The 72,089-nt window shown below is 39.5% G+C and overlaps 2 protein-coding genes across 2 annotated transcripts in view; one reads left to right on the forward strand and one right to left on the reverse strand.

The window, feature by feature from the left end:
• Window positions 1–533: 533 nt before the first annotated feature.
• Window positions 534–34,409, forward strand: Stt3b (STT3B, subunit of the oligosaccharyltransferase complex (catalytic)). The gene is made up of 12 exons (XM_013028494.1): window positions 534–643; window positions 11,117–11,215; window positions 13,463–13,609; window positions 15,046–15,094; window positions 16,318–16,472; window positions 18,777–18,988; window positions 22,150–22,337; window positions 22,895–23,066; window positions 23,602–23,775; window positions 26,893–27,006; window positions 29,526–29,738; window positions 32,817–34,409. Exons 1-12 carry the CDS (start codon window positions 613–615, stop codon window positions 32,895–32,897), a joined length of 1,635 nt encoding a protein of 544 aa, XP_012883948.1. The 5' UTR covers window positions 534–612; the 3' UTR covers window positions 32,898–34,409.
• Window positions 34,410–47,799: 13,390 nt separating this feature from the next.
• Window positions 47,800–72,089, reverse strand: part of Osbpl10 (oxysterol binding protein-like 10) — a 166,585-nt gene continuing 142,295 nt past the window's right edge. Inside the window, exons 8-13 of the mRNA XM_013028467.1 lie at window positions 71,946–72,089; window positions 63,049–63,529; window positions 53,807–53,993; window positions 51,785–51,967; window positions 49,822–49,975; window positions 47,800–48,208 (exon numbers count right to left, since the gene is read on the reverse strand). The exon at window positions 71,946–72,089 is cut by the window's right edge and continues 6 nt beyond it. Of these exons, the coding sequence (XP_012883921.1) occupies window positions 48,164–48,208; window positions 49,822–49,975; window positions 51,785–51,967; window positions 53,807–53,993; window positions 63,049–63,529; window positions 71,946–72,089 (1,194 nt within the window). The 3' untranslated portion in view covers window positions 47,800–48,163. The remainder of the gene's footprint in view (window positions 48,209–49,821; window positions 49,976–51,784; window positions 51,968–53,806; window positions 53,994–63,048; window positions 63,530–71,945) is intronic.

The following is a 72,089-nucleotide window of genomic DNA, read 5'->3' on the forward strand; positions in this document are numbered from 1 at the left end:
TTATCAGATCATGTTATTTTACTTATCAAAAATAAGGCATATGATGAGTTATCCATACGTTATAAAAATCCATATTTCAGCATCTCAGTTGTTAAAATTCCTAGTGTTTTTTGTTTAGAAGGCATAAAGATGTACCTGTTAGCCAGGTTTTGGTGGCTCACCCTTCTAATCCTGTCTGCTCAGGAGGCTGAAATCTGAGGTTCATAATTCACAGCCAGCCTAGGCAGAAAACTCCATGAGGCTGTTACCTCTAAATAACCAGCAAAATGCCAGAAAAGGAGATGTGATTCATGTTAGGGCACAAGCCTTGAATGAAAAGCCAAGCAGGAGCTTGAGGTCCTGGCTTCAGACCCAAGTACTGGCACAAAAAGAGAGAAGCCAAACACTGGTGGCTCACGCCTGTAATACTCAGGAGGCTGAGTTCAAAGCCAGCTGGGAGAGGGAGAGAGAGAGAGAGAGAGAAAGGAAAGAAAAAAAGAAATATGCTTGGTTTTTAAAGGGGAAAAATATAAATCATTTATCTTAGCATTTCTTTTCTCATAGGTTTCTGCCTGGGGTGGTTATGTGTTTATCATCAACCTTATTCCTCTGCATGTATTTGTGCTACTATTGATGCAGAGATACAGCAAAAGAGTCTACATAGGTAAGTGATCTGACTTTTGAAATTTGTGTAGTAAAACTTAAAATTCTTTGAGCAGGTTTGGTCAGTATTGCCTATGAAAATTTAAAACTAATTTTGCATCCACTTTGCTTTGTGTTTTGATAGGAAGATAATGTATTTTTACATTAGTGCTTTGTTAGCAACTTTAACTAGATTGTTTTTGTCAATAATTCCAGAAAAAATATTTTTGGCCTCTTTGTAATTTGGAATAGACATTTTATCAGACATTTTATCATCATAGTGTATTCACTATAAAAGACTGATATCTTTAAAATAAATTATTCATTATTTACTAAATTTATTGGAGGCCCTTTTGTATCATATACCACTGAGTTTCTATTATCTCTAAAAAGTATATGTTTTTATTATTGGCTTTTTAAAAAGCCTTATATTAAGATGCTTAGTGAAAGATGAAATCTTAACTTAGAGTATATTTTTCATGAGAAGAACTTTATAGGTTGAGTGAATTAGAGAGCAACTGAAATTTGAAACCAATGTCTTGGGAAAATAATAACAATTTTATTATAGTAATGTAGTATAGTAAAACTAATAAAAATGGCCAAACAGTTCCTTAAAAATTAACCATAGAGTTGCACTGTTTATTTACTCAACAGAAAATATATGTCTTACAACACTTAGATATGAATAAAACTTGGTCATGAATGTTCATAGCAGTATTTATTATTAATAATAGTCCAAAAGTGAAGACAACCTAAATATCAATTAATGAATAAAATGTGATTTATACAAATATTATACTGAGGAAAAAGAGCCACATATAAAAGGCTACACAATATTATACTGTCCAAAAATAAGCAAATTCATTGAGTCTAACAAAGTAGATTAGTGGTAACCAGGGGCTTGGGAAAGGGGAGAATGATGAATGGGAAGAATGATGTTAATGGATAATGGGGTTTCTTTTGGGGGTGAGAAAGTAAGTATTCAGGAATTGGATGGTCACAGAACTCTGAATATATCAAAAGTTACTTCTTGTTAGGATTTTAGAAGATGAATTTTTTTATATCACAGCAGAAATCAAAATAAGAGATTAATAGTATATTAATGACGCTTCACTATAGTTTGTAACAATCCATCACTGAAATTATATGTACCACCTTTTATATACTACATTCTCTTCTAAATTTTTTATTCACAAAATTATATTTTATAAGTATATGTCAAAAGAATGGGGATTTTATTTTGATAATCATATAGATATAGTGTATTTTGAACAGTGTACTATATACTGTTTTCCTCCTTTAACACCCTTTCCTCCTCCACTACATTTCCAAACAGTATTTGATGGGTTTCATTATGATATCTTCATACATACATACATGCATAAATATATATATTTATATGTATATGCAAAATATTTTGCTCCCCTAATACTCTTTCATCCTCTTGTCCATCCTACTGATGCCCTCATTTCAGATAGTTCCCTCTTTTATACTCAGATTTTCTTGTTGTTATTATCATTTTGGGTCTAAATTTAAGCAAAAACATAGGATATTTGTCCTTTTTAAACTAGGCTTATGTTGTTCAATATTGCGATACCATTTTCATCTGTTTGCCTGCAGATGACATTTTCATTTTCCTTAATTGCTGTAAAATCGTCCACATTGTATACCACATATTCTTTATCCACTCATTGATTGTTGGGCACCTAGGCTGATTCCACAACTTGGCTATTTTGAGTAGTGTTGGTATACACATAGGTATGTTTATTATATGTTCACTTATACTCCTTTAAATATATATCCAAGAGTGATATGACTGAGTAAAAAGATAGGTATTTTTTAGCTTTTATATTTTTTTCAGTCATAGGACTTAAACTCATATGGCCTGGGTGCTGTTCCTGAGCTCTTTTGCTCAAGGCTAGCGCTCTACCACTTTGAGCCACATCACTACTTTCTGTTTTCTGGTAGTTGCTTGGAAATAAAAGAGTCTCACAGACTTTCCTGCCTGGGCCAGCTTTGAACTGTGATCCTTAAATCTCAGCCTCCTGAGTAGCTAGGGTATAGGCAAGAGCCACCCGCACCCAGCTTTTTTTTAACTTTTTAACCTTTTTGATTAACCTCCATGCTGATTTCGATAGTCACTGCACTAGTTTATGTTCCCACTAGCAGTATGTAGGGTTTTCCCCCTTGCCCATATCCTCACTGCCACTTGTTAATATTTTCTTAATGATTCCCATTCTGACTGGAGTAAGATGAAATCTCAGGGTAGTTTTAGTTTGCACTTAACTGTATGGCTAAGGATTTTGAACATTTCATATATTTAGTAGCCATGTGTACTGTTTTGAGATCTGTCCATTTGCCCATTTATTAAGCAGGTTACTTTTTTCTTTTTGATGTTTAATTTTTTGAGCTCTTTGTATGTTCTTGATATTTAGCAATTTAATCACTGATGAATTTTTTTTTCTGGTTCTGCAAGTTGTTTCTTGCTTTTGGCAATTGTAATTGGAAATTTTAATTTGTAAAACTTTTTAATATAATCCCACTGTTAATCCTTGTTCTTATTTCCTATGCAGTTGGAGTCCTATCAGAAAGTAATTAACTATGGCTGTATTTTACAGTGATTTTCCGGTTGTAATTTCAGAGTTTCATATTTTAAATTTAATTCTTTAACCTCTTTTGAATTGATTTTATAGAGTTACAGAAAGGGGTCTAGTTTCAGTCTTTGGCATGTAGCTAATCAGTTTTTATTAATATGGCTATTGGATAACTCCAGCATTCCTTTTTTTGTTTAGGATTACTTTTGCTATTTGGAATATTTAACGTTTCCATACAAATTTTAGGACCTTTTTTTGTGCAAAGAGAAAATTGGTACTGCTACTCTATGCATTTTATAGATGAGGAGTTAGAAGAGGAAGCATCATAATTTGCTACATATCATGTACCTCGTAGTAGAGCCAAGGCCTGAGTTGGAGCCTAAAATAAACCACTATAAATACATGCTTATATAATCACATAACTTTGATGTTGAAATATATCAGCCTATGATATTTGTTTATTCTGAAAACATTATATAATAAACAGTAACTGAGGTCCAGAAAGAATGGTAAAGTACAACCTCAGATTTTTGTTTTGGAAAAGTATAAGGAAAAAGTTTTTTAAGTTAAATGGTTACAAAGGAATAAATATGAGGATTTTGTTGTTTAGTGTTAAATAATTGGGGTTTTTAGTAATTTAACAGGAATACAATCAGGAAAAGAAGATTGTGACACTTGTGAAATGCCTGTAAATCATGAAGACGATCCATATAGATGTCAGAGGTGGTAATACAAATACATTGTTAAGGAGGGCAAGGAAAAGTATTTTCTACATTAAAGTTTAAAACACAAGGCAGCATTCAGCGCTCTTTAAATTTAGCACCAAGATGAGATCAGAACTGAATAAAAGGATGAGAACTGAAAAAAAACCACCTTACATTTGGTAACTCAAGTTTTTCTAATCACTCTAGGAAAAAATGTACACTTTAGTTGGTCTTTGAGAATATTCTTCTTTGCATAGCAAAGAAAAACTAAAAGGCTTTAGGGATATGTATATATAAAGTTAGATTAGTAAATAATCTCAGGGAGTCCTAATTGTGTTAAAGTTCTCCACTATTGTTTTTCTCTAATTGATAATTTTCTCTAAATGATTTAATAGAACTTAAAATAAATGGAGAGTGGAGCTATAGAGCAAGTATTCTTCTTCCTTTATCGAAATGTATCAGGATTTAATTTTTTGTCCTAATTTTAGCGATTCTTTTAAAAATACTGAGAGCATGATAATGTGTTTATATATAAAGTTGTCCTTTGAATTTAGCATATAACATCCTTTCTATAGTTTTCCCTCCCCTGGAGAAAAATAAAGGTGGATAAATGGAGAACTCAGCCCTACTAACTAAATTTGTGGTTGTGATCGAAGTACCAAACTAAATGAATTTGAGTGAATTATTTTCATTCAGCTTATTTTAAAATTACTTTCCCTATGAATGTAATTTTTGCAAATGTCCATGGGATCAGTTGTTAATATAACTAGAGAAAACTTTGAGCCGGGTAAATGCCTGTAATCCTAGCTACTGAGGAGACTGAGGTCTGAGGATCATGGTTCAAAGCCAGCCCTGGCAGGAAAGTCCGTGAGACTCTTATTTCCAATAAACCTCTCAAAAACCGGAAGTGGCGCTGAGGCTCAAGCGGTGGAGCACTGGCCTTGAGCTGAAGAGCGCAGGGACAGCGCCCAGGCCCAGAGTTCAAGCTCCATGACCAACCATAAATAAATAAATAAGAAAACTTTGATGTTTACATTGCTTTAAAAAAATTTTTATTAATGTTTACATTTTAAGGAGGCCCATAGAACCTAATATGGGTATATGGTGGTGAGAGAGGAACAGCATAGGAGTTGAGACCAGGGAGGTAAAAAGAAGCTGAGTCCAGGTCCTTGAGTGTAGGTCAATAATACCAATGGAGGGAGGCAGAGAGAGGCAAGTCCCAAGTCTGGTACTTACAGCCCCCCCCCCACTAATTGGTAATTTTTCATTTATTTTTAAAACAATCTTGAATGCAGAAAAAATCCTATAGTTTCAACAAAGATAATTTCTAAAAATCCATATATCAAAATACTTTGTGTTTCTCAGGTGGCAGACAGTGGTATGAGTGTTTAGTGTTTCTTTGAATTTTATCTTATAATAATGTTTGTCTTTATGGTCCTACGCTTTGTAAAAATTATTCTGAAGCTCACACTATATTTTGGGGGGGGGGTCACTTATGTTGCTTGAACTCAGGCCCTGGACTCTGTCCCTGAGCCTTTTTGTGCTCAAGGCTAGTGTTTTACCACTTGAGCCAAAGCACCACTTCTGGATTTTGAGTGGTTAACTGAGATAAGATTATCAGGGGACTTTTCTGGCTAGGCTGGCTTCAAACTGTGATCCTCAAATCTCAGCCTCCTGAGCCACTGGCACTCAACTGAAGTGTATACTCTTTTCTTTTTTGTGTGATCTGTTCAGGATAGCCAAATTTTATACAAGTAATATTCCAGTATTGACAGTTTTTTAAGATACTGTAAAGAAGAAACTTTTAAGATTTTTTATTTGTGAGTTTTTACCAAAAAAGCTCTCATATCCTATAGATCAAATCTATTATTTGCAAGTAATGAATATGTTTGTGCTTCTATGCTACCTAGCTTGTGAATGTATGTCCCATTTAATTTTTAATGTGTAACTTTTGTACCATTCTTTATCCTACATATTCACCACAATTCAAGGTATACAAATGATCACATATGTCAATGTATTTATCAGAGTTTTAACAGTCTGGCAAATGTTTGATTGTATTTGTCAATGCTAGAGCAAAATTGGATGGATTTTAAGTAGTTCCACACTGTGTTTCTTTTATTCTATGGTTGACAGAGATTGGATAGAAAAGAATATTTTGTTAGATATTTTCATTAAAATAATAGAGAAAAGCAACACAAATGGCTAATATGATTTGATGGTTGGTAAAAAATATACAAGTGTACTGTCAACATAAATTGTTGTCTTGCCAGAGAGCAAGTACTTAAAATTTGGAGAACAGTAAGAACTTCTTAGTACTTAAAATTTCAGTGGAATTTGAATCAGAATTTCTAGAGTCTTGACAATTTGAGCCCTTTAAAGGCAACGATAACATTCTTTTCTCTGTTCAATCTTATCCTGCTATGCTTGGATTTAAAGTACTTTGAAAACATATTCAGGCTCTGTTTAGATTACTATTTAATCCAGATCAGAGATTTTCTTTGTCTAAAACTATAATATATGTGTGCTTTTGCATTTGTAATAAACTTTTTTTCTGACATATTGGACAATGTGTACTAATGAAGGCCAGTAACTCTGTTTCCACAGGATGGCAGTATGGTAACATTTTCATGATGTAATAAATGATTTACAGCATTATCTGTATGCTTTTTGTTAGCACTCACCACTTTGATGATAGAATGCTTTAATATTCTGGTTTAAAGAATATTTAAAAAGGTATGAGGGTTGTTTTGGAGTGCCGGGTCAGTATACATTGTATGCATCTATTAAAATGTATAAAAATGTATAATGAACTTTCCTCTGTACAACTAAAGTATGCAAATAAAAATCTTTAAAAATACTATTTGACAGGTGCAAAAAAAGAAAAAGGTGGGAATAAATGGATGGGTAGAAAGTTGTAATAGATGGGGAAAGTAGTTTGATCCAGGTTCATAGGAAGAATAATTTGTAGAGACTGTTACTATAGTGTATACATTGTTGTGGTCTTCCAAAAGCATTATAGTACTCAATGTTGTCTACTACTTCTCAGTGCTCATGACATGAAGAGATCCCTACCTCACTTAGGTGAATGAATGGCTTCCTACCATGATTTTCCTACCTCTGCCTTCCAAGTTGCTGGGATCACAAGTGTGGATTATCATACCTTATATCCCCTTTCTCTTATATTTTATAAAGCCTCCCTCCCCTACAACCAGTTTCAAAAGTATTTGCTTCATTATGGTTATTTTCGCCTCTGACTAACTTAAATAACTTTTAGAAGATAGATAGCATTACAGTAGCATATTCTATTTTCAAAATGTGTTGACTATTAGATGTAAAGCTGATATTTGATTGAATGGGTTTAAGATGCAGTTTTTAAAAACACATTGTTAAAATACCATGGGGTAAAGTATAGGGAAAAGCATACGTTTATATTTTGGAGGAAAGGTTGAGTTCATTTTTAAGAATTTGGTTATTTCACCATTTACTAAAGTGAATCCAATTATTCTATATTTTAAGGTGTTGATTTGTAAATAAGATTTTTAACTTGTGGTATTAAGAAGTATATCTGATTTTACAAAGTCAAGAAGAAAAGGAGTCTTAAGAAGTTTATGGCCGGGCACCGGTGGCTCACGCCTGTAATCCTAGCTACTCAGGAAGCTGAGATCTGAGGATCGCAGTTCAAAGCCAGCCTGGGCAAGAAAGTCCATGAAACTCTTATCTCCAACAAACCATGAGAAAAACGGAAATGGCACTGTAGCTCAAGTGGTAGAGTGCTAGCTTTGAGCTGAAGAGCTAAGGGACAGTGCTCAGTCCCAGGGTTCAAGCCCCATGAGTGACAAAAAAAGAAAAGAAGTTTGTGGTATTTAGCATTGTATATTGTCTGATAAGCAGCCATTAATGAAAATACCTGTGTATTTGCAAGGCACTCTGAGATAGAACACATATTCCCTTCCCCTATGTGAATATCTCAGAATCAGTGATTAAAAAAAAAATACTAAAGATTGGGATGACTTGGGTCTCATACTCTTGAATGAAAATACTTTCTTTGGGTTGCTGCAAATATCACATTTTTTTCACTGGCCCTTGTGACTATGTATAAATGAGATTAATTTTGATATAGGAAAATTCAGAACTATAAAGCAAAAGTCCCAGTTGGCCCATTTTATAACCTGAAATAGTTTTGCTTCAACCTATCCCATCACTCTTACTAAACTTGGATTCTGGTGCATCTGGGGGACTTTGGACTATTGTTTTCTTTAAGTAGTTGTACAAAGGAGTTGCCATTCAACAAAGCAGTTTATGAATAGTGCATCTTGATCAGTGTTACTCCTTTCAATATTCTCATTTCTCCCCTCCCAGCATAACCTTTCCCTAACTTGTAAAAAAAATTTTAGGGTATGTATTTAATTTTTTTTGCCACTTAACAGAACTGTTTATTTATACAGTGCATCTTGTTCTATGTTATCCCTTCAACATTTTTTATCTCTCTCCCTCCATCCCCTTGCCCTTATTTTTTTTAATTTTGTGGTATTATACTATGAATTCTTGACTCATTCTCTCCCCTTCATTCATCTACTTCCTTCTATTTGTTCTACTCCCCTTGCAATTCCTCATTTCCTAGTACTTCCTTTGTTGGGCTTATACAGTCTTTTTTCTTTTATCTTCCATCCTGGGGATTGAACTTTTTGCATGATAGGCAAGCATTGAACCACTAAGGAGCTATCCCCTGTCCTGGATGCTTTCTTTATTAATGAGAATGTCCCTGAGGTACTGAATGAGAGTGTTGTCAGACTTAGTCTTTATGAACTTGCTTGGACATGAATTCAGCAATGTCTAAGAAGACACTGCATTTCTAGCCACCAGAAGAGCAATTGGTAAAATTTTTATATTGTTAAGTAGCAGTAGAAGATAGAGATTATGTGAATATGACTAAAAATACACAGACAAACACATAATTGTATCCTACCTTCTAGTGATTATTTTCTAGAGAATATAATTGAGAAACAAAGTAGCATATTTTACTTTTTATTAAAAAAAAAAACACAAAGCAATCCAGAGATGTAGATTTGTGGTTGCCATGGTCTGGAAAGAGGACAATGGAGAGCAACTGGTTGTGGGCTTTTCTGCCAGGGTAAATGTTTGGGAGTCAGTGAAATAACCCAGAATTATCAACCATAAAGTAGTTCTGTTATGTTATCTTGTGTTTAGAGAAATTATTTTCTTTATTTAATTTAATATGTTTTTATTCCATTGCACCATTACTATTAATCCAAATTATTACTAATTATTATTAATCCAAATACTGTGATATTATAACATCTGATTTTCTTTTTTTTTATTTGTATTTTATAAGGAAGACAAATCCATGCTTCTAAGGTGACTGTCATGTTTGGGTGCAGTTGACTTAACTGTCATGAAAACCAGTCTTCTCAGGACTTGTTTTCCTAGTAATGTTTTGTTTATACTGTTTGTCTAAAGGTTTATTTTCTGAGCTGTACAAGGCTCTTTGGTCCTAGAGTCTTACTTTATTATTTTGGAAAAGGATCTTACAAGTATTATTCAATTTTATTGAAATGGTTGAAGTACTTGTTAACATAATAATTTGAGGTCGCATAGTAACGTAATCCCCATCCTCTCTGCCCTCCTTTTCCCCTGGTTCTGCTTCAATATGTGATTGATTTATAAAAAAAATTTAACTGGAAGACACACTGGTCAAGTTAATTGGCAGTTCAAATCATGTGACAATGAGAGATTGTTATTTACTTAATTGCATTTCACATTGACTATTTTCATAGAGGGTAATACTATGACAACATTAATGTGTGTAGAAAGTATACTACTGGGTGGGTTATTTGTACTGTTAATGGATAGTCCTCCATTAGCTTCAAGTTATTGGAAGTTTTATTCACTTATTCTCATTCTTCCTATTAAATACCTGAGCTTCTTATTCTTGACTTAACCTAGTCATCTCTTGTTAGACAGCTTAGTATACCTTCTATTACTGGGTTTCTGTTAAAATAAGGTAAATAAATGTTGTTATAATTGAGCGAAGAGCAATGTATTCTATGTTAATTATATAGTAAATAGCACAGCAATGCATACTTTAAGAAGTTTGCTTTTCATATATTTACTTCTCTTTTTTTTTGATAGCAGTTCACTTAAAACTAAACATTGAATGCTTGTGATGTTCATAGGTACATTAATTGTAATTATTGAAAATAATAATAAGTAGAAGTTTTCACACTAGCTAAACTTATTTCAGATTAACTATATCTTCCTATCAGTCTTCAGTTTCAGTGATTCCAAATAGATACTCTTTTAATCATGATTATGAACAGGTGAATGAAAAACAGCCTTTTTTGTAATCTCTTCTCAGTTTGCCTATGTTTTAAGATTGCCATAAGCTGAGAGCAAATCATTTTTCTATATTAGATTTTTTTTGGCCAGTCGTGGGGCTTGAACTCTATGCTTCAGAGCTGTCCCTCAGCTCTTCAGCTCAAGGTGAGCGCTCTACTGCTTGAGCCACACACAGTGCCACTTCCAGGTTTCTAGTGGTTTATTGGAGATCAGAGTCTCATAGACTGGCTTTGAACCATGATCCTCAGATCTCAGCCTCCTGAGTAGCTAGTATTACAGGCGTGAGCCACCGGCGCCCAGCTCTATATAAGATTTTTAAGTTTAGTAACTAGTCCATTTAATGGCTTGACTTTTATGTGCTTGATTTTTTTCTTTAATCATAGAAAATTTGGTGATAAGTTTTTAATTAATACAAAGTATAAGTGTATAAAAAATTGCAGGTATTCATGTGTGCTGGGTAATGGTAAGGATTTATCACTTCAGGAATATTATGTCCATGATTACCAATAGTAGATAGAAAAAACTTGATTCCATTTGTTAGAAAGGAAACATAATACTTAAACTGTCTTAATGTTCTGTAGAAAGCCCTTAAAATTATATTTTTTAATTGACAGAATATTCATGATTTGTTATGTAATTAGTAAGTTTAAGCAAAAAAGTAAAGCAAACTTGGTCATTGTCCAAAAAGAAAGATACTTGACTTACATAGCTGTAACTAACCCCTCTGTATATCATCTTTATAATAACAAAAAAATTAATTTTGCTAAAAAGATTTATATGTTTTCAGTACTTTATAGTAGTAATAAACCACTCTTGTTTCTTGTTTTGTCTTCATAGCATATAGCACTTTCTACATTGTGGGTTTAATATTATCCATGCAGATACCTTTTGTGGGATTCCAGCCAATCAGAACAAGTGAACATATGGCAGCTGCAGGTATGAGAAAGAAAACTTTTTTTCCTTTTCTAAAGAATATATCAATCTTTGATTGGCCAGTCTTGCAAAAGCATTAAATTTTTTTTTTGTTATTTTGAGGTTTTGTTTGTAGAGTTTGTTTTTTTAAAAACTAACAACCACCACCAAAATAATATGAGTCTCACTTGTGGGAGATTATAAATAAAGCTTTGTCAGAGATTCTCCTTTCAAGGTTAATGATCATGGTTATTTATAACATTTTACAAATACCATTTCAGGTTTAGTATTCTTTACTGGAATGCTTGAGACCATCAATGTTTCAGATTTTGAAGTATTTGCATAGACTTTATCTTCTGAGCATCCCTTATCCTAAAAATCCAACATGCTATAAAACTATAACTTTCTAAGTGTCATTTTGGTGCTCAAAATTTTTTTTGAGATTTCTCCTTTTCAGATGCTCAACCTATATTCAACATAGAACTTTGTGAAGGATGTTATCTAACATCTCTCACCAAATTCTTAGTGCGGTTTGACGCCCTCCCCCACCACCTGAAAAGTTAAAAGTAATAATGAGAGATAAAGAGAAAACGTATATTCAGTTTTGAGTATACAATAGTAATATATTTATATATGCAGCCATCTGTTGTGTGCTGTTACATTTCTTAATGTCTAAATCTTTTTTTAGACTTTTAAAATTTTTAAGTAGTTGCACAAATGTTTTAATCTTTGATTTCTAATTTTTAATCTTTATCCTAAAAAGGGCTTTTGAAAATAACTCTTAAAATTAAAGTTAAAAATTTACTTTAAAAATTCAGACAGATAAGGAATCTTGTCTGTTTTGTTTAAACTTTTACACTTAATGTTTTGTGTTGGGTACATTTTTGTAATTAAATGATATACACTAGCACTTTAATTTTATTTATCTTAGCAGTCATTTTACATTTCTAATGTAGGAGGAAAGATGATTATATTTTTAAATAATTTTTATTGAGATTAAATGACTGTAAATTTCACAAATTTTACAGTATTGTGATACAGTGATCCTTAGTTAAAGTCACAAACACATTTTAACCTTCATGAGGCTCATTGTCAATATTGTGGTATATAAAGCTTATGGACTCTATAAACTTTGACACTACAGTTATTTGTTCCAAATCAGGTGATATGTAACATTTCTTTCCTTTTGCTAAGTGTTAAGCTATTCCCTCTTTCCCTCTCATTTCCTTCCTCCCATCACTGCCCTTGAGTTGTTTAGTTCATTTTTATAAATGTCCAGCGCAGCCAGTGGGCTCCTCTGTTGTATTTTTCCCGTTTCCCTCTGATTCTGTGCCCTCCTTCTTATGATTATATTTTAATCGTCTCAAAGTTGATGGCTAAGAGCTCTGTAGTAAGACACTTTGACAAGAGAAGAAAATACAACTTTATTTAAAACAAGCTATTTCATTCATGAAAGTCTAAAGGAACAAGAGAAAGCTATATTTTTATACCTTGGTTTGACAAGAGTATACAGTAATGATGTAGAAGTACAATTGGACAAAGATGATCTCATATTAATTATTTAATAGATTAAGAGTATGAAAAATTATCTAATACTGCTAATAAACTGGAAAATTCAACAAGTCCTGTTTTCTCAGGTTTGGCATCTCTGTGTTTTTATTCTTTTCCTCTGGATTTCAAGAGGTCTCATTTGGAATGAAGACATTAGTATCTGGTTTGAGGCAGCTTAGTGACTTCTTTTATACCCTACTTTGAGGTAGAACAGAGAGACAACTCCTGCTTCTGTTGTTTTCTCAAATGCTCACATTTTGAAATTTTGATATAGCTGGTCCCAAAGCCCTTACTGCTTGATTGTAAGTGATAACTATAAAATCAGATCTTCCTTGTTCTAAGTTCTTTGTACTCTTCTGCGAAGCAGATCTTAGGATTTTTTTTTTAATGATACATTTTTGCTTATTCTACCCCAACCCCCAAAACATGTCACTAAGTAGGCCTTATTTGTTAATAGGATTTGACTTTTGCCATACAAAGAGAGTCTAATCATTTTGGAAAAAATAAATGTGGAAAAGGATTTTTGGGTTTTGGCTTTGGATCTATTAATGGGTTGGTGAACTATAACTGACAAAGGAAAAGTTTGTCCAGATGAGATATCTAGATCTATTCTAGATGGATTTCATCTAGAATTTCTGAGAAGTTCTTTCAAGTGAAAAGTTTCAAATGGCCTTGGAAAGTGCTTTGTTGAATATTTATATGACCTTTATCTTTAATTAGGTGTCTTCGCATTGCTGCAAGCTTATGCTTTCTTACAGTATCTGAGAGACCGATTAACAAAACAAGAGTTCCAGACACTTTTCTTTTTGGGTGTATCACTGGCTGCAGGTGCTGTGTTCCTTAGCGTCATCTATCTGACTTATACAGGTAGGTATTATCACTTAATTTTGCTGCTTTTGGCACCAAATCACTTTCAGTGTGCTTCTGGATTACTCTCTTAATCCTGACTTCACCAGTCCTGAAAAAGAAGTCTAATTCTTTATAATAGAGTATTTTATCTATTTGATTATTAAAGTTCACAAAAATCCATGAGAGTCTGAAGGAATGGAAACAAATATGTTTTAAATCATCCTTATAATTTATCTATGGTATGGCATACTGGGTTAGATCATTGAACCATTTTCAGCCCCTTTCAAAAAATTATTCAGTGTTGTTTAGTACCTAAACCTTCTTTTAAAGTATAGTCAACTGAAAGATTATTTGGCTATTGGCTTATTTTATCTGATTATTACCTATCAAAGAAAACTTAGGCCAGGCTCAGTGCCTCATACATCTGATTATAGCTACTTGGGAAGTAGAAAGCAGAAGGATCAAAATTTGAAGATAGACAAGCCAAAAACCTTCATTATTAATCAGTTAAAACTAGGCATGGTGGTAGCTGGTGCACTTGGCTCACACCTGTAATCCTAGCTACTCAGGAGGCTGAGATCTGAGGATTGCAGTTCAAAGCCAGCTGGGGCAGGAAAATCCACGAGGCTTTTATCTCCAGTTAATCATCCGAAAACCAGAAGTGGTGCTATGGCTCAAGTGTTGTTAAGTGCTTGCCTTTAACTGAAGAGTTCTGGGACAGTGCCCAGGCCCAGAGTTCAAGTCCCACAACTGACCAAAAAAAAAACCTAGGCATGGTGGTACACACTTGTCACTCCTAGCTATATGGGAAGGATAAATAAGATTGCATTCCACAGCCAGGCTTACGCTTGTAATCCTAGCTACTCAGGAGGCTGAGATCTGAGGATCGTGGTTCAAAGCCAGCTCTGGCAGGAAAGTCCATGAGACTCTTAGCTCCACTAAACCACTAGAAAACTGGAAGTGGTGCTGTGGCTCAAGCAGTAGAGTAGAGAGATCACCTTGAGCTGAAATGCTGAGGGACAGTGTCCAGGCCCAGGGTTCAAGTGCCATGACCAAAAAAAAAAGAAGGGTTGCATTCCAGGCATAAACACAAGACTTAATAAAAAAAAAAACAAAAAACACCGTAACTAAAACAAAAGCACAAAGGACTAAAGACATGGCCCAAATGGTAGATTGCCTGCCTAGCAAGCATGAGACCTTCAGTTAAAACCCTGTTACTACCAAACAGAAAAAAATGAAAACTGAAATTCTTTTGACGATAAGTTAAAATTAATACATACTTAAAAGTAACTAAAACTTCATGTATGGGGTGAGGATAAGGCTTAAGTGATAGATCGCCTGCCTGTTAAGTGCAGGGTTTAAGCCCTCATCTTCAAAATGAAAAACAACGTTGAAGTTTTACAAAATAATTTTTAAAAAGAGGATAATTTCTTTCATGTTTTTTTTCTTCCAAGGTTACATTGCACCATGGAGTGGCAGATTTTATTCATTATGGGATACTGGGTAAGTTTAGATAGATTATTTACTTCATACTAAACTGCACTTTCTTCTTCTGTTCTTCTATTAATAGCATTTCAGTCAATACTTAAAGTAACATTAAACAACTGGAATATCCTAGTTTAGTAAATATTGAATCCCTTATATTTTCTTACCTATTTTTATGTACTTAGTATAAACATACATTATTCACATATTTTATGTTCTTCATTAAAAACTCATTGTTTTAGTTTTGTTAAAACATTCAGATACAATTTATTGGGGTTTTGTAGGTGTTTTTTTTTAATAAAGCCTCTATCTTTAGTCTTTGAATTTTAATTGTTGAGGGTGGATGCTGTTTTATAAATCCATTTGACAAAGACATGAAGAAAATGAATTTTTTTCTAATAGCATATTATTCTTGGTTCTTCTGTAAAATAGTGTAAATTACACTAGAGAATATTTGTTGCATTTTTAAGAGTACTACTATAAAATAAGCAAAAATATTTGGTTTTGAATTTGGTTTTGAATCAGTTCAGTAAAGCTGATGGCCTCTAAAATGTTTTCCTAGGAATAAGAAAATGCCTATTGAAGATTATTTTCCCACTCCTTTTGTCTTTGTTACTTTCTAGGTGACCCAATAAAAACCTGCCACAATTTATTAGTTGTGTCTCTGGTCTAACTGAAGGACATAAGCAAATTATATAGGAATGATTAAAGCAAATCTTAAGAGTTCAGCCTTAAAATAGAGGATTTGAGGGATATACAGTTGTTGATTATTATAACCATTAGGTTTAACCTTATAGTTAATTTACTAGCTTAACTTTTGCTAGTTATATTTGTCTTGCTCTATTGACTTTTTAAGCTTTAATTGACTACTTTGAAATCTTTTCAAGGAAGGCATTGAGGAAGTAGAATATCTTACTGGGTACAGTATTTCTTCTAATAAAGTCCAAAAACTGGTAAAAAAAAAAAAAGTCATTGATGAAAATGCAGGAGATGGAAATGAGCTGTGGATTTCTTTATAACATAGATACTTATATTAAAAACCAGAGCCAAAATATCTTGGGGACTAGCCCTGGTTTTAGTAGACGAAACATTTATTTCTATAACAGCTATTGAAATTCAGATATATATTTAAACAAGACTAGATAGAGATGTTTACAATAAAAGAAAATTTATTCCTTTAAAAAGAACTCCTCTCATTATTTAACTGTAATATTAACTGTAAATAATATTTTTTATATCAGGTATGCAAAAATACACATTCCAATTATTGCATCAGTATCTGAACATCAACCTACAACTTGGGTATCTTTCTTCTTTGACCTACATATTCTTGTATGTACCTTCCCAGCGGGCTTATGGTTCTGCATTAAAAATATCAATGATGAAAGAGTATTTGGTAAGAGAGATTTTTTAATGTTCACTTTGATTTGGAACAATCATTTTGAGATTGTTTTGTTTTTTGACTATGTAGTCAAGATAAATTTTCTTAACTATTGTGCATAGTTGCAGTTACGACAAATTAATTGAATTTTAATTATTATCTATCTTGGAACTTACATGAAATTTATATCTTACGTCAAATTCATTATAGTCCCTAAGGTTAATATCACTCTTGTCTGTTGGAAAATTGAAAATTATAAATTTATTGACAGTGTAATTTTAAGTTCATTTTCTAAGTTTTTATGCATAAACTACATTTTAAAATAAGGATTGCCTTCCAGTGAATAACCTCTTGATATTATTTGTATATGTTTCTAAGTTAACAATACTTGAAATACAAATATGTAAAAGCCAAATGTTGAGATTGAAATACTTAGTGTGCCATGAGGCTCAGTGTAGTGACTTGTACCTGTAATCCTAGCTACTCAAAAAATAGTGATCAGAAAGATCTTGGTTCAAGACAAGCCTGGATAAAACATTAATACCCCATCTTAAACTGGGCATGATAGTATTCATTTTTTATGCAGCAGTCATGGGTAGGAGACTCAATGTCTGAGGCCAGCCCCAGGCAAAAAACATGAGACTGAACCTGAAAAATAACAGAAATGAAAGAAAGTTAAGGATGTGGCTCTAGTTCCTTAAGTTAAATTTTCAATACTAACTCTACTTTCTCAAAAAAAAAAAAAAAAAGGATGTTCCTGTGGCTGGCATATAATAAAAACTTAAAAACAAATGCTTGGTAACATGCACAGGGTCACATAAGCCAGTAATAATACCAGGATGTGAGTGCATTAACACCTCAAAATACTATTCTAAAGCACTTTAACGAGAATTATAACCAAAGTATAGCTACTGACTAGGAACATTCCAAAGGTCATCAGCAAAAGAATGTAGATATTTTTTATAGTGAACTGCAGCACAGCAATTAATAAATGGATTAATATAGGTAAGATATAATATCTTACCTATATATAATATATAATATCTTACTTATATACCCTATATATAGGTAAGATATATGCCAACCTATAATTTTTACTCAGGAGGCTGAGATTTTAAGTTTATGGTTCAAAGCCAATCTGGGCACACAAATTTTCAGGAGTCTTAATCTTCATTTAACCAGCAAAAAGCCTGATGGTGTGGCTCAGGTGGAAGAGCACTAGCTGTGAGCTTTGAAAATAAAAACAAGTATAGATAAATGGGGCTACTTTTATATAATTCATTTCTGTAAATTTTAACATTGAACAGAAGGAAATGAGTGTTTTAGAAATCCAAATAGTGCTTTCCCTTTTTATGTGGAGGGAGCAGCTATTGAGAGTATGTAATGACGTTATTATAATATTCTAACTATAGACAATGAGTAAGTAGTGCATTGGGGCATGCATATAAACATACTCATTGCGGCTTAATTTTTATGGTCAAGAAAAATGTTTAAATAGCCTAACATGATTAAAGGAGCTCAGTGATTTTTGTGAAGCCTCCAACTAGTAAAAATAAAACTTTTTCCTATTGGCATACATTGTCTAGAAGACTGTGGCTATTGGGATTTTTTTTTTTTTTTTTTGGTCATGGGACTTGAACTCGGCCTGAGCACTGTCCCTCAGCTCTTCAGCTGAAGGCGAACACTCTACCACTTGAGCCACAGTGTGACTTCCAATTTTCTGGTGGCTTGTTGGAGATCAGTTTCATGACTTTCTACCCAGACTGACTTTGAACCACAGTCTTTAGATCTCAGCCTTCTGAGTAGCTAGGATTACTGGCGTGAGCCACTGGCACCTGGCTCTAATTTTTTTTTAATGCTCTTTAAAAAGTGGCATTACAAGTTATTCATTGCAATAATAATATCTTAATGCTCTTTTTATCCATTTTTGCTTTTATGCAAGGTTTATGCCACTGGCCTTTCATTTCAGATTTTGATTATATAAATTTAATGTGCTTTAATGGTACAATGTACAAATAACATTTTCATCTGTCAGTTCTGAATGTTATAATTTATGCTATTGACAAATAATTATTTCCTTATAACTGTAATAAGATTTGAATACTTTTCTCTAAACTAGTTTTGATTTAGTCAGCATTAGTTGTAAATGCTAAAGTGAGTATAAGGCATTTGGTCATTATTAACAATTTAGAAACAATTCCTTTGGGAGACATTTGTCAACTTTGAGATTGTTTTGTATCTTTCAGTATTAAAGACCTAGTTTAGTTTTCTGTGAACATTTCTCCCTCAAAGTGTTGTAAGAGAAATGTGTCTTTACAGTTGCTCTGTATGCGATCAGTGCTGTCTATTTTGCTGGAGTGATGGTACGGCTGATGTTGACTTTGACTCCAGTCGTCTGTATGCTGTCTGCAATTGCATTTTCAAATGTTTTTGAGCACTATTTGGGAGATGACATGAAAAGGGAAAATCCACCTGTGGAGGACAGCAGTGATGATGATGACAAAAGAAACCCAGGAAATTTGTATGATAAGGTGGGAAAGCTGAAGTAAGGCCTTTAAATGTTTATATGGTGTCTTCATTGTTCTACAACAGTAAGAAAGAACTGTATATTAAAATATGTGACTAAATGATTGTCATTTCTAGTTGGTCTTCCACTGATTGCTGCACAATTTGAATCTCAAGGTTTTTTTTCTTCTTTGGGCCAGCTGGTTTGTTAGTACCCTTCTACTTTTATGTATTTATTTTTGTGTGTGTGACAGTCCTAGGGCTTGAATGGGCCTGGGTGCTGTTCCTGAGCTTTTCTGCTCAAGACTACCACTCTTGCCATGTGAGCTACAACACCACAAGCTTTCCTTGTGTCCTTTCCTGTCTGTGCTGGCTTCAAACCTGATCCTCACATCTCAGCCTCCTGATTAGGAAGCATGAGCCTCAGAATAGCTAATACTCTTCAATTTTATTTTACTTTATTTTATTGTAAAGATGCTGTACAGAGGGGTACAGAGTAAGGTAATTAATTTCTTGTTGGGCATTGTTAACCCCTCCTTCGTTTTTCTCTTATTATCCCTCCCCTCCCCTACCTTCTTCACTTCTCCCTCCCCCTTCCCCCACCAAAGTTGTAAAGTTCATTTCCAACATAGTGTCTTGTGAGAGTATCGTTGTTGCAATGGGTCATCCTTTGTCCTTGTTTCAGCATTTTCTTATTCCCTTTCCCCTCCTCAAATTAGATAAATGTATATACAAGATGCAGGGCACCAAAATCAAAACAATGACAACAGGGGATATACCATAGGGGGAAGAACATACAAAGGAAACAAATCACCACATAGTACATTAAAAACAACAACAAAGAAAGACTTTTTGTGTCCATATCTTGGGGTTCATTTCACTTAGCATCATCTTATATGGTCATGTGTATATAGTTTTAGAGCTTTTCTGCTCGTCTGATCAATTTATCCTAGACCTATACTAATTTTTGCAAATGAGGGAAACCATGGGACCAATATTTCTTTGGCTCTGGCTTCACTTAATATGATTTTTTTCCAAGTCTTTCCATTTCCTAACAAATGGGGAAGTGTCACTCTTTCTGATGGAAGCATAGAATTCCATTGTGTATATATACCACATTTTCTTGATCCATTCATCTACTAAGGAGCATCTGGGTTGGTTCCATATCTTAGCTATGGTGAATAATGCCGCGATAGTTGTGCTGGTAGCTTTAGTATGGCCTTGTTTGTGATCATTTAGGTAAATGCCCAGAAATGGGATTGCTGGGTCCTAGGGGACCTCTGGGTAGTCTTTTTGAGGAACCTTCATACTGCTTTCCAGAGTGGTTGAACAAGTTTACACTCCCACCAACAATGCAGTAGGATTCCCTTTTGGCCATATCCCCTCCAGCATCTGTTGTTATTAGATTTCTTGATTATAGCCATTCTAACTGGGGTGAGGTAGAATCTCAATGTTGTTTTGATTTGCATTTTCTTTTATGGCTAGAGAAGTTGAGCATTTCTTGGTGTGTCTATTGTCCATTCTTATTTCCTCTTCAGAGAAGTCTCTCTTTAAATCTTTAGTCCACTTATTAATGGGGAAGTTGTTTCTTTGAGGATTTGTTTTTGGAGGATTTAATTTTTTGAGTTCTAAGTATATTTTAGATATGAGGTCCTTGTCTGTTGTATGGCTAGTGAAGATCTCCCAATCTGTGGGCTTTCTATTGATCTTGCTTGCTATGTTCTCTGCCATGCAGATGCTTTGCAGTTTAATGCAGCCCATTTGTCTAACCTTTTTTTGATTTGTTGTGTTTCTGGGTCTTTATTAAGAAAATTTTGGCCTAGAGCCCTAGAGTTGCTCCTATTCCTGTAATGTTTTCAGGGTGTCTGCTTTGACTTCAAGATCTTTGATCCATTTGGAGTTGATTCTGATTTAAATTTGAATATCCTTCAGTTTTTAAGAGCACAGCTTTGGTCTTAGACCACAGCTAAATTGTGTAAATTAGAAACCAGGTAGATAAGGTGGGAATGTGTGGCTCACACCTATAATCCTACTTAGGAGGTTGAGATCTGAGGACTGCAGTTTGAAGCTAGCCCAGGCAAATGTGAAAAATTCTTAACCTTCAATTAACCAGGCATAGCTCAAGTAGAGACTCTTATCTCCAGTTTACTAACAGCTATAAGAGGAAAAAGCCAAGCCACCCCAGTGTGACACACACACACTAGTTTGCTGTTAGTAGCTGGCAATACAGCGTTACTCATTTTTAATCTTTACTTTCTTAATTAACAGAACAGGATTATATTTGGTACAAATTCAGTTTTAGTATTGACCAAGTTTTTAAGTATAATTAAGCAGTGAAACCTCCTAGTATAGTAGGATTAACTGAAATTCTTTCCTTAATAACAATATAATTCATAAAGACATGTTAATGTATTATATTTTGTCTTGTGGATTCATTAGTCTTGTAATTTAGAACTTGTTTTCCATTCTAGTTCTTGGAGAATTATTTCTTTGCATTTATTTGTGTGTTTAAGGTTATCTTAATTTTAACAAGTCTATTTGCTTTGTAAGATTGGAAAATGGAAGTCTGATTTTATAAATGCATTTTTTCCTGCATTCTAAAGCTCTGTATAGTCTAGGTTATAGCTGAACATTGACATTTCAGTTTCTGTAGTGAAGAATTTGTAATGATGTAAATTTGTGTGTGTGTGTGTGTGTGTGTTATGTTACCAGACTGGGAGTCATATGATTATCTCCTCTATGTAATTAAGACATAGTGCCAGACATTATTGGCTTATACTTAAATCCTAGCTAGTCAGGAGGCTGTTAGCTGAGGATCATGCTTTGAAGCCAGCCCAAGTAGGAAAGTCCTTTTATCTCCAATTCACCACCAAAAAGCTGGAGAAATAGAGCTGTGACTCTTATATTTGGAGATGTCTTACTCTGAAATTTTAACTCCTGGATTAGGTGTATTCCCAGGAAACCTGATTTACATTTGACTTCAGAAACTTGGATGAGTTTTAGAAAGCTCCCTGTCACCTACAGGAGAAAATAGTTACACATTTTTAAAGTGATCTAATTAAGTGATAGATGAACATTCTTAAAACATTTTCCTTTACTGTCTTAATGAAGCAAATCAATTGATGAAAGTATCTAAACTTTTGTTTTTGTTCTGTGTTTTGGTTTTTGTTTTGTTTTATATCTGCAGGCAGGTAAAGTGAGGAAACATGTAACTGAACAGGAAAAAACAGAAGAGGGCTTAGGACCTAATATAAAAAGCATTGTTACCATGTTGATGCTGATGCTGTTGATGATGTTTGCTGTTCATTGTACCTGGGTCACAAGCAATGCCTACTCTAGTCCAAGTGTGGTCCTGGCCTCTTATAATCATGATGGGTAAGAATATAGCTTAGTTAACAAAATCAAATGTTTGTGGAACTGTATTTGATTAGGTTTCATGTTCTTTTCCCAAGTATTTCTATATACATAATCATATACACCAGTATTTCTCTGTTGTACTGATAGTGCATCATCATTACCGTGAAAATTGGTTAGAAATGCAAAGTCATGGCCTTATTCTAAGTATATGCAGAATTAAAAATCCAGGTATGAGATAGCTTTACTCAGATGATTGCAGTTAAATTTTGATTTATACATTGATTTATACATTTGATTTATACATTGCCTTGCCTTTCACCTTTCATAGGTGCTTCAGTAGACTTAGGGAATGTGAGGCCTCATACTAGTGAATCTACTTTAACAAGATATGTAGATGATTTATTTGTGTGCCTGTTTGGAAAGCAATAATCTATCTACCTTTTCCTCTTTTTTTCTTACTTTTAATGGCTTTTAACTACCATATTCAAAGTGTGAAATTATTTAATGGCAAAATTTTTCAGTTAGCCTCTTCACATTTAAGATTCCATTTGAAAGATTATTGTGATTCTTTGCAGCACCAGGAATATCTTAGATGATTTTAGAGAAGCTTACTTCTGGCTGAGGCAAAATACAGATGAACATGCCCGAGTGATGTCTTGGTGGGATTATGGCTATCAGATAGCTGGAATGGCCAATAGAACTACTTTGGTTGATAATAACACCTGGAATAACAGCCACATAGCATTGGTAGGTATTTGATTTTTTTAAGTGATCAAAAATAAATTATTACTACTTCACACTCATACTTCAATTCTGATGAAAATATGGGAGTCGGTACTCTGTTCAGTCCTCAGAATACCTCTGTATAGATTTATTCAATAAAGTGATTTCATAGTATGCTTAAGAATGACATTTACTTTTGTATATTTTTTTGAATTATGGACTGATCTGATAGATTTTACTTACTAGAAAAGCAAAATCAGAAACTTTTTGAAAATGTTTGATTTCTGTTTTCTATTTTAAAAGCCTAAGAAAATATTGAAAATATTTAAAGCAAGAACATTATATTGTATGAGATGCTGTTTGCGATCAGATAGCTAATCCATATAAAGTAATCACTTCTGTATTTTAAAGATTTTCAACAGGGAAAATATGTTACAAATAAATGAATTCTATTTGTATTAGTGTTATAATTAATAGTAGATATCTGCTGGAGCATGAGAGATAATCTATATGTACTAACAAAATAAAAATGTATACTCATTTTTATTTCATTCTATAGGTGGGAAAAGCTATGTCTTCTAATGAAACAGCAGCCTATAAAATCATGAGGACTCTAGATGTAGATTATGTTTTGGTTATTTTTGGAGGGGTTATTGGCTATTCTGGTGACGATATCAACAAATTTCTCTGGATGGTTAGGATAGCTGAAGGGGAGCATCCAAAAGACATTCGGGTAAGAAACTAGATATTTGGGTAAGAATCCTAGGTATGTGAAAGACAGCTATATAATTCTTTTATTTTGCTAATTGTTTTGTATTTGCTTTCATAATCCTATTTTTTCATATAATGTTGTTACCCCCGACTACTATTACAGATATTAAAAGCATTTCTTACGTTTTAATTGTTTTTCCTTTTTTTTGGTTGGTTGTGGGGCTTAACTTTAAGCCTGGGCATTCTCCCTCCCTGAACAATGCAGCTCATTGCTAGCACCCTACCACTTGAGCCACAGTGCCACTACCAGCCTTTTCTGTTTATGTGGTGCTAAGGAATCGAACCGAGGGCCTCATGCATACGAGTCAAGCACTCTACCACTGAGCCACCTTCCCAGCCCTGTTGTAATTTTTTGAAACTCATACTTGAGTCATCTGCCATGTGACATTTAGGTCAACAATAAATCACATATATGACATTATACTATAGAGCCTAGGAATATAATAGAATATATCATCTAGCTTTGTGAAAGTACATTCTTATCATGTTCTGTGATGAAGAAATTGCCTAATAGTGGATATTCCTGAACCTACCCTCAAGACTGCATTTCTTTTTAACTGTGAAACAATGCTTTACCAAGATTTACTGCTTTTACTTCTTTATAACCTTTCACTTTAGCCCTGTTTCCATTTCCATTGCTTCTACTTTATACTGACCCTTATGTTTGTAAACCTGAGAGGTCTGGTAACCTTGAAATTGTTCTTTTTGCTTTAGTCCTTTTCCATGTAATAATACATTGATCCTGTAACTATGGAAATGATCTTGCACAGACAGATAAGAGTCAACTAAAATTCTTTCAGCTTGGTGTTATGATCAAGTTAGTTTGGGCCAGTCAACATAAATGCTTTGAATACTAGGTCTTATTTTAGGTCTGGAATTATGAAGATCACCAAGGCAAGACTTAGGTCATCACTATTAAAAATGCCCAACATAACTCATTTGTAGTACTGTTAGGAAAATTTGTAGCATGTCAAAGAAGCTTTATCCTAGCAGCTACTACAGAACAGTGAAGCCATTGGTTTAAAGTCCAAACTCCTTACCCTGGAGTTTTTTCACTTTGCTACTCTACTCTGTACCCTGAAACTTGCTTGTGGTTTCTTTCCTTGACTCCCCTGGCAAGTGCTTATCATGGACCCTTTTTGGAGTACCTTCACCTACCACATATACACCACTTGTCAGAAGCCCTTTTCTGGTGTACCCTTTTCTTTATATGTCAGCAAATCACACCTATGTATTGGGTAGTTAGATTTTATCTTATTTTCCCCATTCAGTTATGAGCTCTTAAAGAATGAGCATCAAGAATTGTGCACTATTCAAGAAAGACGCAAACAATGACAGAGTTGCTACTAAAACACAATGAAAGAGTCTTTGGAGAAATGCATTGTATGTCATTTTATGAGATAAAGCCCAAGTTTCCTGATCAAATGTGAATTTCATGACATTTTTCCTTAACTGTGATGAGCAAACATTTCCTAAGGTTATTGTTATGAAATATTCTCCCAGTATGCACACTTTAACATAATCATCAGTGTTCCCAAATAGATATTTTGAAAATATCTTATATATAGAAGCCCTGAGTTTCTGTGTTTTTAAATCTCATCATTTTTGAACTTTCTCAATAGATAATGCATTCACATGATTGAAATTAAAGTACAAAAGTTTAAAAGGTAGCAAATGCTTGTAGTCCCAACATTTGGGAGGCAGATACAAGAGGATTACAAATTTGAGGTTAGCTTTAGGGCTACCTAGTGTAGAAAAAAATGATGCATTGTAAATTTTTTAAATTTACAGTTAATAACAGTATATCATGTACTCGAAAACTGCTGAGAATAAATTTTTCAACTTTTTTTGGGGGGGGTGGAGTTCGGTCGTGGCATGAACTCTGGGCCTGGGCGCTGTCCCTCAGCTCTTCAGCTCAAGGCTAGCGCTCTACCACTTGAGCCACAGGGCTACTTCCGGCTTTTTTTTTTTGTTTCTGCTTATGTGGTGCTGAGGAATTGAACCCAGGGCCTCATGCATGCAAGGCAAGCGCTCTACCACTGAGTCACCTTCCCAACCCCGATTTTTCAACTTTTCTAACTATAAGAAAATAAATGTGAAATAACACAATGTCAGATCAATTTAGCCATTCCACAGTATGTGTATGTGTGTAAAATTTTATTTTGACAGTTAAAAAAAGCAGACCAAAGTCCCTGGTAACTAAAGCAGGAATTAAAAATGTGTGTACTGTGTTCATATTACATCTTTAGAATTTTCTGTATTAGGATATGGAGAACTTCCTTTCTTACATTGGTATTATGTGTTTACTTGATTTATTTAACCTATCCCTGTTGATGAACGTTAACGAAGTTTCTAATTTTTTGTCTTAGAACAGTGGTGCAACAAATAACTTTCTACATTTTCTGCATTCCTTATTTCACCATATGCAAGTATCTAGAATAAATTTATAGACAAGGGATTTTTCAATCAAATTGCTTTTTTACATTCAGAAATTACATTTTCTAACTAGAGTACCAAATTGTTCTCTGCAGTGATTAATCTATAAATTAACCCAGTGAATATTACTCTCAGCACTGTCCCTGATCTTTCTTTTGCTCAAGACTAGTACTCTACCACTTGAGCTCAGTGCCACTTCTGGCTTTTTCTGCTTATGTGGTACTGAGGACTTGAACCCAGGGCTTCATGCATGCTAGACAAGCACACTCCCACTAAGCCACATTTCCAGCCTTGGATTTTTTTTTTTACTTAATGCTTTTAAAACATTCCCTTCTCCGCTAGAGGAGTTGTTAGAGTTCATATGGGAAAAATTAGGAAAAGTCTGAAAGGAGTAATGAGAATGAAGCATATAGGGCTAGCTCTCTTTACAATTAAATAATGTTGGTTCCATTCTTTTAAAACTGAAGGTTTTACTCTGTTGTCTAAAATAGTAAGATTAATTTGGGATGCGAGATAAAAATGAAAGTGGTTTTATGAAGGTATGTCAAAAGGTAATTCTCACAGAAAAAGAAAAACAAGAGCCTTGTAGCTTTGGATGTGCTAGATTTAATTAACATAGAGATTTCTGGTTTCTTTCTCTTAGGAAGGTGACTATTTCACCCAACAAGGAGAATTTCGTGTCGACAAAGCAGGATCCCCAACTTTGTTGAATTGCCTTATGTATAAAATGTCATACTATAGATTTGGAGAAATGCAGGTTGGTTAAATCAGTTTTTCTGTTAGTCTTTATTCAAAACATAAATTGCCTGTAGAAAACAGGATGATATCTTGATCTCATCTGCCATACAGAGAAATGTATTTGTCTAAAGATTCTTTGTTTTAATTAAATTTAGATTTCTTATGTGAGAAATTAGAAAATAATATATCAATATTGTTTAACACTAGCTCACATCTAACTTTTGTTTGCCTTCCTACCTTTTGACTGCAAACTTTTTGAAGGCTTTATCTCCAAGAGAGAAATCTTCCAGCTTGAAAACAGTGGGATTCTTTCCTACTTGTGGAACAAAGCCAAAAATTGATTGATTATGTAGTCCCTTTTGATGTTCACTCTATCCTTGTTCTTCTTTACTACAGACAGCTAGAACTGTCTAGGTCAGTTTCAGTAACTGTGAATGATGCAGAAAAAAGTCTAAAGGTCTGCAAAATAAGTGAATATGCAGAGGCTTTGTAGCAGAAAGACAGAATAATTGGCATTGTGTGATACCTTGTCTGAGTTTTAGGTCAAGTTTTTTCAAACCATGTAACCCCTCAGATAAGCTTTATCCCCTGATCTTGACTTTACTAGTTTGTAAATAATGGGGTTGGACTAATGCTGGGTTTTGAGGTAGACCATATGGATCAAAAAGATATGCCTCTGTCGCATTAAAGTCATTTTTTTAAACTAAAAGTAATTAAGAAACATCAGGGCAAAGTTTTCTTGATTCAAACTCTATTCTGTCTAAAGATAGGAATTAAATTCTTCTCTAGAAGGCTGCTCTGGAGAGGGCACTAGAGGAATCTGCAAAGACACATTAGTTTCTCATATATATATTTTTTTATTTTTTTGTCTGGTCCTAGGTCTTGAACTCAGGGCCTAGGTAGGTATTGTTCTGAGGTTTTTGCTCAAGGCTAACATTCATCCACTTGAGACACAGTTCTACTTCTGGCTTTTTAGTACATAATTGGAGATAAAGGTCTCATGGACTTGCTTCCCAGACTTACAGTTGTAAGCTACCAGTGCCCGGCTACTGTTCTTTTTTGAACATGCAATATCTCATGTTTGATTTTTATTGATGTTTCTCCTGTATGATGTGTACTACATATACTAATGAGCTTGTTTTTCTCCTGTAACTTTGACTTCATTATAGGAGTTCATCCCAACTTAGAACTCAAGAGGGTTAAGGATTAAGGAGGCAATTATACAAGTATTTTTATAGCGTTAATGACTATAATACCAAGTTACTGTTTTTGTACTAAGTAAGGTCTCAGTAAAAATTAATTCCATATTGCTTTCTAGTCAAGTGTTTTTACCAGAAAGGAGAGGAATGATTGATTACCTGTCTAATTTTCTACCATCACCAGGATCATGATAGTTCTCCAACCTGGAGGGATTTGTTTAGGCCTCAATTTGTGAAACAGATTTTATCCTCTCACAGAGTACAGTTATGACTAATATGGGCCAAGACTTGAGTTTTAGAATAGTCTGCTTTTATCTACAGTTTAAGCCATGTTGTTAGCATGTGTTCAGTTTTCATGTCTGCCTTAATTATGAATGTTGCATGGCTACAATATAAAATGTGTATTCTTTTTACTGTTGTATAGATAAGCAAGAGCAGGTTATTCACTGTGAAATAGTCCTTTTTCTTTATGTTTTAAGTGGAATTTATCTAAGTTTGTGCATTTACATAATTGAGGCTAGAATTTCTTTTCTGTTTTTTGTTTTGGCAGTACTGGGGTTTAAATTCAGGACCTTGTTTTTACTAGGCAGGTTGCTCTGCCTTGAGCCACACTCACAACCCTGTTTTGCTTTTTAGTTCTTTTTCAAGTAGGGTCTGGTCTGGCTTTTTGCCCTGGACTGATCTCAGACCTGATTGTCCTACTTACAGCATCCCAGGGCCTCCTGTGCAGCTGGGATCACAATTCCTCACCTTCAGGCCTATTTTATTGGTTGAGATGGGATCTGACTGAAAAAATTTCACTGGCCTGCCCTGGAACCAGGGTCCTCCTAATCTGCACCTCTCAAGTAACTGTTGTAACAGGTGTGAGCCACCATTCCCAGCCTAGAGAAAATATTTCTCTGAAGAGATTGTATTTAGGCTGATTCCAAAGGTTTTAAAGGAGCCAGTAGTACCCAAACAGCTGAATAAAGACCGTATTCAGCAAAGAATCACAAAACTGTGAGGACCTGAAACAAAAAGCAAGCACCTTCTCTGTGTTTTCTCTAAGCATGTGTGTTCTCTCCCTGCATGTACGTGTGTGTGACAGGGGTTGATTGATTGGGTTGGTTGGTTGGATTTTTTCCCTTTATTTTGTTTTTCATGCTTGTAGATTGCTGATCTATTAAGGAATCTGTAAAATTCTTACTGTGATGTATTTAATTTTTCTTCCTCATTGCAACTCTTTATATTTTTGTTTTCTTAAAGTGTGAAATTGTTAAGTAATGATAATATTTACTACCTTTTGATACTGAATCTTTTCCAATGCAGTTAACATCCACTACTAATATTACTCTTGCAGCTAGATTTTCGTACACCTCCAGGTTTTGACCGAACACGTAATGCTGAGATTGGAAATAAGGACATTAAATTCAAGCATTTGGAGGAAGCCTTTACATCAGAACACTGGCTTGTCAGGATATATAAAGTGAAAGCACCTGATAACAGGGAAACACTAAATCACAAACCTCGTGTCACCAACATTTCCCCCAAACAGAAATATTTGTCAAAGAAGGTGGGTGCCAAGTGTAGTCATTGTTATAGAAGAGTAACTCAATGCTTGTTGGTTTATGTGAAAAAATTACTAAAAATAGCCAGTAAATTTCTACTTGATAAATTTATGAAGACTATAATTTATATCTACATCTTAGGTATCTGTATTGTATTCTTTGCAAACTGAGCATGTAAGCTCACCTTAACAGCAGCCTTTACTAGATAGCATGATGGTTGTCCATGAACAAGTTGAGATGTTTCTACAGATATGTAGCTTTTTGTGTTAAGATATTTGTAGTGTAAAATATCTGTGGCCATTGCTTTTCGAACATACAGGAAAAAATCCTAAAGCTTAATAGAATTGTCATTAGTTCCTCATCTTTGGTCAAAGCAAATTTATATCCCATCTTCATGTTCTATTCTTAGTAAAAAGTTTTACTACATTTCTCACTGAATAAAAATAAGCATTAGCATAAGAAAGACAATATTGCATGTTTCTCTTATACAGAATTTCAACTTGAAATTGATGGTCGTGTAGGGGGTGGGAACCAGTAAGAGGGTAAAAGTAAATGATGAAACCCATTAAAATATTTTAAAGATATTATAAAACAGTAGAGGGGTAGGTGCATTTGATTAATACATCATATGAATGTATGAAAATATCAATACGTCCCTTTGTATCTAATTTTAAAAAGTGACTTCTGAAGCAAAAAATCATTTCTTAGGACTTATTTTTAGCGTATTATTATGACAGAATGTGCAGGCAGGAATTTTGGTGTGACTTCTACAATCCTTTTGGAATAAATATTGATATGAATTACTGGGAATAATTATTGTTCACTTAAGCCAAGTAATCTCTAATCTTTTCAGTCCTAGTATTTGAATGGATGCTTGTGTTTCCATAGTTCAAGATGAGTTATTTTCAGTCATTGAAGTGCAACTTTTATCTTTTCCTGTAATTTATACTAAATATGTTCAGAATGTACTTTTGTACTATAAAAGTTCTGAATATTATGGACATTTTAGATTAATATTTTCTTGGTAACAATTGAGCATGTCTAGACTAACGTGTTTAAAGATGACATCTAGTATTAACTCCTCCTAATAGTTATTGGATATTCCAGTCTCCAGGTAAAATGATAAATTGTATGATCTGATTTCTCACAGGCTTGAGGCAGGAGAAACAGGTGAGTTGCACCAGTACAGAAGTCAAAGCAAAGCTAGAAGTGGTTATTCCAAAGACATCCAAGAATAGAGAAGACATTTATTTTACTCTTTTTTTTTAAGTTGTTGAACTTGCTATCTCATGAGAGAGCTCCCAAAAGCAGTAATTTTTTTTAATCTGACCTCTTTTGCCCTCCTTTCCATAATCTTTCCAAACAAGGACAAATAGGCAAACAATAATTTGTCTCATATAAGTTTTTAATTATTTCAAGGATTTTTAAAAATTTGTTTGTCAGTGCTTTCTGTTCTATTTTTTATTAATGCTATAAAGTAAGGTTTCTTTTCCCCCTACTTTTCACTCTCTAACTTGGTTTGACTTTATGGGAGAATTGTCATTCTGGCAATTCTCCTGTCACTGCAAATATGGCATATTTAAGGCTGCAAAACATCTTTCTGGAATGGTTCAATCTCATAGGAGAAGTCATCCTAGGACTCAGTTAACTGCACAGTTACAGAGTTTTGATTTTGTGGTTATGAAATTGTATAGAAAAAGATTTCTAGTTAGAAGTTTGTACATCGTAATAATTCAGGAAATAACCTTTTTTCTGTTTTTAAAATATATCACACTTAGATTTTTTGGGGGGAGGGGGTTCCCCGTCGTGGGGCCTGAACTCTGGTCTTGGGCGCTGCCCCTCAGCTTTTCAGCTCAAGGCTAGGGCTCTACTGCTTGAGCCACAGCGCCACTTCTGGCTTTTTTCTTTTTGCTTATGTGGTGCTGAGGAATCGAACCCAGGGCCTCATGCATGCAAGGCAAGCGCTCTACCACTGAGCTGCCTTCCCAGCCTAGATTTTGTTTTTATAAAACCTAAATTGGGCACTGCTGGCTCCATGCCTATATTCCTAGCTACTCAGGAGGCTGAGATCTGAGGATCATGGCTTAAAGCCAGCCCGGGCAGAAAAGTTCATGAACCTCTTTACCTCTTGTAAAATACTCAGAAAAAAATCAGAAGTGGCACTGTGGGTCAAGTGGTAGAGTGCTGACCTTGAGCAAAAGAAGTTTAGGAATAGCACCCAGGCCCTCAGCAAGCCCCAGAACCAGCCAAAACAAAAACAAAAAACAAAAGAACAAAACTTCCTAATAAAAGAGCAAAATATGGGTAACTAATTAGTAATAGCTAATTTTTTGTAACATAAAGAAGGTTGGTTACATTTTACCATGTGTTCTTGTCCCTGTTGGAAAAAATTATGGATTGTTTGAAGTAAAATCTTGAATAAGAAGAATATGATTTTATATTTATCCTGTTGGTAATGCTTCCTCTAAGAGTTGTTTGAATATAAAAATTGAATTGAGCACTCAGATTTTAACAGTCCTTAAACTGTTAATCTAGCAATTTGATGGTACATTAAATCCCAAAGAATAGTTAAATTTCTTCAATATCTAGAAAAGGGTTGTCGAATTGATACACATATGCTGATATGGTTTCCCCTGTAGGGTTTTATTTAACCTAGTAAACATTTTTTGCAGTAATTTCAGTTACTACATTTGCAGTAATTTAAAACCAGAAAATACTTGTTTAAAGGTATTTTAGTTATATCCTAAATTGTTACAGAAAAATGGTAAACTTACATTTCTGACACAGCTGACTCCTAAACTAGCAAAGCATTACCATTTTCTGATTTCCTTAATCTAGTGTAGTTAGAGGTTAAGAGGAATGTATGATGGGGAATGTTGTGGTGGTAGTCTTTCCTTCCATCTTAAACCTCAGGGCTCTTAGGTTTGTCTCAGAGTTCTTAGTATATTCTTCCTGAAGCAGGTAATGGTACTATTCAGGGTCTAGTGCCAGGCAGAGCTAATATGATAACAGATAATATGATAACACAATCAACCATAGGTAAAAAACCTGAACTAATACCGTGTGTTGTGTTTTCTTTTTAGACCACCAAAAGGAAGCGTGGCTACATTAAAAATAAGCTAGTTTTTAAGAAAGGCAAGAAAATATCTAAGAAGACTGTTTAAACACTGTTCTGGCTCCGGACTTGAAGCAGTGTCTTTGTGAGAACCGGTCTTTGCCTTTAGCTCACGTCGTGTTTCACAACTGAGGGTACAGAACTATATCATTGGTCCAGGTTAATGTGCAAAATTTTCTGGCAATGCCTCACTTAAAAAAATAAAATTGGCTTATTGAGAACAACTGTTTTATCAATTTGTAGTGTGAAGCAGGACAGAGCACTGCTGTAAACGTCCAGCAGCAGATTTTTTATTGGTACATATTATCCTTCAAATCTGAGAATTTGGACTATTTGCACCAAAGAACCCTCTAATTTGGTCCCTGGCACATGCATACTTGTCATTGTTTTTATTCTTTTACAGAAGACCTGCATTTTGTTTGAATTACCCAAATAGCAATATGTAAAATACAAATGACAAAATGTAATGAGAGCTTCTTGAACCAGTAAACTAGTACAGGTCTAAGAAAGAGGTATTAGAAAAGTTATACTATATTTATTTTCATGTTTCTCCAGTGCAAAGAATGTTTCATCAAATGTACATTGTCTATTGTTTACTGTTGCTTAGGAAGCTGCCTTTTGAAGATGGACCTCTGAGTAACTAATTGACTGAACTAGATTTTTTTGTTGATACATGATTACTGCTATTAGCAGTTGTTTTTCACCAGGTACTTGTAGATTTCATGCATTATTCATTCAAGGGCTAAATTTATATCCTTTGGAAATCATGGCAACTGCAGAGAATGTTGCTCACCAGGAAGAGGCTTGGTACCTTAGTACTGAGATTAGTACTGTCTACAGGAAAGATTAAGGAAAACACTCAAAATGGATAGGTATCCAAAGTTCATTTTCTGTGTGTCTTCAAAATGACAAAGGATTTGTAAACTTTGCCTACATTTTTATTCATTTTATATCAGTTTCATTCATCACAATGATTTTATTCTGTGCTCCATATTCTTAATCTTAAAAACATTTGATGAAACTCTTTAGTACTGTACGCATTTTCTTACTTTTATTAAAAATGTGACTATTGTCAAAAATGCACTAAAATATAAATGGAGATTGAACATGTTCATTTTCCAGCTTATAGACAACTTTATACAGACTTGAAAATTTTCTCCAGTTTAGTAAAAGTGAAAGAGAAAGGGTTTTTCCTGCCACAGGATGTAAACTTTTTTTTATATATATATAACAAGCATAACACACCACTGCTTTGAGTGGAAAAGTACAGAATAGTATGTACCTTTTATGAAGAAAAATGTAATTACAATGTTCAGTGAGAATGTTACTGCTGATTTTCTTTTTCAAGGTGTAGAATATTCTTTGATTTATAGAATTCATTTTTGACCCAGATGATGGTTCTTTTACAGACCAATAAAATGGCTGAACATTTTCACAAATAAAAGCATAACTAAATCTGGATTTCTGATACCGTGTCATTGGGGATTTTATTTTACTTTATTGCTTTAATTCAATGCAGAAAAGTTGTTAGCTTAGGAGAAATAAAATTACTTCAAATTTTGTGTTAAGTGTTGTCTTTTGGGAAGCAGAGACAGTGGATTTCGGTTCAAGGCCAGCCTGGGCTAAATTAGGCAGACTTTCAAAAACAAGCTGCCATGGTAGTTCACACCTATTCTCTCAGCTCCTCAGGAGGTAGGGGGACTATGGTGGCTAGGCTGGACAGTTTGAGACCCTATCTGAAAAAGTAAAAAGGACTCTTGTTTTTGAAAGGAGATACAGTACCAATCACATACTTTGCCAAGGTAGTATGTATGAAAAAAATTAGTTCAACTAGTTATGTTAGGTTGCCTTTTTACCCTAGAAGGGGAAATCTGATCTTGACATTTGACATGAGGTTGGAAAAACAGGAGAAATGTAGCCAAAGAAGAATTTTCTCTATTTAAGGTTAAGAATCTTACAAATAGATTTTATAAAGTTCTGATAATTCATCAGTAAATTCTTCAATTGTAGAATTTTGTCATGGGGGAGAAAATGTTTACACCTTTCTTATTTTAGAGAACTGGATTTGGGATTTTGATGTATCTTGTAAGTAACTACTGTATTGTAAATTGTGCTTGTATTGTAGCAAAAAATGAGAATAGTAGTTTGACCACATTGGAATGTAGGATAATGGGCTTAAAATAATCATTCATGTTTACTTAATATTGTACAATACAGTGGAATTCCAACAATGTGACCTTCAAGTTTTAGATGGCAAAATAGCTTTTAAAGTTGTTTTGCTTTTAGTATATATAAGGAAGGCATTGAGGTAGCAGGTCCAAAGACAAATTCAGTTTTCATTAACTTACCTGAGTTTACAATGTGTTCATTTGAATCCCTAAGCCATGGCCAAGAAGCCAGAGGACTAGCTTATTATACAGGTTTCCTCTTAGACTACTACTGTTTCCATATCCAGAATGCCTTAAGATGATCAAATTTGGAGCTGCTGCTTTAAAAAAAAAAAATCGCTTCAGGGTCGGGGGGATGTAGCTTAGTATAGAGAAGTTACCTAGTACAGTACACAGAAAAAAAATTCTAAAATACACATAGCACTATTTACCAACTTAACCATTTTAAAATGCAACTCAGTTGTATTAAGTATGTCTACTTAGTTTTGTAGCTAATTTCTAGAATTAGCTAGAGGTGCTTAATGTGGGCTTTGCCATATGTCTTCCTCATTGCCCTTAATCTTCAAATTGAGGAAGGTGGAGAAATAGGTACACTTGGAACTCAACAGTAATTTGCCGTTGCAGTGGTAAAAACTCCAGGAAACAGAAAACCAATGAAATGTCAGTGTGTCTAGATTTTTCTTGTGAAATACAGCACAAAGCAGCAAGAATATATATATAACCTAGTTAATTACCACAAAGTAGACAACTCTGTAGTCACATGTGCTAGATTAGGAGATTGAAACAATATGCGGGCATTACAGAAGCCTTGTGGTTCCTTCCAGTCACTGTCAGGTTGTTTCTCTTTCCAGAAGGTAATCACTCCTTTTATGGAAATGACTTTGATTTATGCTTTTACACGTAAGTATTTACCTAAACTTTTTATTGTTCCTATTCTTTGAACTATTTTAAATAGAAATATAGGATTTGTATTTTTTTGTATTTACTGCTTTCTGAATTTGTCAAAATCTTCCAAGTTGCATCTGTCTTGCACTGGCAATCCTCCTGAGTACAGGGATTTATAGGTGTGCACCATCACCCTGCCAATCCTTCTCATTATGTTTTGTCTTTCTGGGTAGTGAATAGTTCATGATTTTCTGTTTAGTTTGCCATTTCCAGGTTATTAATGAAATAGGCAATTTGGAAATCCTCTTAAGGTATTGATTGTAGTGTATATTTCCATTGCCCCCCTCCCTCCCAAACATAGTTTTTATGTCCTGTGTAAGTTCAGCATTTGTGTTGTACATTGCCTAGGAATTAATCATTCTAATAGTCTCTTAATATGTGATATGCCTTGTTTTAAAAACAATCTTAATTGAAATCCATGAAGCTAATCTGTTTTCTAAGAAAGATGTTTTGTCTTCGCTATTTATTTTTATAGTCCACCTGGAATTTATTGTGTATAGTTTAAATTGCTTTAGTTTTGGGTTTGTTTTTGTTGGCATATGTTTGCGTATTCGGGTGCCATTTATTGGAAAAGACAATTCTTTCAAAGCTCTGGAGCACTACTTTAGCAGCAAATCCAATTCCGTAAAATTTGTTAGCTAACAGAGGTCTTGGAGGGTTGGCTTAACCTAGCATTAAGGTAATTAAGATGTAGTAGCATTCTCATCTTTTCTTGTCGATTTATAGGACCTTGCTTTTTTGGTATTTGTTTTATAATCAGGCTATTCTTTATAAACACCTTTAAAATATTGAGAGTCTATCTGTGAACATGGTATATCCTTACATTTGTATGTTTTTAAAAGTTTTCTATTTGACAGTTTTTTAAGAGCCTGCATGTTTTCATAAATTCTGTTACCTGATACTATTTTTGGATACTCTTACAAAATATTGTCAGTTGCTTTTTATATATTGAAATGTATTCAACTACTTTGTGAAACTCAGTCTAATAGTTTATTTCAAAAGATAATTTGTGAATATACACTGTCATCAGCTTTATTTTTCCCTTTAATAATGGTCTTGTATTTAATATTCTTGCTCTGTTGCACTAACACATAGATATCCAGTCTAGTGCTATATAGAAAAGGTACCATTCCTGTCTCTTCTCACAAGGAAAACTTTGCTTCACTGCTGACAGTGTTTGCTGTACTTTTTCTGAGATAGCTTTGATCAAAACATTGTTTTTCCACGTTACCATTTTTAATCATGAATAGGTTTGTTTCTTGAGGCTTTTTCACTGACACTGATTTTTCTCCATAATTTGTTAATATAGTGAATTACAGACTTTGTTTGCCATGTTAAATTTGTATTCCTGGAATAACAATGATAGGTAGAAATCACTGTTGAAACTCTTTAGGTCTTCATATAAAGAAAAAGTTTTGGTAATGCTATTAGTAAAATTGATGGTTTGCTCTCTTATATTTTATCTTTGCACCTTTGCTTCCTCATTGACAATTTTTTTAAATCAATATTTTTTTAAAAAACAAAAGAGCAGGGGCTGGGAAGTTGGCTCAGTGGTAGAGCGCTTGTCTTGCATGCCTGAGGCCCTGGGTTCGATTCCTCAGCACCACATAAGCAAAAAGAAAAAAGCCGGAAGTGGTGCTGTGGCTCAAGTGGTAGAGTGCTAGCCTTGAGCTGAAGAGCTGAGGACAGTGCTCAGGCCCAGAGTTCAGGCCCCACGACCAGACACAAAAACAAAAAGAGCAGATCCTGACTTATTTCTACAGAATTGTTGAGTCTACTAATAATAATCTGTGCTATTTGTGTGAGGAACCTTTTTTTAAACCTGGCATATTAATTGCTTCTTCTGAATGTATGAATTTAAACTGAATGTATGAATTTAAAGTATCCAAGGGTACTTTGCTCAAACCCAATTCTCACACATAATTTCTTGAATTATGGTTAGATACTCTGATTTTGTTTCAAATTGCAACTTGCTCTGTGGCCTAACATCAATTTACATATATATATATATACATATATATATATATATATACATATATATATAAATACACACACACATACACTAGTGCTTTTAGTGTATTTTGGTAATGTTATGTTTCAGAGACATGGATATATTTAAAAATACACATTGGGATAGAGCACTTGACCTGGCATGCTTGTGAGTTCAAGCCCTGAGTTCAATCAGGGAAAATGGAGTGAAGAGGACAGAAAGGGGAAAGGAGAAGGGTGATTGGCAGTAAGCCCTTATAAACATTAATTATAAAGTGTGTATCATGTCTTTGAAAGCAATGTGTGCTTTTGGCCATTGGGCATGTTTCAATCTTTATAAACATTTTTCTTTGCTTACTACAGTTAACATTGTACGCTTTTATAGATTTGTTGGTTTCTCCATGAATTGTGACTTTTTTCATGTTTTAATTCCACATTATTGAGTACCCATTTGGAACTTCTTATTGGTAAATTGGAATGTCAGTTTTATGAAATGATCAGGCTTGTGTCTAAAGTACACACAAGCTTTCACATGGTGTTTACGTATCTTTTTCATCCATCTCATATAACCTACTTTGAATTTTTTATCAGCTTTGTGACTTGGTATTCATCAGTTTTTTAAGTTCAATAATACTCTCTTCTGATACCAATTAAACATAATTAGACTTTGATTTTTATAATTGTCTCTTTTGGATCTTTATTCTGTTAAATACTAGAATTGAAACTGATAAAAAAAAATAGTTCAGCGGGTTGTTTCTATTGCAGTTTTCTTTCTGGTCATTGTTGTGGTCTTACTTCATCAGTAGGGAGAATTTTCTGCACTAAACTACATGGTGCTTTAGATTTTCTTTTATGTATGTCAGATACCCAGGGAAACAAACCAACCAGAATTACCTCATCAGGAGGGAGAATTTTTTGCACTAAACTACATGGTGCTTTCGATTTTTTTATATATGTCAGATACGTAGGGAAACAAACCAACCAGAATTGCCTTAATGTACTTTAAGAATGGATGTTGTATACAAAGCTATTGTTCCTTTTTCCCAACCTAAAATGATCCAAGGAGCTCATTCAAGCAGACCTTACTCTTATACAATTGTTAAAATTATCATTTAGCCACTGTCTACTTCCCAAAGGAAAATGACCCCAAGTGCTAGACATAAGAATTTCCATCCCTTTATTCTCATTTAGTGAATCTAGTTTCATGCTACCATGTCTTAAAAGGTATTAACACTTTTCTATTTCTGTTTAGTTGGGGAATTGGTCTATTTCTGTTTAGTTGGGGAATTGGTCTAAACTCCTAGTCTACTACTATCAGAAGTAAAATATTAGTAATAATTTTTCCTTTGTATACAATGACATACATGGCATGCACATCTCCAGTAATAGCTACAGGGCCTGTTTAATAGACACTGCAAATCCTAATTTTGTGCCTTCCAAAGATAGAAAATAGGGGGTTTTCCTGCGTTGGGAATTGTATTTCTAAATCTTAAAACCAACCTGCAGATATTTTAAATATCAGTTATCTGCCTTTCTGAAATTAGCTGTGGTGATGAACATAAGTCTTAATGAAACAAAACATAAGATCATGACTAACAACAGTCTTCTCTTGTAGTCTCAATATGTTGTGCTGTTAAACAATTCTAGATGAATCATGTATTCCTCCTTTGACAAAATAGGTTAATATGGACCAGAGGATCAGGCCTATTTCCTGCTGAAGGAAAAAAAAAGATACAGTCCTATAAATAAGTAAAAAAGTACATTAACCAACATAAAGCTGGGTACTAGTAAGGCTTTACTTCCCTTCCTTCATGGAAGATTAAAAGAATCTGTCAGTGGGTGCGTACTGTACTTAATTTTGTTAAAATGTGTGTTATACTTCCATCAGTTGATCCAACATAATTTGCTTAGAAGACTATACCTTCCATATTTAACTGGTACATATATATGTAGAAAACTGATCAAACTATTGGTTTATTTCTGTATTTTCAGTTCAACTGATTTATATGTGGCCTTAAATTAATATAGTACACCATTACTGTGACTCTTGAAAGTCAATGCATGTTTTATTCTATCTACAAGCTATCCTGCAAAATGGAGGATGTATTCATTGTTTTGTCACTGACAACTAATATCTACTGTATCTATATATATAAAACTCTTAGGAAGATACAAAAATGATTTTTATTATGGCACGTCACAAAAAATCAAAATGCCAAGAAAATATATGAGAATGAACATTCTACCCATTAGGTCAACTAAAGTATTGGAGAGAATGTACAGAAGTGAGCTCACACATTTCTGACAATTTAAACTGTTAAGATCACTTGGGAAACTGGCATTAGTGCATTTGAAGGGATGCATACACTTATCCTAGCAATTCTTCCGCCACACAGGAAAAAACCATGTTGCTTTTAAAGGAACATTAATAATGTCAAGAAAAAATTGAGCTAAAGAACCATATAAAAGGTATTTAGTGTGTGTTTTCAATTAGTCTAAAAACAGACAAAACTAGAATGTGTGCTTTGGGTTGTATACATAGGACTGAAACAAAGAAAATGTCAGCAGGGTTAGAAGAGCGCTCAAGTTTGGGAAGGTAGAGAAAATGAGGTTGGGAATGGGCATTTATGATTAAGTGTACTTTGCATTGGGTTTTTGGGTTACACATGTCTGCTTTTAAATAATGTTACTGGAATTTTTTAGCACTGTTCTTGGGTCATACTGTGCACTAAGGAGGGGGAGGAATGAGTGAGGTGAGGCCTGCCTAGAAACTGGGCTCTCCTTTGCCTCATCTAGGAGTTTAAACAAGGCTAACCTATTGCAGAGAGTGGTCTGTCTGGGAAATGGTAAGCAGTACTCAGACAAACTTCTGGGTGTCATTCTACAGACCCAGAGACATGTCAGATGAATTATGCGTAAAAAGACACAATAAAGTTCTTGAGAATGAGGTTGAGCAATGCTCTGGGGAAAAATACATTTAAAAACAGCTTTGTACAAAGGAAACCCTAAACAGTTCATAAAGTCCCAAGTACGGCAAACCCGGCAATGACCTTCACTCTGGGCTGGCACCAAAGATTAGAAGACACCCTCATTAGTGAAGGTCTCCCCTGGGCTTGGGCCAGTGTACAAGGAGAGGTGGCTTGCTTTTTCACAGGCTTTTTATTATTTTTTTTTGAGAGGCTGAATCAGGAGTCTTGGAAAGCTAACGACTTGACAGGGCTACTTTTAAAGATACCAAGAAACAAACATGGCCCAGTCAGATGAAGAAAATATCCCTTGAAATGAGCATCAAATGTATATGGTTTGATAGAACTTGTGCTCACAGGGCTAAAGGAAAATGTAAGAGATAAGCATTTCTATCTTAACAGCAGACACAAAATAGAATGGGAATAGGATGGCTGCTTATTTGAAACCATGTTTGATACCAACATTGCATGAAGGGGATTTCAGAAAACAGATTCAGAGAAAGTGAAGCCAGGAACTTCCAAGTTCTAGAATACAGAAGCTAAGTTAGTCCAAGAAATGGACTAACCTCCAAGTAAGGGGATCTATAAGTTCAAACTCAATAGCCAAAGAGAAACATGGCTTGCCAATAGGACGAGGGGTTTCCCAACAGAAATATGAAAGGTCCGGAGGCAGTGGTGTAATGTTTAAAGGTATTCATGGGAAAATACCTCAGCTATGTCTACCAAAAGAAGGAGAAATGGAGACATTCTGGGATAAAGGCTGAGGCAGGCAGGGTTAATGCTACAGACTTCCCATCGCAAGTTTTGGAAAAAGCAAATATACAGGCAAATAGTAGTAATTTGGGCTCATTACTAGTAGTCTTACAGGATTTAAGAGAAAGCCATGAAGCATAAATCTAATGGTTACACTGAAAGTGTAAGAAATAGCTGTAAAGAACAAGCCTTTCAAACTGGTAAAACATCTTAGTTACAATAATCTGTCACAGAGAAAAGGTATACCACATACAAGAAATTTTATCACTACAAACACAAAAGACAGTCATCGAGAAAGTAGCGCCTTATATAAACTGTAAGATGAAGGAAAAATCGTTCAAGTCTTTCCTTTTGAGTAACCTCTTTATAAATGCATAGAATTCCCCAAAAGAGCAGAATAAACATTTTAAGATACAAATAATGCTGTCTGCAAGATATATTACTTGTAAAAGACTGAGTGAAAAGGTGGGGAAGATTTATCACCCCCTTATGCATAGATGTTCATCCCAAGAACCCAATTGGGGATACCTGTAAAACACCATACTGTTTACAGATTAGGCACAGCAAGAAATACTTAAAAATAGGACATAATGTATCAAAATACAGAGATGAAACAAAGTCTAAAATGAGGTGTCAATCAGTGCATTGAAACTATAAAGGTTGAATACAAGCCTGAGAGCTAATGGATATGTAGCATGTAAGCCTTAGCAGTGGAATGGTTTGCATCTAAGGTGGAGCAGCCTCATATTTCACCATACCACTCAGAACAGTACACAACTGAAGCAATGAGCTGTTTTTATTTCTAGAATTTTCCATTAAATTTCTGTGATTGCTATGAGGAACAAACCATGTGAAACTTCCAGTAATGGCGTACCACAGTATGTTACAAGACTCTAGGACACAGTTATTGGCACTTCAGAGCCTCTGAAATATATCAAGCAAACTGTTGGAATTAAAGGGACAAATTAATTCTGGAGCAGTTTAAAAAACAAAAAACCTTCCATGCCCCACTTTGAATAGCCAATCAACAACCAGACAGGATCAATGAGGAAACTACTACACCCACCAAACACATCTCACATGTACATGGAATCTCTGTATTAGGCCACAAAGCAGCTCTAAGTAAAATGTAAAAAAGAAGTTGGGTAAAGTATCTTCCTTGGTCACAGTGCATTGGCACTAGAAAAGCAGGAGATGCACAAATTAGAAAATATATAAAACACAAGTAAATTGGACAATATCGACATTTTAGTTTTAAAAATGGTGGCTCTCATCTGTAATCCTAGCTACTCAGGAGGCTGAGACCAGAGGATCGCAGTTCAAAGGGAAAGTGAGACCCATCTCAAATTACTACCAGAACACATGAAGTGGCACTGTGGCCCAAGTGGTGCAGGGCTTTGAGCCCAGAGACCAGGCCCAGGCCCAGAGTTCAAACCCCATGACCGAAAAGAAAAAATGGATAAAGCTACAAGTGAATTTTATTTAAACTACCTCAAATCACAACCTAATTAGAACGCTAATGTATGGGGGTTGGGTAAGCAGAAAGAGGGAAATACAGACCAGAAATTGAGAAAATTAAAAAGTTAAAAATTTCAAAAAATACATGAACAAAATTGGCAGATCTTTAAACATTAAGTGAAATTAGAAAAAAAGTGGAACATTACCAATCCTATAAAGGTAAACCGGATTATTATGAGTATTCTTTGGTATCATTGTGAGCAAAGGACACCCATACCCCCATCTTCCAATAAGTGGATTCCTAGAAATAAAACCAGCCAAGAATGAAACACAAAGGGAAATGAGCTGGGTGCCCTTGGCTCACGCCTGTAATCCTAGCTACTCAGGAGGCTGAGATCTGAGGATCTCGGTTCAAAGCTGCCCGGGCTGGACAGTCCATGAGATTCTTCAATAATCCACCAGAAAACCAGAAGTGGCACTGTGGCTCAAGTGGCAGAGCACTAGGCTTGAGCTGAAGAGCTGACAGCGCCCAGGCCCAGAGTTCAAACCTCATGACCAACAAAAAAAAAAAAAAAGGAAATGTAATTAGTATCAAGATTGGATCAGTAATTTAAAGCCAAAAAAACCAAAAGCAGATTGGCCTCATGGGTAAATTGTGCCAAAAACTTAAAAAGGAGCTATCACCAATCCTTACCAAATTCTTCCAGAAATATTCCTAATTCAACCTTTGATGCCCACAGTCCCCCCCCCCACAAAAAAAGGACACAGCAATAAGAAAACGGGTCAACATCCAGTGTCAATATTAGCTCAAAGTAGATTCTATAGCATATTAAAAGGATTTAAACCGTGATCAAGTGGGACTCAAGAGTTTAAGAACTTAACATTCAGAACATTGACACAATAAAGGGGTAAAGCTACATGATCAGCTGCATAAAAAGAATACTTTTGCATGAGACTAAAATCGAAAACAGCAACAAAAAAAAGGCCAAAAGCTTTTCTGCTAAGATTAGGAACAAGACAAAGATACCTGCTTCTAACTTTCTCCAACATTCTATCCAGGGCATTTAGCCCAGAACTAGAAATAAAAGGTGTCTATAAGAAGTAAAATTGTCTTCTGGAAAATGACTTTCTCTTATCTAGAAAACCCATAATTCGATAACAAAATATTAAATTTTCCAACATTACAGGATATATAGTCAATACACAAAAAGCAGTTTTTAAGATCAACAATAATCCACACTTTTATACCAAATGGTATAAAAAATTACTTAGAATAAACATAAGGTGGGGATGGTTTACATGCTAAAAAACCACAAGACAATGCCAAAAGACTAAGAGAAAAAGGAACAATATCTTTCTGTCCATGGATTAAGAAAATGTTACAACACTGTGCTTAAAATCCCTATCAAATTTCTTTTTAAATTTTATACAAAGCTCCATCCTAAAATGTATGTGGGCTCTCAAGGGACTCTAAATTACCAAACCATTCTTGTAAAAAGAAAAAAGTCTCACGCTTCCTGAGTTCATAATTATTAGAAAGCTGCAGTTATCAAAATAGCAATGCTGGCATATAGACCATGGAGTAGAAGGCCCTGAAGTAAACAAGTAGATAGCCAAATGATTCAACAAGGGTGCCAAAGCCACCCAGTGAGGAAAGACAATCTTTAATAAATGCTGCTGGGAAAAATCACATGTCTACACCATCACACAAATAAAAATGGTTCAAAAGTCTATAGTCTAAAACTGTAAAACTCATAGAGGAAAACCAATCAAAGGCAACATGACACTAAAATTAGTGATATGATTTCTTAGATACGACATTTAAACCACAGGTTGCAAAAGAAAAATTGCATCAGAATTACTTTCATGTATCAAAAAACTAACAATAAGCTAGGGGTATAGCTAAATGCTAAACTATTTGTCTAAAATACAGGAGGCCAGTGGCATTGTGGCTCAAGTGATAGGGTGCTAGCCTTGAGCAAAAGAAGCTCAGGGACAGTGCCCAGGCCCTGAGTTCAAGCCCCAGGATTGGCGAAAAACAAAAAAATAAAATACAGGAGGCCTTGGATTTGATCCCCAGCACCACCACCAAATAATCATCAATATCTGCCCTGAAAGGAAGAAAATACTCCACAAACTACACATTCCATGGATTCGAGGGGTTTAGAGGCATGGTTCAGGAGGGAGAGCACCAGTTAAAAAGCGAAAGCCTCCAATAACCAAGGAGTTCAAGTCTTTGTCTTGGAAAAAATTAATTCAAAATAAAAACATTCAACAAAAATGATTTTTCTTAAGTGGGTAAAGGATTTGAACAGGCATTTTTCCAGGGAAGATATACAAATGCCAAAAAAACAAGATGCGAAGCTTCACTGGTACAGAAATGCAAATCAAAGCTTCAATGAAATAGCATATTAAAATTTCAAAAGTAAGTATTGAGTATGTGGAGAAATTGGACTCTGCTTTTCTGATAGGATTGCAAAATGATGCAGCCAGCTGCCAGGAGAAATGACGGTAGTGCTTCAAAACTTGCACAAGTTTCACGACTCAGCAAATTCTACCTCTGGGTGTACAACTGAAAGATGTAGAAGAAGGGACTTGAGCAAACATTTGTTTATCCCTATGGGTCAGTAAATGAGCCTTTTAAGAAAGGAAGGAAAATGAAATGTGCAACAACATGGAGGAACCTTGAACATATGGTTAGTGCAGTAAGTATGAGCTGACACGAGGTCCCCACCACAGTCAAAATCCTAAGGCGGAATAGAGAATTATACTTCAACAAAAAGAAAATGATTAAAACAACTCACGACATGGAAAAAATATTGGCTTAAATAAGCAACCTGTCGGTATGATTCTATTTGTACAACGTGCCCATACAACCAAAACCAAGGATTCTACTTATAAATGCACAGTGTATACAAGTAGAATGCAAGCAGATGATAATGGGCCAGTTAACTGCATCAGGCATACAGAAAGAGACAAGTGTGTGGGATGGTGTCTTTTAGGGCACGGTAAACTTAGGTTCTATTATTTCAGCAGTGGATATATGGCTATGCAGTTAATCTGAGCTGAATATGTTTTCTACAAATCTAGTATTTGATATTATACAATTTCAAGAAAGCAAAATATAGCCACCATGCTTAAAAAGCAAGGCTTCTCCCTGTTATATTTCCCAGATGGCTGATGTTTTCTAGCAAGATGGGAAAATCTAAAAGCACCATCCTGATTACTTTCAGTCTTCTTGTTGAAGAGTCCCCTCCCCCACCCCCTCCAAGCAGCATCTATCCAGAGAAAGGAAATGCTTTCAAACACTATTCACGGAGATGTTTTAACACTAGTCCTGAAGGAGCTTATACTGTAACTTCCTGCAATAAGTCCTCACACAAAAAACTGAACTTATAATGAACGTGTCAAAAAGTTTTGTCATGTAGGTTTTCAAACTGTGTTAAAAAAAAGTTTGATGTAGATGGAACAGTTTGATATAGATGGGACAGCTCCTTCAACAATGACCCATCAGAACTTCCGAATCCCTGAAAATAAGTAACACAGATACACAGAAGGGTATAATATTTAATCGAAATATATTTGTCTAATATCTACAAAGAGTGAACAATTGGTCTTAAGAAAGCAGACAAAAGGCACAAAATTAGTGTAACTACAGAGAAGCATTCATGCGACTGAATTTTTTAAGTCTCACTGAAGTGGCACAGTAAAAAATAAGCATGGAGCTAAAGCCATTTTTTTCCTTTTTGTTTGGGTCATGTCTGACCTCATTTGTAATGGCTGAGGACTAAAGCCAAGGGATGTACACTCACACAGGATTTATGAGGGTTTTAATCACAGTGGCTTTCTTGCAGAGTTTGAATCAAACCAGAGAGGTACATTGAAGAAAAAAACTGAAATCCAATTTCCTTTTCCCAAACAAGACACAAGGATGAGGTGGTGGTTTGTGCATGTTTGTGTATGCATGCATGTATTTAACTTCTAAAGCCCTTTTTGTTTTTTCATAATAAAAGTAGTGAAGTCTCCATATGATTTGTTTTCTGCAGTAAAGGAAGCAGCTTCTAAAGATTGTATGACCATGCTGGGCACCAGTGGCTCACACCTGTAATCCTACCTATTCAGGAGGCTGAGATCTGAGGATCACGGTTCAAAGCCAGCCCAGGCAGGAACGTCCTTGAGATTCTTATCTCCAATAAACCACCAGAAAACCAGTAGTGGTGCTGTGGCTCGCCTTGAGCTAAAGAGCTGAGTGGACAGCGCCCAAGCCCAGAGTTCAAGCCGTACGACCAACAAAAAAATAAAAGAATGTATGACTCATGCTGCGTGAGCATGACTATCAAAGGATGGGAAGAAAACGCCCCAGTGGGCCTCACTGGTTTCTCCAGGGGTGCTCCAATTGGGAGGCTCCCACAGCTGTCTTAAACTGCCTCCTCTCCATCCCATCCACAACCAAGAGCCTCTTCTCTTTCCTGGGTGTGGACTAACATCAGAGGCAGTTGGGTGCTAAAGATCACAACAGTTAAAGAGATGACAGCCACCAGCCTTGACCAGGAATGAGCCGTTTTGTCTAGAGGGAAATAAATTGGGCCATGCTCACTGCTCGTTCAACCTTCATTGTGACAGGAATTGACTACGTGAGAACATCTTTGTAAGTGCAAAATGGGTTGTTGTGTTTTAGTGTTTTTTGTTTGGCAAAGTGGAAAATAGAAAAAATTTCAACCCTCATTGATAAAAAAAAAGGAGCTCATGGGTTACCCATTAAATCTTGGTGAGTGCAGTATCCATGTGTGTAACAACACAGATGTGTGTCCACTGTGTTGTGTGTGAACACTGTGGACACATCCCAAATGGCTCTCGTGTACAGTTAATCCTCTAGCAGAGTCTGCAGGTGTGTTTTTCACAGTATACAATTTTGCTGTTACCATTTCTCCCAACGCTAACGAGGTCACAGTGAATGCCAACAGAACCGCAGGACTGTACCACTTTAATTTCTACAAAAACAGGGTTGTGTAGGAAAGCCGTGCACTGCCACTTCATCAGTGTGCCTTCCAGAGAGGGTTGAAGTAAACCCAGCCATCACCCTGAAAAAAGACAAAGTATTAACTGGAGATCTTGCAGAAGGAACAGGAAAGATCTACCTCTACTAGGCAGAAACTACAATGTAAGCCCAGGACGTGCAATCGGCCGGCCTTGTTCCCACAGATATCCCACAGCCAAGCCACGCTGGTAGGCTCGATGGCCCTTCTCAGCCTGACTGCCTTCAGAGCCCAGAGATCTTCTATTCTTTCAGGAGAAAATAATAAAAGGAGACTTGGTGATTTACATCAGGAAGAACTGCTTGGCAAAACAGCCCCTGGAGACAGTGGGACAAGAGAGGAAGCGGTGGCTGAATGGATGGGTAGAAGAAAAGGCAAAGGTGTGTCTCCTATGTAGGAGCTACCGATGCCCTGCTAGCCCACAGCCTGAGAGGGGTGCGTTCAGCAAGATTCCAGCAGGGAGCAGTCACAAGCAGATCAATACATGAGAACTCATCATGGAGTGTCAGTTGATTAAAAGACTGGACTCAAAATGGCCTACAGACCTGGTGCTAGAGCAGTGCTCCAGTTCTAGGGGGTAACCAGCATTCTTCCTGCCCACCCGCAACACTTCTTATAGGTTTTTCTGAAACCCCAGAGGTAGAACTCAGTGGCCTTTTGTTCTTTAATAAACAACTCTCCATAGAGGCTGAGGAAAACAGCTGTGCTGGAGAGACAAGTGCCTGCCTCGTGGGAGGATTCTCGAAGACTGACCTCACCTGGGCAAGGCTCCCACACAATCCCCACACGGTGAGCTGAAAGGCAGGCTTTCGCTAAGCAGCTGTCCTGTCTGAACCAGGGGCCAGAGCTGAAAAGATCCACTATGATGCCTCAGTTCCTCACTCAGTAGGACAGTGGGCTTCTAGCCCACCCCAGGTCACTTTGCTGCTAGCTTTATGTCTAGATTAGCAGACCTGAGCTAACGACCCACAGAAACATTCTGATTGGTATGCATTCATCATGCGTATCAGATTGCTCAGGGGGAAAGAAAAATCCAGATTCCTGGCTCCGTATGAAGGATCTCTGGCCTGGCAGGAAATGCTCCCCTCTCTCCACCCCCAGGCTCTCCTGTCCCCGGCTTCCCACCAGGCTCTTTCAGAAGAGGCTCCTGTGTTTCTTAACTTCCCACTCTGCCCTTGAAATGCCTCCCAGTGACTTCCCAAACATAAAAGGGCCACAGAAACCAACCCCAATATGGCCACCCATGGGGCCCCAAAGGAGGCAAAACTCCACCAGGCAGGCCATCCTCAGATGCTTTCAGCTCCCCTGGCCTGGAGATGGGCTGTGGGGGTCTTGCCTTTATGCCATGCTCTGCTCTGATTTGTTCCTCTTTACCTGGCTGTAGAAGTCCTCAGGTCTGCAATCCCCTCCCTCCTTCCCTCCCTAAGAGGCTGGCAGGTTGCGTGTGGAGAGTTCATACATCATGAACATTGTTACAGAAAGGCTGTCCAAAAGCTTGAGCCAAAGCTGGTACTAGAGCCACACTGCCTCCACTCCAAACCAGGACCTCCCTGCCCTGTCTTTCCCCGTCCATCCAACGGCGAGGCTCGCCAGGGAAGCCCTAGCTCCCCCTGGGGCCAGGCTGGCGGGTGAGCCCAGCACACAGCGGGCAGCGGTACCTCCTGGGTGAAGTATCTGGGCTGCCAGGGCACCCGCAGGCTCTCCCGCTTCCGCTCCTCCACGCGCTGCTTCTCCTCCAGGCGCCGCTTCTGCTCGGTGGCAGCCTCAATGTCCCCTAATCGTAGGTTTCGGGTCACCTCCTGCCAGAGGTTCCTGGGGATACAGGAAGGAGGGGAAAGCATCAGCAGAGCCACCAGTGGGGCCACTGCTGCCAGAGCAGAGCGGGACATGAGCACAAGGCCCCACAGCAGCCTTCCTCAGAGCCCATGCTGGGGTGGAGGCTGCTGGTGACCAGGGCCACAGGGCATGTACCACCTGCTTGTAAGCATCTTCCCAATCCGCTCCTCTAACCCCACACCTAACTTCTCCATGCTCCATTGTTGTCTGCACTTTACAGAAACGAGTCCCAGGAGCAAGCTGAACTGACTTGCCCAAAGTCCAGCTGGTAGATTAGAACAATGCCAGCTTTCCCACCAGGGATCCCAGCACTGAAAGACAAAGATGGTTGGACTATGCGCCTGTGTGTGCACGTGCTCACAGGCCTGTGTGCACATCTTTGCTTGTCTATGTGTCTGTGTATGTGTCGGAATCGGTGTCTGTATCTGTATGTGTCTGAGTATCTGTGTGTGTCTATGTATCTGCATATGTGTGCCTGTGTATCTGTGTGTGTCTATGTGTTGCTGTGTCTGTATATATCTCTACATGTGTACTTGTGTATGTTCCTGTGTGTGTCTGTATGCGTGTGAGTGCATGCCTTTGTGTGTCTATCTGCATATGTGTGTGCACATGCACACATGGGTTTAGGACACAGAAGCTATCACCTCCACCCGCGCCCACACTTGGCAGAGGTGACCTCTCCCAAGCAGCGTCCTCCTCCAGCCGTCTTAGGTGCCGGCCATGGTTCTAGGAAACACTGACCACGGGGTAAGGACAGAGAAGCACCATGGTAAAGCAGGGCAGCCACACAGGTGTTTCCAACCACCGCAACAGCAGCTGTGATGTCACAGCCTCAGGACGGCCAGTGGTGCAGCTCCCTGCCCGCTCTCCAGGCTCTCTCATGAGACCAGGCCCATAACTCTTGTATAGGCTGGCATGGTACAGCAGGAAGCCGTGACTATGACCTCATGGAGCTGAAGAAGGACAGGGGGGCTGCTTGGGACAGTGAGCAATACCCTCCGAGGAAGGTCAACACCAAGGTCACACTCCAGCTCCCATTCCCCCAGCCTCACTGATAACAGATAACAGGGAGTGTGACCCTCTGGCCCACATATTACCGCAACAAGAGCTTTGCAAGAGGGGATGGGAAGCCAGATCCGACAGGGCTGGAGGCATGGCTCAAGTGATAGAGCACCTTGCCTAACAAATATGAGGTTTTGAGTTTAAACCACAGTATCATACACACCCCAAAAAAGAAAAAAAAAAAAAAAAGGTAGGTCAGCCAGGTCTGACTCCCACACAGCCTTTGCTGTTTCTACTGCGCTAGTGCCTAATTTAAGAGGAAAGCCTGAAGCAACAGATGAGTATAAAGAAAGTGTGATCTGTACACACAAGGGAAAAATCTTCAGCCATCAAGAAGAAACAAACAGAAAAAAAAAAAACAGAAACACCAACACTATGTGCTCATATATGTGGAAGCTAAAAAAAAGTGGACTTGGGGTGTGTGGCTCAGGTGGTAGAAGCGTGGCTCAAGCAGCAGCAGCAGGAGGAGGAAGGAGTATGGTGCAGGCTAGAGATCTGCCTGGCAAGGGCAAGGCCCCGTGTTCATGATAACTACAGAAGTGACCCACTGGAGAGCTACACTGTCCACACCCAAGACACAGACAGGAGAAACGGAGGCACTACCAGGGTCAGAACATGGGCCCTGATCCACTTGTATCAATTGTGCTTTTGGAAGTTTCCCCTATGCCCTTTGGTCAGCCACTAGGAAAGCTGAGCCGTGGAGCCACACGGACCAGTTCCCACCTGGACTCCATGGGTCCCTGTTTCTGGAGGGGCCTTATCTTCTTTGGGTACACAGGAAGGGCTGTTGTGTCGATGACTTTGGTCTCCCCATTGCTGTAGGTGAACTCCAAGGTGCCATTCCATTCCCCGTGGGCCTTACAGACAATGGTGTTGGTGGGGCAGTGCTTCACCTCTGCCGTGACCCTGAAGAAATACAAGCCAAGGGGAAAGATTCAAAACAGGGCCCTCAGGGTTAGAGGGGTTTCTGGGGGCTTGGGAAAGAGGGATCCAAACACTAGGTCTTAAAATAGGAGCTCGTATCACTGACCCAGGAAAAAGATGGGAAAAGTGGTTCAATCTGAATAGTGTACAGATTAGTTGAAACACAGCAATGCAGCAGCGCTTATCTTAGCTTTCAGAGACAAACACGGAATGAATACACATCACTGGGTGGAAAATCAATCAAGCAGCTCAGTATATAACTTCAAAACTACTATATTTAGCCACCAAAAGAGTATAAGGTAAGTTGGGTGCTGGAGGCTCATACCTGTAATCCTAGCTACTCAGGAGGTTGAGATCTGAGGATCATAGCTCAAAGCCAGCAGGAAAGTCTGTGACACTCTCATTTCTAATTCATCACCCAAAAGCTGGAAGTGGAGTTGTGGTTCAAATGGTAGAGCCCCAGCCTTAAGCAAAAATAGCTAAGTAAGAGCTCCAGGTCCTGAGGTCAAGCCCCAGTATCAGCACAAAGGGAAAGGGGTGGACAAATAAAGAGGAGGAGGAGAAAGTACACTCAAGATTCCAATGTATATCCTACAAAATTAAGAAGGATGAGGGAAGGGATGGGTGGGAGAGGACGGGTGAGAATGTTCAAAGGGTCACATTAATCAAGACATTGTATTCATAGATGGCTTTGTGAAATGGCAACTCCTTTGTACAACTACTTAAATAATAAAAAAAGAAAACAAACGTATGTAAAAAATTAAAATAAAGAGCCTTTGCCTGAGCATTCCCCGGTCTCCGCTTCTGGTATGAGCAACAGCCCATCTGGGCAGAAAGCTGCTCCCAACAGCCCAGGGTGCAATTGGGCACAGGAGCTTCCAGGGGCAGGGGTGAGGCCGCACGGTGGGCGGTGTGCAGATAACAACAAACAGCAGGCTCTCACAAGGAAACCCACATTTGCACACCTCTGCCAATTTCCATGGCATGTCATCCACCAACATGGTGGCCCTGGACATGACCAGCTCATGGGAGCCGGTCTGCGCCATCTGCAGCCTGGCCCCAAAGCAGCCATGTGTGCCTCATGCCAACGCCCACGTGGAAAAGGGCAGAACTGGAAGGGGGCCATAAGAACGCACTCAGGCTCCTCCCACCGAAACTTCTCCTCCTGCAGAAGACCTGTTTCCCCAGCTCCTAAGCAGAGAAGCAGCTTGTCAGCGGCACGGAGGTGTGACCCAGCGCTCAGGGACTCTGGAGATGCCAAGTCTTCAGCTCAAAGCACAGCAGGGTAAGAAGAGGCTGTGACTGAAGAAGGTCAGGGGGGGAGAGATGGGGGTGGGGAATGTAACAAGACAAAGTGCTTTTTATTACCTGGGGTGTATTTTCAAATGCATGGCCAGAGATTCCCCCCAGAATCCTGCCCTATGACTTGGGAAAGAGGTGTCTAGAATTTCTGAACAAGACCTGCCACTTTGTCTTATTTTACAACTTACTCCTCTGCCAGAACTCAATCTTTTGTTTTTGTCTCTCATGGGACTTGAACTCAGGCCCTGGGCACGGTTCCTGAGCTTTTCTGCTCAAGGCTAGCACTCTACCCCTTGGAGCCACAGCTCTACTTCTGGTTTTCTGGTGATGAATTAGAAATAAGAGCCTCATGGACTTTCCTACCCTGGCTTTGAACCACAATCCTCAGCTCTCGGGCTCTCAAGTAGATAGGAATACAAGTGTGAGGCACCAGCACCTGGCTGGAATTCAAGGGGAATGTGAAGGCATCATAATTGGACAAAACCAAAGCCTCCTCCCCCCAGCCTACCTGCCTCTTACCTGTGGACCTTCCCCCCGTAGAAGGGCTTTGTGTGGAAAGTCACCGTGGCAGAGTAGCCCGTCTTGGCACAGCTGATGCTGACCTTCCCTCCCAGCTCCACCCATGGGATGGTGAGGATGGATCGGGCGTAGGCACTGGGCAGGGTGAAAACATACTCTTCTCCATATTCCAGAAGACTCAGCACACCTCCAGGGAAGAGAGGGAGAGTCAGGCTGATGGATGAGAGGACATGTAAGACCCAAGAAGCTCCTGGGACAAATGCATGCTGCCACACCCACCAGGTGCCAGGCACTGGCCAGGGAGCTGAGGGCACATGGTGAACAGACATCAATGAATCATCAGACAAACATGGATTCCTGACTTGCAGATGCCATAGCAGCATCAACTCCGCCCCCCCCCGCCCCGGTCAGAAATATAATACATGTAACATGAACATACAATTCCACTGAGGCAGGCAGACAGGCATCAAAGGGTCCCTGGTCACCAGGGCCACTGATCCAGAACACATCCAGCAACAGACTTAACAGACCTTCCCCTGGCTTTCAGATACCCCAAACCGCCAAATGGCAGTTAGAGAGACCACCAAATGCTGCAGATAAAAGATGCTAGTAAGCTGAGTGCTGGTGGCTCAAGCCTGTAATCCTACCGACTCAGATGATGACATCTGTGGATCCCAGTTTCTCTTATCTCTAATCACCAAAAAGCCAGAAGTAGAGCTTTAGACAAAAAAGGTTAGGGATAGCGACCAGTGACCAGGTCCTAAGTTAAAGTCTCACTGCCAGCATGTGTGTGCACAGACACACACACACACACACACACACACACACACGCATGCATGCATGCACGCACATACATAGAGTAAACTGGTGCCAAGTATCATTGAGGAAGTTAATCTGGCAGAGCTCTCACTCAATACACTTGCTCTGGGGACAAGGACTATAAAGCTTACAATGATCTGTGAGCCCCACAATGTGAAGAGCTTCACCTGAGATGATTCAATCTCTACGAGGAATCTATACACAGCCATCCACACAAACCTGAGTATGCCCAGGTGCACCTCTCTTCTGTCAACCAAGCCATCTATCAGAGTTCTCACCAAACGAAGGTCCACCCAATCTCCACCCAACAACCCACCAAGACCCACCAGCCTGTCTAGATTTCTCCCAATAAAAGCAGGTGGCAGTGCTGCCCTCAGAGCTGTGGCATTCCAGCCAATTCCAGCGTCTCCTGCTGAGAACACTTTTCTATTCCATCTTTCACTACTACCTTCTCCATCCTTCTCCTTTGAGATACAGGAGGACCTAGAACCAAGATCCTGAGGGGAGACCCTAGTCCTGAGACTCCCCTGGGAACATGAATACTCTTGAATGTACACTAAAGATGGAAATTGCTTTTCTCTACCATACTTCTTTCCCAATAAACTGCTACTTTTACTCCCCCCCCCTTTTTTTTTGGCCATGGGGTTTGAACTCAGGGCCTGGGCGCTGTCCTTGAGCTTTTACTCTCAAGACTACTGCTGTACCACTGAGCCACAGCACTACTTCCAGTTTTCAGGCGGTTATTTGGAGATAAGACTCTCACATACTTTCCTTCCCAGGCTGGCTTCGAACCACAACCCTCAGATCTCAGCCCCGTGAGTAACTGAAATTACAAGGCATGAGCCACTGGCTCCCAGCTTCACTCCATCTCGTCTCACCTACAATCTTCTCTCACCAGATGCAAACGACTCAGATAAATAGCTCTACTCACTTGCCAGTGACACTACTACACCAAATACAGGGGTACCTTTGGCTTCCTATGATCCCCTGCGCCAGCTTGCAGTGGGCTCCCCTGATTGAATCCTGGGAAGCCGAGGTATCTCAAGCTCTCATTCCAACTTTGATCCTACTCCTCTACCCCCCACAGAAGCTGGGTGCCATGCAAGACTCAGTGCTGCACAGTGTGTTTGCATGCCCATAGCATTGGTACAGGATCCTTGCAGAAAGAGCTACGAGGCTGATAAGCGCTTTTATATTCAATGCTCACTTCAGGTCTGGCTTTCTCAAATTGAGTTGTTTTGAGAGGGCAGCTCAATGCAGGCAAAAAAATAGCAGACATGAGATCAATATTCAAGAACTGGAAGGAAAACCTAAAGAGAAACATCATGAGCTGTGCTGGGAAGCAGACGCCGCCAGGGCTATGTAGTGAGATGGAGGGAAGCAAGAAGGTTAACTCGTCACAAATGAAAACTTTGGAAGGCCGGATCACACAGCTGAGGTAGCCTTTCTTTTCTTTTGTGTTGGTACTAGGGCTGGAATTCAGGGCTTCATACTCTTGCTCGGCTTTCTTGCTCATGTCGGGCACTCTACTACTTGAGCCATGCCTCTAATGTGGCTTTTTGCTAATTATTTTGGCTGGCTTCCAACTGTGATCCTTGGATCTCAGCCTCCAGAGTAGCTAGGATTACAGGTGAAAGTCACCACCACCCAGCTGAGATTTTCTTTTCTTCTTTCCCCTTCCCATCCTTTTCCCCTCTTCCCTTTCCCTTTTCTTTTTCCCTTTCTCTTTTTAAGACAAAGTCTATATTATGTTGCCTTGAACTCATAATCTTCCTGTTTTAGCCTCTCAGATGCTGGGATTTCAGGTGGCACCACCATGCCTGGCCTAAGAATGTCTTGGGTTTTTTTCTTTTTCTTTTTTTCTTTCTTTTTTTGTCGGTCAGAGGGTTTGAACTCAGGGCCTGGATGCTGTCCCTCAGCTCTTCAGCTCAAGGCAAGTGCCAGTTTTCTGGTGGTTATCCACCAAAAAGCCTGAAGTAGAGCTGTGGCTCAAGTGGTAGAGCCCAGCTTTGAGTGAAAAAGCTAAGGGACAGCATCTGATTCTGAGTCAAAATACTTTTATGTATTTGTATAAAAATGGAAAAAATTAAGCTTGTTGAGTGAGACTGGTCTGGAAGGCAGAGAATCACAGAGAAGGTGCCGATCAAAGTACAGATCTACACAGACATGTTAACTCGAGGCCCCCTTGGTACTAAGTGACGCTTATTTGAAAAATGTTACTTTAAATCCAACTTCTGGACTCTACAGAGAATCTAAAGGTAGAACAGTACCTCCCTCTGCACCCCTAAAGAGCTCTACAGGAACCAGAGCCTAGTTTTGAAGTCTGGGGAGTCTCCTTGAGTCTTGCTTGCATCCCAAGAGGCTCCAGAGGTCACCTGATCAACAGAAAAGAGATGCAACTACTGACAGGCTGTGGCCCAAGGGCTCTACCCTGCCCAGGTCCATGAACACCAGAAACCCTGTGTGAGGCCTTCCTCAGTCTCTCCAGAATCTTCTTTCGGATTTCTTCACAGCTAAGATGTTCTGCAGCTAGTTACTTCTACTTCAGGACCAGCCACACCTGGGGGCTTGAAGACAGGGTACGTGTCGTGAGGCTCCTCACCCTTGAGCAGGATTACGAGTGGACTGAAGGCCCGGCCCCTGGACTGTAGGTCTGGTGGTGTTATGCCAAGGTCGCAGGACCCCCACCAAGAAGACCACCGAGAGTCAGACTCTACAGCTGTTTTATTTAAACGGGCTGCAGCTCGGGCCTCGTCCTACACTCCGACACAGCGGAGCCTAGGAGGAGAGCCCCGAGTTAAGGATTTGCAGGTCTTATAAAGGCACACAATCAACCAGGTGTTTGGATTGCCACCACGTGTTGCTTTGCTAGACAGAAACAAGCAACAAGTGGTCACTGCCTCAAACTTTAACCTTTCAGTGGGAGCCCAGGCTCTGGGTTTTTTGTTTTTGTCAATGGTGGGGCTTAAACTCAAGGTCTGGGCATTGGCCCTGAGTTCTTTCATTCAAGGTTAGCACTCTACCACTTTGAGCCACAGCATCACTTCTGGTTTTCTGGTGGTTAACTGTAGATAGACCCTCACAGACTTTCCTTCCCAGGCTGGCTTTGAACCACAATCCTCAGATCTCAGCCTTCTTAGTAGCTAGGATAACAGGTGTGAGCCACCAGTGCCTGGCTCAGGCTCTGGGTCTTGACAAGCCTCTCGGGTGGCTTCAGGGGACAATGGAAGAGCAGGAAACTCAGCACCTCCACAAGTGCAGGTCCAGAAGCACCAGGTGCCCTGCTGGTGAGAAACAGGGACTTAAGCGGAAGCACTGGGGACACAGCTATATACTTCCTCCTTTGCTGGGAGAGAGACTACACACCCCCTTCTCCACTGTGGGGAAGGGGAGCTGCTTCGCCACTTAATTACCAAAAAGCCACAAATGATGTGGCTCAAGTGGTACGGTGCTAGACTCAGAGACAGCACTTTGGCCCTGAGTTCAAGCCCCAGGAAGGAAGCAAGGGAGGGAGGGAGGGAGGGAGGGAAGGAAATGGATTTACAAATCTGCCTTTATGGAAAGCTCCCAGATGTCCATCTAACAGCATGAGACCCTGTTTCAGAGCCTGGAAGATAGCTACTACTTCATGTTCCATTTCAAAATCTCATTTTCTTTTCCATGCTCGATTAGTAGCAACAAGCATTTCTGCTGAGTAGGGAACTTCCAGAAAGATCTGTGGAGACATTTTCTATATTCCAGAAAATGCATGTGATCAAGAAATACTTCTACCAAGCATTCCTGATGTATCAAGTTTAAACTGTGTTCAACTGTTGTGTGTGTGTGTGTGTGTGTGTGTGTGTGTGTGTGTGTGTGTACTGGGGCTTGAACTCAGGGCATCGCCTGCTTGGCTTTTTCATTCCACTGGTGCTTTACCACTTGAACCATACTTCCACAACTGGCTGTTTGCTGGTTAAACTGGATACAGATAAGAGTCTCCCAGATTTGCCCAGGCTGGCTTCTAACCATGATCCTCAGATCGAGTAGCTAGGATTACAGGTGTGAGCACTGGTGCCTAGCTACTTGTCTCTACGACTGCTGTGCACTCCCCACTCCCACCTTCTGTCTGTTCCTCGCACAGCAGCCCTTGGTGCTCCTCAATCATGTCTACCTTCCAGGGGCTCTAATCTCACTTTGAGTAAAACAAATCCACATCTTTCCAGGACTACAGCCTAGATTTCATAATCTGCAACCTCCCCTCCTCTGCCCGTCCCTTTGCCACTGCCACAGCAGCCCCCTAGGGATTGTGTAGCACCACAGCCCCACAGTCCAGCTTCATGGCCCTTGTACCTGCTGTTCTCTTTTGCCTGGAGCACCCCCTTCTTGAACGGCCTTCCAGCTCTGCCCCCTTAGCTTACTAATCACCACCACTTAGCTTACTATTCACCAACTTAAAATCAAATCCTAGCCAGACACTGGTGGCTCATAGCTGCAATCCTAGCTGCTCAGCAGACTGAGATCTGGGGACCATAGTTCAAAGCCAGTCAGGGCAGGAAAGTCCATGAGACTCTTGTCTCCAATTAACACCCAGAAAAACAGAAGTAGAGCTGCAGCCCAAAGTAATGGAGTGCTAACCTTGTGCAAAGAGCTCAGAGACAGTGCCCAGGCCCTGAGTTCAAGCCCCATGATCAAAAAAAAAAAAAAAAATCAAATCCTAGCTAATCTGAAGGCTAATATTTGAGGTTTGTGATTGAAGCCAGTCGGAGCAGAAAAATCCTTAAGACTTTTATCTCCAATTTACCAATAAAAGGCTGGAAATGCAGGTGTAGTAGAGTGCCGGCTTTGTGCTAGGCACAACGTCCCAGGCCCTAAGTTCAGGCTCCAGAACTAGCATCAACCCCCCCCCCACACACACACAAATCCAATCAAAACCATTCTACCATCCTGCACAACAGGCCTTTGCTGCCTGTGTGTTAGTGCTGGAGGTCATCTATGCTGTGTCGTCCCCTGAACTCACTGGGCAAGCAGGGATTATGTGCGGCAAGGCCTTACCCACATCAAGGAGATACAACTACTTCTCAGATGAGTGGATGCAGAACCAAGAAATCTGTTACAGGGAAGGAGGTGACCCTGCTGGAAGCAGGTGGGATTCAAGGTGGAAAGTGTCCTTGCCAACTTCTCTAGAAACAACCATCTTCCCTCTTCCAAGAAGGTAGTATGTGGGGAATCTGGAACAAGTAATGAAATGTAGTTTTTGAACTCAGGTCCTAGGTGCTGTCCCTGAGCTTTTTTTGCTTAAGAGCAGTGCTCTACTAAAGTCACAGCTCCATTTCTGTTTTGCTTTTTTTTTGGGGGGGGGGAAAGGGATAGGTAATTAGAGATAAGTGTCTCGGGGACATTTTTTGCTAGCTTTGAACTACGATCCTCAGATCTCAGTCTCCTGAGTAACTAGGAATACAGGCATCAGCCACCAGTGCCCAGCCAAGTAATAAAATCAAACAGAATGCTAACAGTCTCCTGAATAGCAATCAGAGAGAGCTCACCAGGGCAAGCCTCACAGTATGAGGCAGGCCTTCAGCCACCAATGAAAACACCAAGTTCCAGATAAGTCAAATCAAGATTAATGATGCTCCCACTTTCTGTTACAAACGTAATCCTTCCCACAGAGGTCCTGAGTTATCTTAAGCTCTCAGCTCGTGCTCAAAGCCTGGGTTAGGATGCATTAGTGGAGACCTGCCTGCTGCGTGACTTTGCCCCCAACAGTGCCATCCTTTGCCCCTTGCCTGGGCAGAAGGCTGAGTTCAGGAATGGAAAACAGGACTGGAGTCAGAGCACAGGCCCACAAGAGAATGCCCATCTCATACCTCCATGAGAATGGGCCTTGGAAGTCCTGATTGTAAACTAAAGTCCCCCCCCCCTTTCTTGCTATCACTCTCCTGAGCCTGTGGCCTTGGGTCCAGCTCCCTAAACCTTCTCAAGTTCTGATCTCTCTTGCATAAGTCAAAGCGTAAAGTTCCAAATATACTTTGGGGAACTGTTTCTGCTTTTCCATGGCTGAGTGTCCCACCTGCTTCTTTGGGTCTCTTCATGCTGGAGGGCTGCAGGGACTAGGAACTCACACAGCAAGCTCTTTAGTGGTGAGACTTAATTAAAGGCCCCATTTCTACCCCAGCTGAAGCCTTTTTCTGAAAACATGGCCTGCAGGTATAGCTGCCTACCATGCCCTTCACCTACCTGTCTAACCCAAAGCACAGCCAGCGGCACATCCTCAACTCTCCCTCCACACCAGCTCACCAGTCCCAACCCCCATTTTCCCAACCTCAGATATGAGCTACGCCATCCTTCCATGTCAGAAACCTCAGCCATCCTCACTCTCACACACATGGGATCCACAGTCCAACCGTTTTGGCTCTCTAGCTTGGAACACATCTGTGTATTCTGGATTTGATCTTAAATATCCCCCCAAAGGCTCACTGTTTAAAGGCTTAATCTCCATCCTGTGTGTGGCATTGCTGGAAGTGGTGAAAACTAGAGGAAGCAAATCCGGCTATTGGGAGGGTGGCCTGGAAGAGGATATTGGGAATCCTGCCTCCTTCTCTTCTCTCTGCTTCTTGGCTGCCACAAGGCAAGCAACGTTGTACCAGCACCCACACTCCCTGTGAGGCCATTCTGCGTTCACACTCGCCTAAAACCAAGGAAGCCAATCAAGTGTGGCTTTGCCGCTCGCTTGGTGTAGGTAGGAGTCACATCCCCAGCCATGGGCCGCAAGGCCCTACATGACACAGGTCATCTTCTAACAGGAACTTTGGAAGCTGTTTTTGAGAAAACAACAAAAAAGCCACTGACTCCTCAACTTGGGCTTGCAAGTCTCTTCAGGGTAACTGCAAGTTTGACATCCTGGCCTCCATTTTGTATCTGTGTCTTTTGGCTGGGAGCCATTCTCTCGTGCAGTTACTTTGCAGCCATCTTGGAATCCAGGAAGGACAAGATGGGTGGAGAAACATACTAAGACCAGAAGTGATGCCATTCTGTCCTCAGCACCCACCTACCCTCCCACTCCACATAGCAATGATTCTTAAGTAAGAGGATCCTGCCTGCCTGACCAGTCCTAAGACGATGACCACCTGGGGCCCTGGAACACACCTGTGAGCATGATGATTAAATAATTATCCATGCCTCTCCTCCCTTGCCCTCAGCCCTTCCTCTAATTTAAACCTAGAGCAAATGTCTACATGGGAGGGGGAACTGAAAAGCCATCTTGCCTCTTCCCTCAGTATTACTTAAATCTCCTTCCTCTGCCCTATGTTCCTGGGACAAGCAGTTGCGTTTGACCTATGAAACCCAGGCATTACTTGTAACTAGTCCTGGTTCTGTCTGGCCACTCCTCTGCCTGATCATTCTCCTAGAGGCAGGGACCAGCCTGCCTCTAGGCCTTTGCTGTGTTCTTTCTGTCTTTTACTCTCTTTCTTTTCCCTCATGGCCTTTGCGGCCAGGTCCCTCATTGCCTCCTTTGGTCTCCAATCAAGTGCCACCCTCTCATTTAACAGCTCACCCACTCCTCTCGCAGGACATCCCAGACTCCTAACCATGTTTTCTCTACAGAATTTAGCATATTCTAAGCATAGCACATTACTTAGTTCCCCAGGAGATAGGGGTACAGGGGTTTGGTGGGGGCTTTTGTCTTTTGCTTACCCAAGTATCCATAATTCCTTACACAACATTAAGCACCTAGTAGGCACTCACTAAAGGTGTGAAAGAGTCCTTTAGCGTCAATATATTTCCAGTAGCAAAATGCTGAATTTTATGTTAAGATCATTTTTTTCCAGGAAGAACATCACAGTCTTAAGAGACTCAAGGGATCTGTGACGCAAAAATGTCAAAATGCCACCAAACGCAGACACCTCAATTTAACAAGGATTATCATCGACTTCTTCAGACAACTCATAAACTTCATTCACAGCTATTCGCTAAAATAAGGACGAACAACCCACCAGTGGTGTGATTATGCTCTGTTCTTGCTTCAGAATTTCTAAAAGAGTCAAAAGATTTGCCTTGGGAATTTTTATGAGTAGCTTTTGAATAGACAGCAGCACTATTATGCTCAGTGAGAGCCAGAACATTGGTGAGGATGAATAAAAATGCATTTTCACACATCTGGAGCCAACTCTCATATTCATGCAAGACTGGAAGGCAAATGTTCACATAAGGCAGAACATGCACATGTGCAGAGGGGATGACCCTGGTAGGCAAGGCAGCTGGTTGGGCAAAGGCTGTGTCTCATCGCCTGCAACCCACTGGGAAGTTAGCAAACCTGGTCCAAAATCCTTTCTTCCTTCCCACCCACTCCCCAAGTCGAAAACAAAATGTCAAAAATCTTCTTAGCAATTGTCTATCGGGTACACAATACTGTGTAAAAGTCAAACACTGAATGCAATCTGGCTTACCTTCCCCGATCATAGAGACCCCCACGGACATGCCCATGAACTTGCTTTTGGTCCATACGTGAGTGTTGATGCATAGTCTCTTCTCCTTGCACTCACAGTAGAAGCAGGAGATGGGTGGGTGATGGGAAACTTGTTCAGCTACAAACCTGAGTTTGTAGCTTTTGGAAGGGTCATCGGCTACCGGGTGTTCTTGGCAGTCTGTGGGAGTGGGGGCAGCAGTCCTCTTGGATTTGACCTTGTCCTTGGGAACTTCCCAGGAGCAATGAAACGTCTCACCAATGATGGGGTTGTAGGGCTTCTTGGCCAAGGCCCCCTTGCGGCCCTCATGGAAGGCTGTGAGATAATACTCGACGAAGCCAATGGCCCTCTCTTCTGGTGTGGCGCCAGCAGCCACAGCCAGCAGCAGGTCAGGGTGTGCCATAAAGTCAGCATACATCTCCAGCAGAGACCGCTTCTCCAGAATGAATGTGGGGAGCACCACCTGGACACAGAGGACACAAAGGCAGACAAGGGTCCCCATGAATACTGGAAGAAAAGGCTGCAGCCCCTACCAAACCAGTCACAATGCATGTGGACAAGAACATTGCTTTTGGGGCCTGGGAAGGTGGCTCAGTGGTAGAGCGCTTGCCTTGAATGCCTGAGGCCCTGGGCTCGATTCCTCAGCACCACATAAGCAAAAAGAAAAAAGCCGGAAGTGGCGCTGTGGCTCAAGTGGTAGAGCGCTAGCCTTGAGCTGAAGAGCTGAGGGACAGCACCCAGGCCCAGAGTTCAGGCCCCATGACCAGACCAAAAAAATTAAAAAAGAACATTGCTTTTGATGCCACATTGGGGCAAATCAAGGCAAAAATGATTTCAGAGGAATTAGAAGTGGCAGTGGTACCCATGTGAAGCCAGCTCTGTGGAGAAACCTGGGGTCAAACAAGAGGCCCATCTCTCCACATGGCCAATCCTAACACACACCCCTCCTTCCTCCCTCACCATTCCTGAGAAACACAGAGAGAGACTGGGAAGGTTTCGGCATTCCTCTGCCAGTGGGGGGGTGTTCTCCATGTTCCCCAAACCATGAAAGTATAATTAGGGTTGCAGCAAAAAAGACCAGACAGACCACGACCCACTGCCACCAAGGAGGACAGAAGAGTGGTGTATGTACCCCCAACAGCAAGAGTGGTGCAAAAAGTAGGCCCAGTGTCAGGCAGATGCCACCACACTGCCATGGGAAAAGAGCAATATCACAATCCCGTTTTCAGGGCCAGAGCAAACCAAGGGACATCAGAAAGAAGGAACAGGTGCTTAACAAGACAGGTACTGGTGGCTCACACCCATAATCCTAGCTACTCAAGGGGCTGAGATTTGAGCATCACAGTTGGAAGCTAGCCCAGGTAAGACAAATACTTGAGACCCTCCAGTTAACCAGCAAAAAGCTGGAAGTGGAGCGCAAATGGCAGGGTGCAAGACTTGAGAGAAAAAGCCAAGCAAGTTCAAGTCCCAGTACTGAAACAAAAATACTGTTGAATAGATTACTTAAATAGATAAAAGAAGCTTAGCATACAATATCCTCCAGATCTCACAGGTGTTAGCCTACCTCCAAGTTTAAAGGAAATCCAGGTGGTCACCCCACGGCTAATGTCATTTAAAGCAAATAAAGGCCATTCAGAACCTGGGAACCTCACTGTTACTGTAAAAGAAAGGACAGCGAGCCCCCTGTTCCCACTCTGGAGCCAAACCCCAGAAGTGAACACTACTACGCCACCCAGTCAGCTGAAAAACCCAGCTCCCTTTTAATCTGGGCCATCTAACACTGCTCCACCCAGTGTGGTCCTAGAGGATTTTGAAGCTGGCAGGCCACTTGAACCTGCTGGCTCCACCTCAGCAACCTCTAAATTGATCAATGTCAAACCCTGATTATGCTGTCCTTCCTTCCTGTAATTCCTGCATCAAGGAGAACGTACCTAAGAGCTGACTGTGACAGCACACAGGGTGACAGACCCACAACCCCAGCTCATGTCACTTCTCAAAACATTTCCTTGCATGTTACACAGACACACCAGAAAAGTGAAGTTTCGGAGTCTGGTAGCCAGCTTTTAATACTGTCTATCTTTTATTTAAATAGTCTTTAGTATTTATGTGAAGCCAAAAAAAAAGCAAAACTTAAAAATGAACTTATAACACAATCCAAGTAAATCCATTAAAAGCTTTAAAATGTCAGCCTGTCTCTAGATGACAAAAATAGTGATTTACACTTTGTTTTCCTAACTATCTTTCTGCTTTGCCTTAAGAGTAAGACAGAAAATAGCAGCATCCAATGAAATACAACTGTGCAAATCAATTTCTTAATTTTCTTTCAGGCACAACTTGATGAAACTGATTCTAGCTGCCCAAAGATCCCCTCAGAGCAGGCAGAGAATGTGCATCATACGCGGGCAGAATCTGGCTGGCGCCTGTCATTTCCTGTGTGTGTCCCCAGGGACAGGTCACTGTCCAACGGCCGTCACTGACCCTTCTGAGGACTGCTCTTCCAAACAGCTCCCTGGGACCCAAGGCCCAGTTCCTCTCCCACTGCATGACCAAATAAATAACGAGCAAGCCATATGTCCCCAAACTGTCCCTCACCTGGAGTCCCTCAAGGGTCCCTGGCTGACATCTCCCTGTAAATGGGCAGTACAGGTGATAGGCTTCAGTAACTAGACAGACCCTCAAGGAGGCCAATCAATGAGAATAAAAAAGCAGCCACAGTCTCCTTCCTACCACCCCAAGCAAACGCCATTTCCTCCTTCTTTCTCCCAGGTCTAAGAGGCAGCCGTGGGAGGAACAGGCGGAGTCAGCCAGAGGGCAGCCATCCTTGATGGAACTAACACCTTCAGGTGAGAAGTCTTCCCATCAGCCATGCTCCCCCCTGCTCCATTCACCCCTGGGCAAGTGCTCTCAAGTCTGCACTGCAACTACAATGACAGGACCAGCTGCAACGTGTACTCTTTACTTACCTACTTTTAGAAAGGATAACATTTCCCCATAACCCAATCAGCCTGACTAAAATTTAGGCTGAAGAACTAAAAATAAATCAGAAAAAATGTCCTTTCCGATGCTAATCATTAAACAAGCAGCACCAAGAGGGGCCAGAGACTGGGGAGTAGGAGAGAAAAGAAAGTGGATGGAGGCCACCCAGGGGCCCAACGTCTGTATAATCCACCCCCCCCCAGTCCTCCAGAACTGTCTACTCTGCTGCCCAATAAGAATATATTCCTTACCCAGTGGGTTTACTAGACTTAAGAGCCAGGATGGCTTGCCATCATTTGATGTTCCTGATTAGGAAGCTAGAAAAGGCTGGGCACAAGTGGCTCATGTCTGTAATCCTAGCTACTTGGGAGACTGAAATTGGGAGGACCATGGTTAGAGACCAACCCAGGCAGAAAAGTTCTCAAGGCCTCTTCTCTGTCATGAGCTGGGTGGTCACGTGGTACCTGCCTGTTATTCTAGCTACAGCAGACTACAAGAGGCTGGTTATACCTGGGTACATGTCCAAGCAAGAAGACCCCATGTCTCAAAAGTAAGCAAAAAAAAAAAGAACCAGAGGCATGATTCAATGGTAAAAGTGCCTGTCAAGCAAGCAAAAGGTTCTTAGCTGAAAATTCCACTACTGCCCCCCTCACCAAAACAGAAAAGAAGCAAGGGAAGGAGGTAGCACTGGCTACAGTGGTGACCGGAGTTTCATCTTCTAGGCCCTTCTGCTGCCCACCCCTGCGTGGCAAAAAAGCCTGTCATTCACAAATGGGAGAAGCACCAGAGACCACCACGGTTGAAGAAAAACGGCCACAGCAGAGTCCTCTTTCTGTAGCTTCCTAAGTAGCCCTCCTGCCTCCCCTGTTCCCCTCCCAAGCCCTCTCCACACCCAGCCAGAACTAAAATTTCCCTAAGAGATCAAGTCCCACATGGCCCCATCTCTCACTTTCTCTGCTGGCTGTCCCCGCCTAAATAGCCACATTGCATTCCTAGCTCATCTGAATCACAAAGGGTCACTGAGTAGCTGGGCATTGGTGGCTCCTATAATCCTAGCTACTCAGGAGGCTGAGATCTGAGGATTGTTGGTACAAAGCCAGCCCAGGGAAAGAAAATCTTAAGACTCTTACCTCTAATTGGCCAGAAAAAAAAAAAACGCAGAAGAGGACCAGTGGCTATACAGCACCAACTTCGAGTGAAAAAGCTACGGGACCGTTCCTAAGCACCGCACCCTGAGTTCAAGCCCCAGAAAAGGCACTCATTTTCAAAGAACCAATCCTGAAACTGCAGGCTCAGAGATCAATGTTCACAACCACCACTGAGCCCAGCAGAATGCAGGATAGGTGTGGTGGCAAGACCATTCTCCCATCTCTCCATTTGTGCAGAAGCCAGACAGCCTGCAAAACCAGCGCCTGAACATTGCGAACAAGAGGTTGCCCTCTTCGTGAAAACAGATTTCTGCTCTTATTTCTTCTCCCATCTGACCTCCTGGGACCCTCCTTCTCTTGCCTGGTGCATTGCAAATAAGGCACTTAATCATTTGGTTTTTGGGCAGTGGACACTCTGGAGACAGAGCCAAGAAGTGCCGAGCGCTAATTGGGCCGTCTGCCTCTGACAGAGGTGAGTGATGGCCCAGCTGTTCAGACTGATGGCGTCCAAATGGCCTGGAATCTCGGCCGTAGATTTATCGAGCCATCAATAAGGACTGCTTTTCTCCCATTAATGTAATTAAGACAATGAACTACTTTGATGGAAGTTTTTTTTTTTTTAATAAATAAAGAAGACTTGCATTAGGGACTCAGTAGACCACTAATTACATTTAAAGTTGTATCAATTCAGGAGTGAATAACCAATCTTTAGTTTGGACTCAGATATCTGAAATGAGCCATCACCCATCCGGGAAGGCAAAAGACAGCCCAGAGTCCCTACCCCTCATCAGGGAGCATGCCAGGCTGAATGAAGAACAGCAGCACCAGGGGCGACTGCCCAACAACCAGCTAACCACCTCACAGGCCATCTCCTTCTGAGCGGTAGAGATGGGCAACACCCAGCACACTTGCTTTAGGAAGCCAAGAAAGTCCACAAAACCCCAGCCTCACACAGCAAATGGTAAGTAACTCTGCCTACCAGTCTTTACTTCATTGGGCTCTTACCTGGCTAATAAGCCTCCCTTTCCTTCTGTTCTTCTCCAAAGCACTAACCCTCTTCATACCTAACTCTCTGTTCACAGAGTATCATGAAAGGGTTCACTGATTTGTTTTTTCTTCTGTATGTGCTGGAGTTTAAACTCAGGGACTGGGTATTGGTCCCTTCAAGGCTAGTGTTCTACCACTTGAGCCACAGCACCATTTCCAGCTTTTTGCCTTGCTTCAGACTACAGCCTCCTGACTAGCTAGTGTTACCATTGTGGGTCAACCGCACCCCAGCCTTCATAAATATTATCTTGTACAATCTCCTCAGAAACCTGTGAGCAGGTATGACTGTTGTGTCCACAGAGGAGGAAATAAAGAATGAAGGCTGATATGAGTGGTAAAATAGCTAGAACCAGGACAAGACCTGGTTCTACTTGGGCAAAGCCCAGGCTGGACCCTTTAGGTCCCTTGGGGGCCTTCAGACTCAGGGTCATGGACCCTGTCTCCTCCCAAACAGTGGGGCATATGAGCTCTTGCTGAGTGAGAATACCACATAATGATGCCACACCACACAATGTCCTGACACAGACCGCCAGGACAAGCTAAGGGCCAGGTCACTGCTGTGTCTTTTATTGAGAGGCAAAACTCGGGAGAAGTAGCAGTATCTGATGATATAAGGAAAATGAGACTTGGAAGAAGGGAAGTCAAGGCTGAGAATGGGAGGAACGCAGTCCAAAGCCACTCAGAAAAGTTCATTTAACTCCATTTCTGCTGAAGGAAGCTGTACATGTACATGACCCTAGCAATGACAGGAAGCCTAAAGTAGGAAACTCTTGGGGCATGAAATGGGGCTTGGGCACTATCCCTCAGCTTTTTCCCTCAAGGCTGGCACTCTACCATTTGAGCCACAGCTATACTTCCAGTTTTTGATGGCTAGGTCCATGAGATAAGAGTCTCATGGACTTACCTACCTGAGCCGGCCTCACACTATGATTCTCCCAATCACCACCTCCTGAGTAGCCAGAATTATACAAGTGAGCCACCAGCTCCTGGATTCCCTTGTTTCTGAATACTAGCTTCTGCTCAGTAAAGGAAGCAAGCTGATAAGATAAACATTGGAAAGTTTTTCTTACAGGTACCCAACTGAGCTTATCATAATACAGCATTTGTTCTTTTAGGACTAGAATAGGGCTGCAGAATTGCAAAGCAATCATAGCCTAATAAAATAATATACAAATACAAAATGTACATCTTAATGATGATTTTTAAACCAAGTGAGCTACAGCATGAAGCCTTTTGAAGTAGTCAACTTGCCAAATTTAATTCCCTCCATGTTTTCTTGTTCCTCAACATAATTTCAATTTTTCTTATTCTCTGTCTTCTGCCACCCATGACTCTACCTCCGAGTTGTATTTTTAAAGAAGTATGATCCACAACACACAGTGAGACCAAAGGAGTATACTTTTAGGAGAAGAACAGAAAAGCTCAATGCCTATGTGCAGCTGATCATACTAAGAATATTCATCAAAATGAACTCCAGGAAATGAAAACGAGAGGTTGTTTTTTTTTCTTTTTTGCTGTTTTTGTTTTCTTTCCTTCTTGTTCTGTTTGTTCCTTTATAAGTCTTTGCAAGTATAAGGGGAGGCACAGAAATGGAGGGACAAAGGGTGAACAAATGCAGCAATGGACACAGTGGCAAATGAGCTCTCAACTTGAAGGGGAGAAAGGGAGGGAAAAGCCGGGAGAGAGGGAGGGAAAGAGATGGAATCATTACCTGACTTATATAACTATAACCTCTCTCTATATTGCCTTTATAAGAATAATTAAAAATTTTTAAATGAATAAAAAAGTATGATCTACAATGAGAATGCTTTACTGTGACCCAGAACGAGAGACTCAAACTAAAACTTACATGTGCTAGTCTGACCCACTAAGTTGGTTTCCAACCCACAGTAGGTCATGACCGACCCACAGTTTAGAAACATGGTTTAGATCTCACTTGCTGTACCTTGTCACCTATAAGCCATCAGAACTATCTTGTGTCATCTCGGTCTCCACACGACCTTAAGAGCCCAGCCTTCTCTGAAGGTCAACGGCTTACGCCTGCCATCCTAGCTCCTCAAGAGGCTGAGATCTGAGGACTGGGGTTTGAAGTTAGCTTAGGCAAGAAAGTCAATGAGACCCTTCCAGTCAAACGCTGGAAGTGGAGGTTCACCAAGTGGTAGAGCACCAGCCTTGAGCAGAAAAGCAAAGGGATAACACCCAGGCCAAGTTCAAGCCCCAGCACCAGTATAAAAAAAAAAGGTCTTTAAAAAAATTTTATAGTTGAAAAATGGTAATTATATAACTAAAAGAATGAAATGAGGAAAGGCAGCAGGATGGAAAGCAGGTCTTTGTAGTTAGGCACACACACACAGGAAAGAGCTACACAGAGCAAGGGTAAAGCAAGGGAGTGTACGTTCACAATTCTGCTTAGGGGTGCTATCTCCCAGAGACACACACCCAAACCCCTAAGAATATTTGAAGAAAAGACTTCTCCGTCATCTTGGAGGATTCCATCTCCTCTGGCATCATGTTTCCTCACCTTCCTCATAGTTATGCCATTCACTTCTTATTCCCTGGCCTCCAGACCCTTCACAAGCCAATGCCCTGAAGCCTGGTCCTCGGGCTTGACCGCTCAGGAGGGGTCTGGCTGGCCTTCAGAATCGAAAGCTGCCACCCAGCACGTGCTCGCCAGAGATCACCTCTACCTCTCTTGCTGGCCACTGCCTCACGCTGCGGCACCTTATCAAGGGTGAGATACACCCAGTATCCTGTACCAGGCAAGGTCCTCTGCATGCTACCTCCCATCCCCACACATCACACTACCAAGGAGGCCTAGATGATGGTCAGTGCTGGAAAGGGAATCCAGGTAGGCAAAGCCAAAGTCCAGGCTCTTTTTACCATCTCTCAACACCATTTAAACTGTCCAACCACAGGCAAAGCTGCCTTTGCTGCCTGTCTCCAGAAACCCAATGGCAGCCCTGTGGTGATGGGATGAAGAGTAGGAGGATCCTCAACATAGCATAGTTAGGCTGCTGTGTGTCTAGGAGCAATCACTGAGGAAGATGCCAGCCTGCACTCAGCACTGTGAACCTACCCGCCTTAGGGTTCCTCTCTGTACACACAGCCCATGAAATCTGCATCTCTAACAAGGCTACCCTTTGGGGACCTGCTGTGAAAGCTAACGGTAGCTGGCAGCAAGCATGAGGCTCACTTTTCACTGTGGCAATGCTCCTGGCTCTGCCATTTTCCTTCGGCCTGTGTTTCCTCCACAGCCATGATGCCACCGCGCCCTCTAGAGGCCACCCTTAATCGTCCCTAGCACACAGCAGAAATAAAGGAGGTACTCCTGATGTTCCCTATCATCAAATGGGGTCTAAGGCTCCCCTAGTCCTCCCAGAGCAGCAGCTCCTCCAAGGAACCAGATGTGAGGCTCTCATGTGGAGAGTAATGAATAAAAACATCTTCTCTGGATGGATGAGGGAGCACACACCTATAGTAACAGTGCTGGGGGTGGGTGAAGGGAGGAGGAAGGATTGTTGAACTCAGGAATGGAGGCTAGCCTGGCAGTACAATGAGACTCCTTCTCGAATACTCCCTCTCCTCCCCCCCCACTCACTTTCCAGCTACATCTGGAACATCCATTCTGGAAAGCTATGCTGACCTTTCCCCAGCTCACCACAGTGAGAACGCAGACAAGTGGTCACACAGCAATCCGGTGGGACCTACCTTGGTCAGATCCATCCCAAGTTTGAGTTGTGAAATGAGATGAAGAATTACACTGCGCTGATCCTCCATGACGCCCAACTCTGTCTCTTCCGTGTCTTCATTGTCACTTTTTTCATCTTCCGACAAAACCAATTCACGGTCTGA

Source organism: Dipodomys ordii, unplaced genomic scaffold, assembly GCF_000151885.1.
Source record: "Dipodomys ordii isolate 6190 unplaced genomic scaffold, Dord_2.0 Scaffold110, whole genome shotgun sequence".
Classification (NCBI taxonomy): domain Eukaryota; kingdom Metazoa; phylum Chordata; class Mammalia; order Rodentia; family Heteromyidae; genus Dipodomys; species Dipodomys ordii.

Coding starts and splice junctions, on each gene's coding strand:
- Stt3b (XM_013028494.1), top strand. CDS start 613: ATGCAGAGATACAGCAAAAGAGTCTACATAG. Junction 13,610..15,045: donor CATCTATCTGACTTATACAG/GTAGGTATTATC, acceptor TTTTCTTCCAAG/GTTACATTGCACCATGGAGT. Junction 29,739..32,816: donor AGAAATATTTGTCAAAGAAG/GTGGGTGCCAAG, acceptor TTTTCTTTTTAG/ACCACCAAAAGGAAGCGTGG.